Raw genomic sequence first — 72,089 nt, 5'->3', positions numbered from 1 at the left:
GGGTTGCGCGGCCCGGGAGCACTAATCCAACAGCGCAGGCTCCGGAGCACAGAGCGTCGGGACACAGCCCAGGATCCGGCCTCCCCCCCGGGACAGGCAGAGGCCGGGAGGGCCCAGGACAGCAAGGAAGCTCCTGCCCCAGCTGAGCAGATCAGCGGCCCCGCCCCAGAGCCTCCAAGCCCTGCAGACGGAGAGCTCCGGAGTTCCTGCGGGGGCTGAATCCAGGGCTCCAGAGCTGGCCCCGCCACTGGGGCTGTTGCTCCTGGGGCCTCACGGGGTAAACAACCCCCACTGAGCCCTGCACCAGGCAGGGGCACAGCAGCTCCCCCAACTGCTAACACCTGAAAATCAGCACAACAGGCCCCTCCCCCAGAACACCAGCTAGACGGACAACTTCCAGGAGAAGCCAAGGGACTTAAAGAACACAGAATCAGAAGATACTCCCCCGTGGTTCTTTTTTTTGTTTTGTTTTGTTTTGCTTTTTGATTTGTTTCCTTCCCCCACCCCGCTTTTTTTCCTCCTTTCTTTTTCTTTCTCTTTTTCTTTTTTTTTTTCGTTTTTTTTCTTCCCTTTTTTTTCTCTTTCTCTTTTCTTTCCTTCTTTCTCTCCTCTCTTTTTATCTTTTTCAATACAACTTGCTTTTGGCCACTCTGCACTGAGCAAAATGACTAGAAGGAAAACCTCACCTCAAAAGAAAGAATCAGAAACAGTCCTCTCTCCCACAGAGTTACAAAATCTGGATTACAATTCAATGTCAGAAAGCCAATTCAGAAGCACTATTATACAGCTACTGGTGGCTCTAGAAAAAAGCATAAAGGACTCAAGAGACTTCATGACTGCAGAATTTAGAGCTAATCAGGCAGAAATTAAAAATCAATTGAATGAGATGCAATCCAAACTAGAAGTCCTAACGACGATGGTTAACGAGGTGGAAGAACGAGTGAGTGACATAGAAGACAAGTTGATAGCAAAGAGGGAAACTGAGGAAAAAAGAGACAATTAAAAGACCATGAAGATAGATTAAGGGAAATAAACGACAGCCTGAGAAAGAAAAACCTACGTTTAATTGGGGTTCCCGAGGGCGCCGAAAGGGACAGAGGGCCAGAATATGTATTTGAACAAATTCTAGCTGAAAACTTTCCTAATCTGGGAAGGGAAACAGGCATTCAGATCCAGGAAATAAAGAGATCCCCCCCTAAAATCAATAAAAAACCGTTCAACACCTCGACATTTAATAGTGAAGCTTGCAAATTCCAAAGACAAAGAGAAGATCCTTAAAGCAGCAAGAGACAAGAAATCCCTGACTTTTATGGGGAGGAGTATTAGGGTAACAGCAGACCTCTCCACAGAGACCTGGCAGGCCAGAAAGGGCTGGCAGGATATATTCAGGGTCCTAAATGAGAGGAACATTCAACCAAGAATACTTTATCCAGCAAGGCTCTCATTCAAAATGGAAGGAGAGATAAAGAGCTTCCAAGACAGGCAGCAACTAAAAGAATATGTGACCTCCAAACCAGCTCTGCAAGAAATTTTAAGGGGGACTCTTAAAATTCCCCTTTAAGAAGAAGTTCAGTGGAACAGTCCACAAAAATAAGGACTGAATAGATATCATGATGACACTAAACTCATATCTCTCAATAGTAACTCTGAATGTGAACGGGCTTAATGACCCCATCAAAAGGCGGAGGGTTTCAGACTGGATAAAAAAGCAGGACCCATCTATTTGCTGTCTACAAGAGACTCATTTTAGACAGAAGGACACCTACAGCCTGAAAATAAAAGGTTGGAGAACCATTTACCATTCGAATGGTCCTCAAAAGACAGCAGGGGTAGCCATCCTTATATCAGATAAACTAAAATTTACCCCAAAGACTGTAGTGAGAAATGAAGAGGGACACTATATCATACTTAAAGGATCTATTCAACAAGAGGACTTAACAATCCTCAATATATATGCCCTGAATGTGGGAGCTGCCAAATATATCAATCAATTATTAACCAAAGTGAAGAAATACTTAGATAATAATACACTTATACTTGGTGACTTCAATCTAGCTCTTTCTATACTCTGTAGGTCTTCTAAGCACAACATCTCCAAAGAAACGAGAGCTTTAAATGATATACTGGACCAGATGGATTTCACAGATATCTACAGAACTTTACATCCAAACTCAACTGAATACACATTCTTCTCAAGCGCACATGGAACTTTCTCCAGAATAGACCACATACTGGGACACAAATCGGGTCTGAACCGATGCCAAAAAATTGGGATTGTCCCCTGCATATTCTCAGACCATAATGCCTTGAAATTAGAACTAAATCACAACAAGAAGTTTGGAAGGACCTCAAACACGTGGAGGTTAAGGACCATCCTGCTAAAAGATAAAAGGGTCAACCAGGAAATTAAGGAAGAATTAAAAAGATTCATGGAAACTAATGAGAATGAAGATACAACCGTTCAAAATCTTTGGGATGCAGCAAAAGCAGTCCTGAGGGGGAAATACATCGCAATACAAGCATCCATTCAAAAACTGGAAAGAACTCAAATACAAAAGCTAACCTTACACATAAAGGAGCTAGAGAAAAAACAGCAAATAGATCCTACACCCAAGAGAAGAAGGGAGTTAATAAAGATTCGAGCAGAACTCAACGAAATCGAGACCAGAAGAACTGTGGAACAGATCAACAGAACCAGGAGTTGGTTCTTTGAAAGAATTAATAAGATAGATAAACCATTAGCCAGCCTTATTAAAAAGAAGATAGAGAAGACTCAAATTAATAAAATCATGAATGAGAAAGGAGAGATCACTACCAACACCAAGGAAATACAAACGATTTTAAAAAGATATTATGAACACCTATACGCCAATAAATTAGGCAATCTAGGAGAAATGGACGCATTCCTGGAAAGCCACAAACTACCAAAACTGGAACAGGAAGAAATAGAAAACCTGAACAGGCCAATAACCAGGGAGGAAATTGAAGCAGTTATCAAAAACCTCCCAAGACACAAGAGTCCAGGACCAGATGGCTTCCCAGGGGAATTTTATCAAACGTTTAAAGAAGAAACCATACCTATTCTCCTATAGCTGTTTGGAAAGATAGAAAGAGATAGAGTACTTCCAAATTCGTTCTATGAGGCCAGCATCACCTTAATTCCAAAACCAGACAAAGACCCCACCAAAAAGGAGAATTACAGACCAATATCCCTGATGAACATGGATGCAAAAATTCTCAACAAGATACTGTCCAATAGGATCCAACAATACATTAAGAAAATTATTCACCATGACCAAGTAGGATTTATCCCTGGGACACAAGGCTGGTTCAACACTCGTAAAACAATCAATGTGATTCATCATATCAGCAAGAGAAAAACCAAGAACCATATGATCCTCTCATTGGATGCAGAGAAAGCATTTGACAAAATACAGCATCAATTCCTGATCAAAACTCTTCAGAGTGTAGGGATAGAGGGAACATTCCTTGACATCTTAAAAGCCATCTACGAAAAGCCCACAGCAAATATCATTCTCAATGGGGAAGCACTGGGAGCCTTTCCCCTAAGATCAGGAACAAGACAGGGATGTCCACTCTCACCACAGCTATTCAACATAATACTGGAAGTCCTAGCCTCAGCAATCAGAAAACAAAAAGACATTAAAGGCATTCAAATTGGCAAAGAAGAAGTCAAACTCTCCCTCTTCGCCGATGACATGATACTCTACTTAGAAAACCCAAAAGTCTCCACCCCAAGATTGCTAGAACTCATACAGCAATTCGGTAGCGTGGCAGGGTACAAAATCAATGCCCAGAAGTCAGTGGCATTTCTATACACTAACAATGAGATTGAAGAAAGAGAAATTAAGGAGTCAATCCCATTTACAATTGCACCCAAAAGCATAAGATACCTAGGAATAAACCTAACCAAAGATGTAAAGGATCTATACCCTCAAAACTATAGAACGCTTCTGAAAGAAATTGAGGAAGACACAAAGAGATGGAAAAATATTCCATGCTCATGGATTGGCAGAATTAATATTGTGAAAATGTCAATGTTACCCAGGGCAATTTACACGTTTAATGCAATCCCTATCAAAATACCATGGACTTTCTTCAGAGAGTTAGAACAAATTATTTTAAGATTTGTGTGGAATCAGAAAAGACCCCGAATAGCCAGGGGAATTTTAAAAAAGAAAGCCATATCTGGGGGCATCACAATGCCAGATTTCAGGTTGTACTACAAAGCTGTGGTCATCAAGACAGTGTGGTACTGGCACAAAAACAGACACATAGATCAGTGGAACAGAATAGAGAATCCAGAAGTGGACCCTGAACTTTATGGGCAACTAATATTCGATAAAGGAGAAAAGACTATCCATTGGAAGAAAGACAGTCTCTTCAATAAATGGTGCTGGGAAAATTGGACATCCACATGCAGAAGAATGAAACTAGACCACTCTCTTTCACCATACACAAAGATAAACTCAAAATGGATGAAAGATCTAAATGTGAGACAAGATTCCATCAAAATCCTAGAGAAGAACACAGGCAACACCCTTTTTGAACTCGGCCATAGTAACTTCTTGCAAGATACATCCACGAAGGCAAAAGAAACAAAAGCAAAAATGAACTATTGGGACTTCATCAAGATAAGAAGCTTTTGCACAGCAAAGGATACAGTCAACAAAACTAAAAGACAACCTACAGAATGGGAGAAGATATTTGCAAATGACGTATCAGATAAAGGGCTAGTTTCCAAGATCTATAAAGAACTTCTTAAACTCAACACCAAAGAAACAAACAATCCAATCATGAAATAGGCAAAAGACATGAAGAGAAATCTCACAGAGGAAGACATAGACATGGCCAACATGCATGTGAGAAAATGCTCTGCATCACTTGCCATCAGGGAAATACAAATCAAAACCACAATGAGATACCACCTCACACCAATGAGAATGGGGCAAATTAACAAGGCAGGAAACAACAAATGTTGGAGAGGATGCGGAGAAAAGGGAACCCTCTTACACTGTCGGTGGGAATGTGAACTGGTGCAGCCACTCTGGAAAACTGTGTGGAGGTTCCTGAAAGAGTTAAAAATAGACCTGCCCTACGACCCAGCAATTGCACTGTTGGGAATTTACCCCAAAGATACAAATGCAATGAAACGCCGGGACACCAGCACCCCGATGTTTCTAGCAGCAATGGCCACGATAGCCAAACTGTGGAAGGAGCCTCGGTGTCCAACGAAAGATGAATGGATAAAGAAGATGTGGTCTATGTATACAATGGAATATTACTCAGCTATTAGAAATGACAAATACCCACCATTTGCTTCAACGTGGATGGAACTGGAGGGTATTATGCTGAGTGAAGTAAGTCAGTCGGAGAAGGACAAACATTATATGTTCTCATTCATTTGGGGAATATAAATAATAGTGAAAGGGAATATAAGGGAAGGGAGAAGAAATGTGTGGGAAATATCAGAAAGGGAGACAGAACGTAAAGACTGCTAACTCTGGGAAACGAACTAGGGGTGGTAGAAGGGGAAGAGGGCGGGGGGTGGGAGTGAATGGGTGACGGGCACTGGGGGTTATTCTGTATGTTAGTAAATTGAACACCAATAAAAAATAAATAAAAAAAAAGAAAATATTTATTTTAATGAATCCAACATACATTCAATATATCAACTTCTTAATTGACTGTTATCAAAAAGACAAGAAATAATAAGTATTGGTGAGGATGTGTAGGAAAGAGGACCCTATTGCACTGTTGATGGAAATGTAAATTGGCAAGACCACTGTGAAAAACAGAATGGAGGCATCCTCAAAAATTAAAAACAGATCTACCATGTCATTCAGTAATTCTACTTCTAAGTATTTACTTGAAGAAAACAAAAACACTCAAAAGTTATCTGGACTCCCATGTTTATTGCAGCATTATCTTCAATAGCCCAGATGTGGAAACAACCTAATGGTTCACTGATGGTTAAATGGATGAAGAAAATGTCACACTTCAAAACATGAGAGACACCTAACCCTGGGAAATGAACAAGGGGTAGTGGTAGGGGAAGTGTGCAGGGGGTTGGAGTGACTGGGTGATGGGCACTGAGGGGGCACTTGGGATGAGCACTGGGTGTTATGCTATATGTTGGCAAATTGAATTCCAATAAAAATTTTTTTAAAAAGAAAATGTCACACCTATTTCTAACCATACACACATACAAACACATACCTATAAACATGTACACAGTGGAATATTATTTATTCATAAAAAGGACACCTTCCCGTTTGTGATAAATGGATGGACCATAAGGACATTATGCAAAGTGAAATAAAAAAGACAAAGAAAGACAAATACCATATGTTCTCACTTACATATGTGAAATTAAAAACAAAACAAATAAAATAAAACTGAAACAGAAAAAATCTGTTCTTGCAACCATGAATTTTTTTTTTGTAAAGTCTGTACCCCAGAATCAGACTGAACCAATCAGTCACAAAACATTTTTAATTTCTAGTAAGAGGTTACAGTCCTACAGCTCATAGTTCTCATTATCAGGCTCATCCACCCATGAAAAAACAAAAAGAAACCTGAAAATTTTCATTTACCTAAGGATCTGTAGTACATAAATGACAGAAAAATTTTATGAAGGTTGTTACAGTTCTCACGGAATATGACTTTCATAGGAAATCAGAGATCCTGGTTTCACAACATCCCCAATCAGTGCTATCTGGTGGGGTAACTACTGTGAATGCTGATCCGCACTCAATATAGGTTTCATTTCTCCCAAGCATGCAGTAATTCTTAAAACCATGTCCTCTGCATTATTACTTTAAAACTAAGCATTTAGATTATAGGGTATGTTTTACCAATAATCATCTGAAGGGTAAAAAATGCAGCTATGAAGTTTCCTTAAGTAGCATATAAACAATATCAGCTGACATAAAATACATATATTGTAATGTTACTGAGATCACGCTACTTTACAGAACACTAAATAATATGATTTATCATTACTTATTGAATTTTCCCCAAAGTGTTGTATACATGTTACATATCACCTTGCTTTTTTTATTAAGATTTATTTATCCATTTATGATAGACAGAGAGAGAGAGAGAGGCAGAGACACAGGAGAAGGGAGAAGCAGGCCGGGCGCCGGACGTGGGACTCGATTCCGGGACTCCAAGATTGTGCCCCGGCCAAAGGCAGGCGCCAAACCGCTGAGCCACCCAGGGATCCCCATCACCTTGCTTTTTTATCCCAGTTTTGAAATGAGTACTTCAAGGAATTAATAGGTAATTTTTTTCAAAGATATTCAACTTGCATGGCTAGTTTGTTTTCCTATCTGCCAGTCAGAGGAAAATGTGTAAAATCAAGATTCAGTACCTACTAAATCAGCTGTGCTTTCCCACTGAAGTACAATGGAATTCTGAGTAGTACTGAAGAGCCAGCTCTCAGGTAAATTCTTTTTTAATCACCAAAGAGCTCACAGTTGCATCTGTACTCAAGTTTCTGGACAAGCAGAGCAGCCAAAGCCTAAGAGTGAAAAATAAAACGTGATTAACAATATTGGAATTTTCAAATATTTTCACTGGTTTCTACTCAGTCAAAAAACCACTTATTATTTGTTTATTCTATCAACAAATACTATATAAACTATAGTGTGATGTGCTCAGGGGATAGGACTGGGAACAAGTCAGACATGATCTTTTACATCATATTATAAAAGATGAGGTAAAGGTTAAGGTGATAAAATTACCAATAATTTATTAATTATACTAAGTTATTCTTGTGGAAGGCATTAAAAGAATTATGGTATGCTAAAATAATATGTAGCAGAGAATGGGATGGGGACACTTAGGACAAAGCCTTTTATAAGAAATGACCTGTAAGCTGAGCTCTTAAGGGTCAAAAGGAGTTAACTAGAGGGAGAAATAAATGGGAAAAGCAAATAACATTTGCACCTCTCCTGAGTCAGGAAAGATCCTCGTGTAATGTAATTTTTTGTTTAGTCATAAATAAAGAAAATAATTTTTCTTGAGCATAACTAGATAGTTCAATGGTAAAACTTTCACAAGTGTTCAGAGAGTGTTTTTATTTTTCCCCAAAGGTGATGGCATCTTACTTACTTCCCTTCTGTTAGTGTCCATAAAACATAGCCTGTGGTAAGGACTCAAGTTGTTTGCCAAATGAATAGCACTGAAACCATTAAAGTGGGTTATGAAAAAAGTGCTTCCTGCCTGTGAAATAGCAAAGGACCATTTCAGGAAACATTCTGGAAAGAAAGAATTCACATAACAATTGGGTTTTGAGCTGGATCTCACAGAATAAGACTTAGAAATGCAAAATATTTGTACTTTTTCCAGAGTCATGTAGTTAACAGCAGAAGCAAAGGGAGAGAGTTAAGAAAGCAAGAGCTATGATTAATCCCAGACAGATCATCAAAATACAGTATAATATTGGTGATAGTTTATTTATAATTTGTTCCATAATCATATGCACACAGGAAAAATCTGTCAAATTGAGCTCATATTTCCATTATTCATTTAGCATACAGATGTTGATCATGGCTTTCATCCTTATGTTAGAGAATATTGGTATTAGACTCTCCTATGGTGAGAAAAACTCCAGTGGTTTTTCTCATACATACTAGATATATACATAAATACATACTAGAACCTACATTCCTGAGTGGTTATGGTAGGTCCTGGAGAGGATATTGCCTGAAAACTGAGTTTCAAAAATGCTGAAGGAATCATTAGATATGCATGTGATTAGGTTCTGTTCTCATGAAAAATATGAAATAAAAGACATGTTATATATTGGTGAAATACAATTTTTTTGATCAAACGGCTTCAGAAAGGCTTTGATTTTCATAAAGTCTCCTCTAGAAAAATTTACCATTTTTTTAAACAAGAGTCAAGCCATAATTGTCATTGCAAAGTGCAGTGCTCCTAAAGTCTCAGGGGCACCTAGGTGGCTCAGTGGTTGAGCATCTGCCTTTGGCTCAGGGCATAATCCCAAGGTCCTGGGATCAAGTCTTGCATCAGGCTCCCCACAGGGAGCCTGCTTCTTCCTCTGCCTATGTCTTTTTCTCTTTCTGTGTCTCTTATGAATAAATGAATAATCTTAAAAAAAAGTCTCAGAAATCAATCTTAATGGATGGTCTGAACCAATCTGGTGGAAGCAATGAGATAAGGGGAGGAGTTAAGAAAAGAACTTAGGGGAAGAGGGTTTAAAAGTAAAAGCCAGTTGGGGAGAATTCAGAAAGCTCCAGCATCCATACAATAAATATATGAAAATATCTTTTAGCCTTTAGCCACTTATTTGATATATAGTCATCTGGCCAGTGAAACATTGGAAAAGGAAGACATTCTGTTCAGACCTCCAACTCCCTAATTTTTTTAGTTAATTACTTTATTCTTCAGTGAGATTATTTGTGCCTTTCCTTCCCTATCCTTCTTAGCATCTTTCCTCAGCCTTCTGAAGACAGTAAAATGGCAAAGAGGCCTAGAAGTCTAGCGTAAGAAGTCAGCAAGTGAAGTCAATTCAATGCATATCTACTACATTCTCTCTTCCATTTCAAATGCTTGTTCTGCAAATATTTATTTTTACTTCTCAGGGAATTCACAAAGTAGACATTCCCACTATATAGATAAGAAAATTGAGGCTCTGAAATAAAATTATTTGCTCAGGGCCTCCAATATAATAGAAATTCAAATAAGAATTCAAATTCAGCAGAGCATCTGAGTGGCTCAGTGGTTGAGCATCTGCCTTTTTTAAGTCTTTAAAAAAAGAGTGAGAGTCACTAGTCTCTCTCAGAGACACTAGAGTGAGTGCAGGAGAGAGAAGAGTGTTGCCCGATCATTAATTTGAGCTACAAGGCAAGAAATTCAAAAGATGTGGGTAGAAAAAGCTCTTAAAAGAGAAAAAAAATCATACATATAAATAATGTTTATTAAGTGTCTCTGTGAACAATGGATAATACTATGAGCAGGAAAAAGAAAATATAATTACTTCTAAAAGTAAATAAAAGGACAACACTGTACAAGATTTTTTTTATATTAACACCTATAAAGGTTAGAAGGAATTGTTTCATTTTGCTGTTTTGTTTTAACCCATGAAAATGTTCTCATTCATTTGGGGAATATAAATAATAGTGAAAGGGAAAATAAGGGAAGGGAGAAGAAATGTGTGGGAAATATCAGAAAGGGAGACAGAACATAAAGACTGCTAACTCTGGGAAACGAACTAGGGGTGGTAGAAGGGGAGGAGGGCGGGGGGTGGGAGTGAATGGGTGACGGGCACTGGGTGTTATTCTGTATGTTAGTAAATTGAACACCAATAAAAAAAAAAATAAAAAATAAAAAAAAAATAAAAAATAAAAAAAAAAAAATAAAAAAAATAAAAAAAATAAAAAAAAAAAAGAAAATAAACATCATTCAAATATTTGAACAAAAGATAAGCAAACAAAAGGTAATTTTTTAATAAAGATTTTATTTATTTATTCATGATAGACACACACACACAGAGAAGCAGAGACGTAGACAGAGGGAGAAGCAGGCTCTGTGCAGGGAACCTGATGTGGGATTCGATCCCGGGATTTTGGAATCACGCCTACTCCCTGAGCTGAAGGCAGATGCTTAACCACAGAGCCACCCAGGCATCAGTAAGGTAATTTTTTTAATAAAAATAATGTTCTTCCCTTAGAAATAGTTAATATTTGTTGAGAGTGTGCACTATAATTACACGTACTTTGCTTAAACTAACTCATTTATTCTTCAAAACAATTCTGCAAGGATGATGCTATTAATGTCTTCATTTTTCTAATTGGGAAATGGAGGTGTGAACTGAGAAAAAAATAATTTGTTCAGAGTCATATAAATTATAGACCTAGGAAATTTTGTTTCAACAACTACCCCTAAGTGATACATTATACCATCTCTTATCCAGTTTCCTTTCCCTGCTCATGTATGTCCTATGGGTTTCTATATCTTTCTACTTGCACATCTCCTTCAGAATAAACTCCTGGAGATGGGATTGGTGATTTATGGAGTATATGCATATGCAATTAGATGTGTTAGGTGTCTCTGTTGTTACCCATAGCTGTAGCCCTATCTATAGCTATGCCTATACCACAGTCTCTAATTATAGTTCTACATCTATAGAGAAAGGGTGAAAGGGAGAAAAGAGAGGAAAAGAGACATTTCCTTCATGGGGAAGTGTTAACATTCTGTTAACTGTTAAATGTTAACAGTTAACATTCCCAGTAGCAATATATCAAAGTGCCTATTTCCCCTCAATCTCATCAAGCTTTTGAATTTTTGCCTATCTGGTAGATGAGAAATAGAATCTCATTATGATTTTAGTTTGCATTTCTCTTATGACAGTTGCAGTTGATTTTCTTAGTGTAATGGTCATTTTTATATCTATTTATATGAAATAATTGTTCACAGGTTTTTGCCCTTGTTTTTTTCTAGGAGATTTTTAGTCTTTTTTTCTCAATCTTTAAACATTCCCTGTATATTAAGAATTTCATCCTTTATCTGTAATGTATATTGCAAATATTTTTCCAAGTTTTTCATGTGTATTTTGACTTTGCTTTTGGTATTTTTTTGCTATGCAAATTAAAATAAATTTAGGTAGCCATATTTTTTGAAGCTTTATGTTTATAGTAATGAAATGTTTAGGGTAATTAGAATGCCTTCCTCCAGATCATAGAAAAATATATAGAGTTTTCTTCTATTCATATGGTCTCATTTTCTATAGTTATATCTATAACCCCTTTGACATTTATTCCTATTTATGGCTTGAGGAATATAACTAATTTTAACCTTCTACAAATAGCTATCCAGTTGTCCAAACAACAACATGCATCTCATGATTTAAGATCACTACCTTTATCATAATCTAAATTTCTATATGCAAATGAGATTACTTCTGGCCTTTGAACTTCTTGCAAGATACATCCACAAAGGCAAAAGAAACAAAAGCAAAAATGAACTATTGGGACTTCATCAAGATAAGAAGCTTTTGCACAGCAAAGGATACAGTCAACAAAACTCAAAGACAACCTACAGAATGGGAGAAGATATTTGCAAATGACTTATCAGATAAAGGGCTAGTTTCCAAGATCTATAAAGAACTTATTAAACTCAACACCAAAGAAACAAACAATCCAATCATGAAATGGGCAAAAGACATGAACAGAAATCTCACAGAGGAAGACATAGACATGGCCAACACGCACATGAGAAAATGCTCCGCATCACTTGCCATCAGGGAAATACAAATCAAAACCACAATGAGATACCACCTCACACCAGTGTGAATGGGGAAAATTAACAAGGCAGGAAACCACAAATGTTGGAGAGGATGCGGAGGAAAGGGGAACCCTCTTACACTGTTGGTGGGAATGTGAACTGGTGCAGCCACTCTGGAAAACTGTGTGGAGGTTCCTGAAAGAGTTAAAAATAGACCTGCCCTACGACCCAGCAATTGCACTGCTGGGGATTTACCCCAAAGATACAGATGCAATGAAACGCCGGGACACCTGCACCCCGATGTTTCTAGCAGCAATGTCCACAATAGCCAAACTGTGGAAGGAGCCTCGGTGTCCATCGAAAGATGAATGGATAAAGAAGATGTGGTCTATGTATACAATGGAATATCACTCAGCCATTAGAAATGACAAATACCCACCATTTGCTTCAACGTGGATGGAACTGGAGGGTATTATGCTGAGTGAAGTAAGTCAGTCGGAGAAGGACAAACATTATATGTTCTCATTCATTTGGGGAATATAAATAATAGTGAAAGGGAATAGAAGGGAAGGGAGAAGAAATGGGTGGGAAATATCAGAAAGGGAGACAGAACATAAAGACTCCTAACTCTGGGAAATGAACTAGGGGTGGTGGAAGGGGAGGAGGGAGGCAGGTGGGGGTGAATGGGTGACGGGCACTGAGGGGGGCACTTGACGGGATGAGCACTGGGTGTTATTCTGTATGTTGGCAAATGGAACACCAATAAAAAATAAATTTATTATTAAAAAAAAAGAAAACCCAAACACATAAAATTGGAAAGAACAAATTTTAAAAAAGAGAGAGATTACTTCTGGCCTTTGTATTCTATTCCTTTGGTCTGTCTATTTGTGTGCCTTTACCAACCACACTATTTTAACTGGAAACTTTTAAGATATGTTTCAATAATTAGTAGATCTAGCACATCCTCATAGCTATGCTTTTGCAATCTTAATATTCTGTGTTTATTTTTCCTTATGAAGTTCAGTGTCAATTTGCCCAGATCCATCAGTCATTGGATGATTGGGGGAATCACTTCAAACTTATAAATTAACTTAAGAAAAGATGCAAACAAAAAATAGATATCCTTACTTTTTTAAAGTCTTTTTTTTGTCTTCTAAGAATTTTTTAATAGATTTTGAGTAGTCCTCTTTAAGTTCATTCTCAAATACTTCATCTTATTTATCATGATTGTAGAGTTTTTTTCATTCATCATGTCTTCTTACTGGTTGTTATTCATGTTTTAAAAAATATTTTATTTACTTGAGAGAGAGAGAGAGAGCACAAGCAGGGGGAGGGGTAGAGGGAGAAGCAGACTCCCCTCTGAGCAGGGAGCCCTACACCTAAGACCCCGGGATCATGACCTGAAGCAAAGGCAGATGTTTAATCAGTTGAGCCACCCAAACATTCTGGATGTTATTTATTTTTGCATATTAACTCCACAGCCTGTTAACTTACTGAATTTCTTATTATTAAAGTTAACTTTATCATCAATTATTTCATATTATTTAGGTATATCATCATACATGTGCAAATACAGATGACTTTTTATCTTTATATTTTTCAATCTACTTATATTGGCTAACACCATCAGAACAATGTTAATAAAGAGTGGAAATAATTGGCATTTATGCTGTTTTCCTAACTCTAGTGGAATATCTTAAGAGTTTTTCTGCAAAGAAAAAATGCTTTAGAATACTCAGAAACATATACATACATGTACATATATACATACACCCATAAGTATATGTATGTACTTCATCCAGATCAGAAAGTATCTATACATTTTTTTGTGGATGTTTCAAACGACTTTGAAAAGAAGGTATATTTTCTACTATCGTGTAGTAGTCAATATATATCTAAAATATCTACCATGCTAAGGTATTTAAGCATCAATAACATAACTTTTTTTGTTCAAACTTGCTGTCCTATATTGACAGTGACCTGTTGAAATCACCTTTAATTAATGTGTTACTGCCTATTTCTTCTTACATCTACTGTAATTTCTATATTTTATAGTCACTGTTACTCACTGAATAGATTCATCACTATTAATCTTCATAGTAGCATGTATCTTTTAAGATTATAAAGTATCTTTTTTGGTCTCATTTAATTCTCTTTAGGTATAATTCTTCATTTAGCATGGAGCTTGCAACATCTGCTTTTCCTTCTAGTTTCCATTTGCCTTGTAAATCTCTGTTCATCACTTACTTTGGGCAAGCTATTGTTTTTCTGAATTTCATTGACTTCTGCTTCAGTTCAACCTTTTTATTTATTTATTATTATTTTTTTTTTTTTGGTACTCCTGTTCTTTTTTATGACCATGTGAGAACCTTGTATTTAATTTGCTGTGTGGCACTGCGGTTTTCATCAGCTTTGTGGTTGTTTTCTTTTTCAGATGGATGACTTTTCATAGGTAGATCTTTTATTCACGTTCTTGAATTGTTAAGAGATTTTCTGCAGAGGTAGTCTGGTTTTTTTTTTTCTATCCCTATAGTCATGTAACCATGCAGGTTCCTAGGTAGAGAGCTCCCTCTTCTGTTAGTTCTGCCCTGTTCTATGCAGATTTCCTTTATGGATGGTGCTGACATGCGGGGTGGAAGGTGCAGGCAAAGACGTCTTTTTTCTTTTTCCATTTCTCAGAATCCTTATCTCTCAATAATAATAATAAGAATTATTATTATTTGTAATATTTATATTATTTTAAATTTTATATATTTATGTATATTTTATTTCATTTAGTTATATAATAAATCGCATATATTTATATATAATATATTATAAATATTATAAACTATTATTATAATAAACAATATAATTTATTTTTAATATTAAATGTTATTATAATAGATAATATTATTTTTTATTTTTATTTTCACAGTTGCATCTCTAAGAGGCACCCCCCTTCATTATTATCTGCTTCTCCTGCAGGAAAAAAAAAATGCTTTTCCAACTTTCTCACATGTCCTACATTTCAAACCCTTTATGAAATACCAAATCCCAAACTATGTGAAATCAGACAATACCTGTGCAATATGAAAGTAGAGACTCAGCTAGTATATTTATCAAAGAACTCTTTCTTTTAGATCCTTACTCTAAAATATACTTCATATTCAGCAAAAGCTTGTATGGAAGACTCATAGGTTTTCAGTGAATAAACATTCTAAAATGTAAAACTGAGATGACTGTTCTCTCTGTATGCGTTGGCTCTCTCGTAGCACCTCTGTGTTATTTTAGTATTAGTATTTTAACAAACAGATGTAGTCCATAATAGCTGAAAAAATGCAAGTCTAACAATTTTAACCCTGGGTCAAGTAAAAGCGTACAGAGAAAGTACCACATTATTTTTTTTTTCTTAATTTTTTTTTTTATTGGTGTTCAATTTACTAACATACAGAATAACACCCAGTGCCCGTCACCCATTCACTCCCACCCCCCGCCCTCCTCCCCTTCCACCACCCCTAGTTCGTTTCCCAGAACTGGAGGGTATTATGCTGAGTGAAGTAAGTCAGTCGGAGAAGGACAAACATTATATGTTCTCATTCATTTGGGGAATATAAATAATAGTGAAAGGGAAAATAAGGGAAGGGAGAAGAAATGGGTGGGAGGTATCAGAAAGGGAAAGTACCACATTAGATTTTACAACATCGGTTTTATAGGAACTAGGAACATCTCAAAGGATCATGTTCAGAGAACCTCAGCAGGTAATTATAAAATATTAAAAGTCCTGGTTAGTGCTAGAATATGTTTTATGGAATTGTTTATAGTGGCAATTGCTCTCCGAGTTATAAGATGAATCCAACCACAATTCTACTTACACAGACTGCTATTTTTGTTCATTTAAATGCAGTGAAGCTACATTTGATTCCAATTTAAATCTGATTTAAATATAAATTAGAAATTGAATGATTAAGTATCTCTGTTTTATGTCACTTGAGGCTGGAAATATGTACATATAAATACACATAAATTATAAATATATAATATGTTTATTTTTATTCTTCCTTCTAGGGAAAAAGATTAGCTAAGTGATATCAGCAAGATGGCAAAACAGGAAGTCTTTCACTCTCCTTGCAAACACAAACACATCAATTCAATAGTAATTCATAGGTAAAATCCCTTTATGAGAAATTCTAAAACTAACTGACAGGTGTCATGTAATCTGGGTGAGTGCAAAACTATCCACTTCGAAGCCAGTAGGGAAAATTGAGACATTCTCTTGTCATAATGTTCACCCTGGCTCAGGTCTATGCAATAAGGAGAAAACTCTCAGTTCTCAGCTTTCTCTGTGAAAGGAAGAGGTAGACTGAGTCTAAGTGCCCTAACTTTTCCAGAGGCTACCCAAACCACTGGATTTTATCTAGCTTATTTCAGAGTATTGATAACACCCAGTGTAATCTAGCTCCCTGTGGCAACAGTGAAAACTGACTGGCAATCATCATATCCTTCACCACCAGCTCAGCAATGAATGAGAAAATAAAAATCTCTAACTCTCAGCTTCTCAGGAGAAGAGTTGGACAACACATCAAATATTCTAAATTTTTGGACTGCTTCCCATAGGATTGACTTCTGTCTACCCTTCCTTGAAGTGCTGATGTGACCCAGCAGAGTCTGATTGCCTGGTACGAGTGAAAACAGAGATGATAGTGTGTGATGGAAGCTGTCATAGCATAGTTCCATAGTTCCTCCTCCAGATCCAACACAGAGTGAGTGGACAAGATGCTCTAGCTCCTAGCTTCTCTCTGGGGAGTAAGAGTGGAAAGAACATCTGATAACCAACTTTCACAGATGCTTCCTGAGGAACTGGATTACTGAATCCATTATGTCAAAGCACTTGCATACACTAGATGACTGGAAGCTGCTCAGAACAAAGTATGTGGAACTTAACACCAAGTTTGTAGATACTGCAGAATGTCTGGCCAGACTGATTGGTGAGATCAGAGGATTTTATATTTTTAAAATGTCCATATTCCCTCAACATGATTTTCAGATTGAGTACAAGTCCCATGAAAATCCCAGGGGCATTTCATACAGAAATAGAAAAAAGATCCTAAGATTCATATGGACTTGCAAAAGATCTCATAATCAAAGCAGTCTAACACAAGAAGAACAAAGCTGGAGGCATAAACTTCATGGTTTTAAATTATATTATGGACCAACAATTATGCTAAACTTGATACCACTGAACAGTAAGAATTCCTCTTACTTGAATTTCTAACATGTTTTTCACCTCCCTGTAAGCCCTCACTAGAAGCCAGATTCTAGGCCTTCCAGCTTCCAACCACTATCATGGTTCAAGTACTCTGTGTGTTTGTTTCTTTATGGTAGTTCATCTCTTCTGGTGAAATACTATTGCTATGTCATACATTATTACAAACTTAGTAGCTTAAAAAAAAACCAATATTATATCACACACTTTCTGAGGGTTAGAAATCTTGGAATGACTTAGCAGAATGAATCTGGTTCAAGGTTTCTCATGAGGTTTCCATCAAACTGCTGGCTGGGACTATGTCATCTGAAGGCTTATCTAAGGCTAGAGAGTTGGAAGGCTGTCAAGGAAGAGGAAATCTCATTTCCTGCAGTTGGACTGCCCAAGGAGGCTTTAGTTCTTTGTCACAGAGTCCTTACAACAGGGTTTCTCATGATACAGTCAGTAGCTGGCTTCCCCTAGATCAAGTAATATGGAAAAGAGAAAAGAGGAAGAAGTCATACTATCTTTTATGATCTAGCCTTAAAAGTGGCATATTATCATTTCCTCTGTGTTCTATTGATGACCCTGATAGAATGTGAAAGGAAATTAAACAAAGATAAATACACCAGAAGATGAAGATCATTGGCAAACACCTTGTGGGTTGGCTAACATACCTACTTTATAGATTTTCATCTTCTATAATGAATTGATAATATAAGACACAACTGGTTTTGTACAGCAAAATTTATAAGTACATTTACAACTGCTAAGATGTAATAAGGCAAAGAGGAGAATAGGATTGGTGTCTATATAGTCTCATTTTAGCCACTTTGGCAAGGGTTGGCAAACAATGACCTATAGACTAAATTCCTCCCACTATCTGTTTTTGTAAATGAAGTTCTTTTTTTTTTCTTAAGATTTTATTTATTTATTCATGAGAGACACACACACAGAGAGAAGAGAGAGGTAGAGACACAGGCAGAGGGAGAAGCAGGCCCCATGCAGGGAGCCCAATGTGGGACTCCATCCCGGGTCTCCAGGATCACGCCCTGGACCAAAGGCAGGCGCTAAACTGCTGAGCCACCCAGGGATCCCCATAAATGAAGTTCTTTTGTAATACAGCCAAACCACTAATTTATGTATTATCAATGTCTTCATTTGCACTACAATGGTAGAGTTAAATAGTTCAACAGAGATGGCCCTCAAAGTTGAAAATATTTACTATCCAGTTTTCTGGAGAAAGCTTTCTAACCTCTACACTAAGACATAGAAAGAAAAAATATAGAAGACCCAAAATTATGGAAATGAAAAAGGAGGTTTAAGTGTTCCAAAGATTTCTAAATTTAGATAATTGAAAGAAATCATAAGGCTTCAATAAGCATACTCACATAAAGCTTTTTAAAAAGGCAAATAATGGGCAGCCCGGGTGGCTCAGCGGTTTAGCCCTGCCTTCAGCCCAGCCCAGGGGTGATCCTGGAGACCTGGGATTGAGTCCCACGTCTGGCTTCCTGCATGGAGCCTGCTTCTCCCTATGCCTATGTCTCTGCCTCTCTCTCTTTCTCTCTCTTTATTCATGACAGAGAGAGAGAGGCAGAGACACAGGCAGAAGAAGGCTCCTTGTGGGGAGCCTGATGTGGGACTAGATCTCAAGACCTGGGATCATGCCTTGAGCCAAAGGCTCAGCCACCCAGGTGCCCCATGCTAATAAGTTTTTATGTTAACTAACTTGGTTACTTAGTAATCTATCTCACTGCCCTAATCATAGCCAAGAGTCAAAAAACAACTCTCAAGCATCTCTGGAAATAAGCAAAGATCTCAATCCAGCTATACGAAAACTTGTCTTTAATAGGCAAACATAGATGTCAGTAGTGGAGGAACGAAGAACTAATATATTGGAAAAAAATTTTAAAGTATTATTTGTTCTGGCATAGATGAATTCAATTCTTAGTTATCTTACCTGGAATCAAAAGTCAATGTTTGGGGATCCCTGGGTGGCGCAGCGGTTTGGCGCCTGCCTTTGGCCCAGGGCGCGATCCTGGAGACCCGGGATCGAATCCCACGTCGGACTCCCGGTGCATGGAGCCTGCTTCTCCCTCTGCCTATGTCTCTGCCTCTCTCTCTTTCTGTGTGACTATCATAAATAAATAAAAATTAAAAAAAAATTTTTAAAAAAAGTCAATGTTTAAATTCAATAAACTGTGTAGTAGCACTTACAGCATATTTTTTAGGGCTATGGTGGTATGGTAGGCAGAACTCTAAGAAGACCTCAAAATTCCCATATCCTGGTGTACATATGTATAATCATGTACCCTTCAATTTCAGTGGGATTTATGAAAATAATAGGATGTTGCTCTGTGATTAAGTGATATTATGTGGAAAGATTAGGCTATTTCTCAGATGTAACTAAGGTTCTAAATTAGTCAATTTTAAGTTAATCAAAAGAGCATATGCTGGGTACACCTGATCTGATCACTTAAATACTTAAAAAAGACTCTAGAGGTGAGAGAGAGAAAGGAGTGCACTACTTCTGGGCTTGAAGAAGCAAGTATCCTGTGACTGTGTATGGAGAAGGGAAGTCACTAGGAGGTAAGGGTCTCAGTTCTATAGCTACAAGGGACCAAATCTGCCATCAGCCTGAATGAACTTGGAAGTGCACTCAGTTTCAGGTGAAAATTCAGCACGGCCATGACTTGGATTCCAGCCTTTTGAAGCCTTGAGCTATAAGGAATAATCCATGCTCAGCTCCTGATCCATAGATATTATGACATACAAACATGAGTCATTTTAAGTTTCTAAATTTATCATAATTTGTTATGTACCAATACATAACATGTATTACATACATTCAGGGGATGCATTTAGGTAACAGGATAAAATTAAGGAAGAATAAGCTAACTTGTGGCAATATTATTTTGTAATTTTGGTGGGGGAGTGGACATTCCTTCACCTTTTATTAGTTTTATGTTCAAAATTGAGATATTCACTCAACTAGATCCTTCCATGTGCATTAGCCCATTTCATACCAAAAATAAAACAGAAAACCAAATCAAAACCAAAACAACAACAAAAACAAAACCAGAGAACAAAAGAAAAATAATATTTCTCCCCAAAAAATATACTAGAAATTACAGTAGAAGGGAAAAGGGATATTTAATAGGCAGACTTTTGTATAAAAGAAGTCTTTCCCATCCCAAAGATGACAAAAACATTTTCAGGATGAAGGAAAGCAGTATTCAGGCAAGAGTGGAAGAACACTAATAAAAATAAAACAGGTCTGATGGTCATGACTCAGTGTCACTAACATGATTGGATCATGCTGTGAGAAAGACACACTACTGTGGGGAACCAGTAGTTTCCTTTCAATCCAGGACTCCTCATCATAATGCCCCAATAGGATATGGAAATTGAAAAAACACCTGAGCTATATTAGGAGGCTACAGGAAGGGAGGAAAATTCCTCTCTCACTAGAGGTAACTTTTGACATAGATTACTCTCTGAAATTAGGTATCACCCATCATATTTAGCACCTTCTGTTCCCTCATTGCTCTTGCAACTTTAATGAATGTTCAGAAGTCCTCAGTAGAAAGGCAGACAGGGCTCTGGACACCTCATGGGGTGATGATACGAAAAGAAATAATTTGAAGCTATATTTGGGTGTGGTTAAATGAAAACACTTGTGATTCATCCTGGACAAAACTATAAAAAATAGACCATCCTTGGTTCATTACATAGAAAACCACTGCAAATAGAAAAGCAAACAAAAAACCCAAAGGAAGTGCTTTATCGAAAGACAACAGGGAGATAGGATAGTTGCGACAGAAAACTATTGGTTTTCATCATAAGTTTATCTATACTGTTTTTTAATTTAATTAAAAGTTTATTATCTTGAATTTACATAGACAAAAAACTCAAAACATTTTAATGATTTATTTATTTATTTTAGAGAGTGCGCAGGAGAGGCAGAGGGAGAGAAAGAATGACTTTCTTTCAGACTCTCTGCTGAGTGTGGAGCCCAACCTGGCGCTTGATCTCACCACCTGAGATCATGACCTAAGCCAAAATAAAGAGTTGGATGCTTACCCAAAGATGGAGTCACCTAGGCACCCCAAGTTAAAACATTTTAAATGTCCAAAAAGTACAATGCGTTTCCTCCTAATCCAAGTTAAACATTTGATTTTTATTATCTTGTATTTTTCATAATATAAGTTATGTTCTTTTTTTCTAATCTTCATCCAAGAATGTGAAGAGGGCAATCTTATTATCCTTAGATTTTAAGAATCAAAACACACAGGCTCTTTTCTCTTCCTGGCTCTTTATTAAAAATCAATTTGAAGCTCTTAATTATTGTAATTTAATTGAAATAGAAAACAAAAACACATTAATATAAATTTTTAAAGATATATATGCAATAGTTTTAAAAAAGAGAATTGGTTTTTGGTATCTGTGAGATTAGAAAAACTTCATCCAAGTCACAGGAATCAGACCTTATTATGTTTCCACTCCTTCTTGGACACACTCAGAACCCCCTTGATTAAATGGGATGCTCCCTCCCCAACAGAAAAATAGAATTGTTCAAATTTGACACATAACTTTCAGGAAAAAGTTTGGGGTTGATTAGAGATTAAGATCTTCAGTTTAACATCTATGAAGGCAAGGGAAACAAAAGCAAAATGGACTATTGGGACCTCATCAAGATAATAAGCTTCTGTACAGTGAAGGAAACAATCAATAAAACTAAAAGACCACCTACAGGATCGGAGAAGATATTTGTAAATGACATATCAGATAAAGGGCTAGTATCCAAGATCTATAAAGAACTTATCAAATTCAACACTCAAGAAACAATCCAGTCATGATATGGGAAGAAGATATGAACAGACATTTCTCCAAAGAAGACCTATATGTGGCCAACAAGCACATGAAAAAATGCTCCACATCACTTGCCATCAGGGAAAACAAATCAAAACCACAATGAGATAGATACCACCTCACACCAGCAAGAATGGCTAAAATTAACAAGACAGGAAACAACAAATATTAGAGAGGATGTGGAGAAAGGGGGGACCCTCTTGCACTGTTGGTGGGTATGCAAGCTACTACAGCCACTCTGGAAACCAGTGTGGAGGTTCCTCAAAAGTTAAAAATAGAGCCACCCTATGACCCAGCAATTACAGTACTGGATATTTACCCCAAGATATTGATGTAGTGAAACAATTAGGCACTTGCACCCAATGCTCCTAGCAACAATGTCCACAGTAGTCTAACTGTGGAAGAAGCCAAGAGGTCCTTCAACAGATGAATGGATAAAGAAGTGATATATATATATATATACAATGGAATATTAGCCATCAAAAGGATGAATGCCTACCATTTGCTTTGACATGGATGGAACTGGAAGGTATTATGCTGAGTGAAATAAACCAATCAGGGAAGGACAATCATCATATGGTTTCACTCATATGTGAGATATAAGAAATAGTGAAAGAGCATATAAGGGAAAAGAGGAAAACTGAGTGGGGAAAAATTAGAGAGGAAGACAAACCATGAAAGACTCCTAACTCTGGGAAACAAACAAAGCATTGTGGAAGGGAGGTGGGTGAGGGGATGGGGAGACTAGGTGATGGGCACTAAGGAGGGCACTTGATGGAATGAACACTAGGTGTTATACTATATGTTTGCAAATTGAATTTAAATTTAAAAAGGGGTGAGGAAGATCTTCAGTTTACATCTTGGTGACCTTTTACCATTGGATAAGCATAAGGCAAGAAATGTGTAGAGTAAAAAGTAAGTATTGCAAATTCATGTGATCAAGTTTGGATCCTGTTTACCCATGCAAAATCTAAAAGCAATCACATGGGAACCACCTATTTGCACAAAGACTCAAAATTATTCTACAGAATCAGGACCATCAAGGAAAGAACACAAATATGTCCCCTCTAAAGTCTGATGATACACATGAGGATGCTATCATATGACACCTTAAGCTCTAAATTAAAAAATATAGATATCCAGAAAGAACTAAGCTCCAGAAAAGTGAGATGAAGATGGGACTTCCCAATTTACTATGTCTTATAAAAGAACTGAAATGACATTGATATATGTCATTTTATACAAATTATTTTATTTGAATTTCTGCAAAGAAAATTTATAAGAATATATGCTAAAAGTATATTAAATTTAATATTGAACATATACATTAAATCACAATATTCCTGAAATTCTTCACCTTGATGCTTTGTTATTGAAGTATAGGTGCCAAAATTTCATCAATTTGAAAACACATGACTTCAAATATATGAAAATTGTATCACAAGACATAATTTGAAACATTTTACAGGTGACAGGATAATTAGCAATAATTTAAGAGATACAGCCATGTTCTTAGTACTACTGATTCTTCTTCACTGCCCACTCTTTTGCTCCAAGAAATACCTACATAAGCTCTTGCTTACATATAAAATGACTTTTATCTTCACAGGATACATCCAAAACACTGTGGCTTGAGCTATATATTACACATTTCTTTGTATCAAAAGTTTGAATTGTTTGCAACCTGTAATGAAAAATAAAATGTTAACATATGAGAAAAGTAAATGAGAATATTCAGAGATAGTGTTTTATATTAAATTATAGAGCTTTTAAAAGCACTTGAATGAGATAACTAACATATTGAGTCAATTTTTTGTTGTTCAAGAGTGACATTTTCACAATTTCAGAGCACAGTATTATGAAAACTCAGTTATTGTCTCAATAATCAACATCATTAAGCTAAGGATTTTCCGTTTTTGCGGTTGTTATTTATGATTTTTCAATATGATATGCTTTGCTTCCATTTTGTTTAAAGATATACTGGATAATCTAGTCTGAGAAAACAAATCCAAGCAAAAAAATTATGATTGTCTGATGCTGCAAATCCCATCTTTACGAATGAAAATCAGATCCAAAGATTACAAATATACAGAAAATAAGTCCAAAATATTTGAAACATAAGAGTATGCCAAAAATAATGGGCTCAACCAGAGTAAAGACAATAATGGATATGCTATTTTCCCTGGCTTCTGTGAAGATGAGCATCTGTACATGCACATACACATCCAAGTGCTCATACAAGGCAAACAATTTCCAAAAAGGTCAAAAGTTGTTTTATGGTTAAAAGTACACCAACATCATGTCACTTAAGCATAAATGTGGATAATCCAGATGGAGCTAAAATTGATATTTTGTTAGATCTTCTATTTTTTCTGTATTTTCATGCCTTAGATAGGTTATCTTAGCTATAGAGTCCCAAATGTTACATTCTCTGGTGATATCTATAGATAAATTCCTAAGGAACAACAACAACAACAACAACAACAACAAACCCTAAAAAAAAAGAAATAAAAAGAACTTGTCTGTCAGAAACTTACAGATCTTGAGGGAGAGCCAAGCCATTTTCCCACAACCAGGTACCATTTTCTTTACTGTAATAGACTCCAATCCAGTAAAAATACTTACTGGAGCTCACAAAACGCTGATTGGAAACAGAGACAAACATATTACTGTAATTTGAATCTACTCTGGAAATAATGTATTTTTAAGAGTGTCAGCAGCACAGTAGCCTTTCAATCACACAAATTCCGATCATTTTTAATGACCAGTTTAGGAAGTATAGTCCCATGCCTCATTTTTCTTCCTTATCCTCCTATCTATTCATTTATGATATATAAATAAATACTACAAAATATCACATCTTAGAGGAATAAAAAACGTTAGAAAGAAGTAAGAGCTTTCATCGAACACCTCCTTCACAGAAGATTACAATCAAGTTTGATCCCATATCAACAGTATCTAGAGGACAAATTTCATGGATATAGTCTACTCAACTTATACTCAGGACAGGTACTCCATGCAGCTAGAGAAAGCTTTCACTTTTTCTTAAATTGGGTAATTTTTTTTTTATCATACTCTCCATACTTATCACACATTATACCTCAGAATGATGAGAGAAGATACATAATTACAAAAGAAATTATAAATTCAACTAATGAACAAAAAATTACAAAATTGTTTTTCAGTCTTTGAATAAAAATAATGGCCTATTATTCGTTCTTTGAATTCTCTCTAAATCGTTCCTTGTACTTTACCTGCAATCTAACTTGGTTTTTATTCCTATAATATAGATCTTTGACAAATTTTATGTTTAAGTTTTATAATGATTGTTTCAAGGCATAGTAAATAGTAAGTCATTATTTCAAATAATAATCATGCATTTACTATCTAATTATAAAGACAAAACAAAGTACTCAGCTTCCTTAGCATATTTTCCTAGATCAAAGAAAATGTAGGAAATAAGCCAGAATTAAATACATGCCAATTCATCTCTGTTTTGAATGTGAAGTAGACTGGAATTCTGTGAAGCACAGAAATCACGACTTTCTGTCCAAGATTTTAATTCATCAAAAAACAAGTAGCAGTTGCATTGGTGCCCAATCCACCTTTTTGGGCAAGAACAACAATCAGAGCCTAAGAGAAAAAAATAAAAGATGACTTAGGACATTCATTTTTCTCAATGCTGTTTACTCATTCAAAAATCAGTTGTTATTTATTCACTCCTTTCCACAAATATACTTTGAGTAAATACTACATATACCATAGTTCAGGGGCTATTGATATGAACAAGTCGGACATAACCCTTTTTCCTAATAGAGATTATATTCTAGACATAGGGTCAGAACTATATAATTTCAATCATTTACTAATTATGTTTAATGATAATTTTCATAAATATACACAAGATTAAGTCAGTATGTTAAAACATCAGGTAGCAGAGTGTAATTTGGAGGGTGGCTAAAGAACCTTTTTGAGGAAGTGACCTTAAGTTGAGCTCTGTTGTGTAAACAGGAGTAAACTAGATGAAAGAGATATTTAAAGGAGACTATTTTAGCATATTTTCTGAGTCAGAAAAAAAAATGGAACAAATTGGAGAATTCCAGTATGTGTATATTTTATTTTCAAAATAAAAATAAATAAAACAATTAGCTTGAAGATCATACAGTTTACCAGTGATAGCATCTTGAACATTTACTATCCTCAGTCATAAAAGTCAAGACACATGGTAGGCACTCAAATCTCTGTCAAATTAATGGTGTTGATGTGTAAGGTAGAATGGTGTTACTAGGAGCTGGAGAGTTGGGTAAATGGAGAGATGTCAGTCAATGGGGACACACTTCCAGTTACAATGTGAATAAGTTCTGTGGATCTCATGCACAGAGTTATGATTTCAGTCAGCAAAACTGTATTGTATACCTGCAAGTTGCTAAAAAGGTAGATCCTGAATGCTTTCACCACAAAAAAAAAAAAGAAAGAAAGAAATGGTAATTATGTGACATGATAGAGGTAATTAGCTAAAGTCATGGTAGTAACCATATTACAACATACAAGTGTATCAAATCAAACTGTTGATTATTTTAAACTTACACATCATTATATACCAATAATATCTCAATACAGATGGAAAAGAATGCTAAGAGAAAAAAGAATAAAGTGCTATATGAACAGAAGATGCTATATGTACAGAAGATGGTGAATAATTTGGAGACTATTTGGAAAAATACCTTAAAAAACTGGACTTTGAGCTGGCTTTCACTGGATAATAAGGGTTTAAAATTACAGAAATCTGTGCACTATATTCAAAAAGCAGAAGGAAAGGTAAAGAGATATAAAAGTATGGTCTCTGAGCAAAGCGACAGGTAATTAGGATTTACTGTAGTATTTACTGTAACTAATTTTTGATTTGTCACTAAAACATGAGCACATCTTTGGGGAAAATATGTCATTTCAAGCTAATATTTCCTTATTACTTAAATATGTGAATGATGCATTGTTATATACAATGTTATTTAATGTCTTTTATATTAGAGAATTATGAAACGTGACTATCTTACAATTAATAGGTAAATTTGTATTACTAAGTGTACTATTCCATCATTCTCTATGTGAGAAAAATAAGAAACTGTCTATTTCATCCTCTACCAACACTAAGGTTTTCCAAAGTATGGAACCTACCTTTTTGGAGTTCTGTGATTGGTCCTGGTGACAATGTTGGCTGAATACTTTCTGTAAGTAATACTATAAAAAATGATTAAAAATTCACTCCATTGGATACAAGCTCATGAAATAATAAAATATTACACATTAGTAAAATGAAACCTTTATTATTGAATGGTTTCACTACAGGTATGGTCTTTATACAAATTTGTCTAGAAAAACTTACAATTTTTCAACAAAATTCCCATTGTAGTCATCAACAAAAGGCATATTACTCCTAAGATCCCAGAAATCAAATTCCATAGAGTGGTCTGAGAAACTGTAATGAAAGAGAGATACAATGATGATTTAAAGAACAAATGCAAGAACTGAAGTTCTTAAAAGCAACACGGTGAGAAAGAATCCAAAACATTATTTGATTTGATAACCCAACCATCTTGCACTAGAAGATGACAATATCTCCTTCAAGACTCCTCTCAATATTCAAATTTTTATGTGGTGTAATTTATTATTTAGTGAGATTATCTCTAACTTTTCTCCTTTACCAGTCCTGGCTCAGTAAAGTGGATTTGCTATTTATTTCTAAATTCAACAAAGAAGCTTAGGGATCTGGAGTAAGAAGAAATCAACAGACATCAAGTTATGTTTTATGGGCTTACATAATAGATATTTTTGACATCTCAACAAGAATCACAAGATAATTCCTATTAAATAGATAAGAAACTGTAAGGTCCATTAATAAGTTACTTTCTCCAGGTATCAAAGCAAGTGAGTATTCGAGTCAGAAATCAAATGAAAGTTTGTCTAGGCCCAAAATCTTTTTTTTTTACTTAGCATCTTCTATCACTGCCACAATAGTACTTGAAAATGTGGCCTTCTATTCTCTACTTAAGAAATGTCCAGGGGTGCCTGGGTGGCTCAGTGGTTGAGCAGCTGCCTTCACTTCAGGGTGTGATGGCAGGGTCCTGGGATCAAGACCTGAATCAGGCTCCCTAAGGGAGCCTGTTTTTCCCTCTGCCTATGTCTCTGCCTCACTCTGTGTCTCTCATGAATAAATAAAATCGAAAGAAAGAAAAAGAAAGAAAAAGAAAGAAAGAAAGAAAGAAAGAAAGAAAGAAAGAAAGAAAGAAAGAAAGAAAGAAAGAAGAAAGATCCAACTGCATGTAGCTTTGTAGAGATTTTATTGGAAAGAGAAGATATGAGTACTCTACCTGGTATGATGTATGGGTAACAACTTAGGGTCCTGGATTCACTTCCCGGTACATTAAATTATGATATATAAGCAACAATTTTGGTTGAAACATTTGTTTGGAAAGAGCATTACGTTTTCTCATACCAAAAACTACTGCTTATTTGCATTTACCATAAAACAATTCAACATTAGATTTGGCATTAACATTAGCACACTTGCAAAGAGTCACTAACAGACAGCAAATTCAATTTGCATTCAGATTTAGAGCTATCCCTTTCAGAAGCCACTCTTTAAACCTGCTGAAAAAGCTTCACAAAATCATTTCTAAGTTATAGATAATCAGGACTGGAAAGCGCTGATACATGGAAAGCCTAAAAATATCCACTTTTTTTTTAAAAAGTACTGCCCTGAAATTGGCCACATCCCTGAGATACCTTTTCTGGTTTGTTTCATTTTTTAGAATTTTAGGACTTGGGTTTCACATACCTGCCATGAGAAATGTTCCAGTGTTGATGCCAGCAGGACACAATGTGTGCTTAATCACGAAGAATACTGTATTAGTCCACGGAGCTGAGCTGGAGGCTAAATAATCCAAAAGTCATGCATGAAGAAATTTCAAAGAAAAAAAGAGAAGAAATATTTATTTGAACAGTGTTCTTGAATCTTCTATTGGTGAATCTTCTATTGGTGAACAAGAAGCAGTAAAGTTACTAGCTTCTAAAATGTTCCAGGAACCACAGCACAGGCAGGAAATTCTCACAGTACACGTGTCATGCAAACCCTTTGACTATTATTAAAGAACATGAGAGGGATTTTTTTTTCAATATATGAATAAAAGTCACCTTAAAAAATCTTTTGGAAAATGGGAAATTTGGGGTTTTCACCCTTTGAGTAATCCAGGTAGAGATGAATTGTTATCCTGTTTCCTTTGTTTTCTCATCTAAAATTTCACACTCTGAGGCTTTACCTTGAGTGCAGTTCTACACATTGTAAATTCCCTTGGTCTTACCTGAGGTTAAATTCAAAAAAGTCTTCAGAAGAGCATCAGTACTACCAGACACTTAACACTTAACAAATTATGGGGGTGGGAAATGGAGCCATCCTCCCAAAACCAAGTATTAAGTGAACATCTGACCTAAAATGGTAGTGAGTTCATCGAAGAGCCCTGTTTAGAAAATCAAACATGTAAAATAATCCCAGTCCCTGAAGCCCCAATTGCACAAGGAATCATAGATTTATCTTTTTCTATGCAAATCTGGGCATGCTGCATTTTGAATAAAGTAAATGAATGCCATCAGACTCAGCTATTTAACTCATGCTCCATCCAACATTATTTTCTCTTATAACAAGCAAGTAATCACATAACCCATTTCTCTCACTCTCCCTTTCTTTTTGCCCATCCACTTATGGTTTATAAATCACCACCAAACTATACTTATCTTAGGAGACATCAGAACATAAATGTCTTAAACACTTCCTCCCTAAGTAATTAGATGTCCCATCTTGGGACATTTGAATTCAATGAAACTTTGTGGCTAAAGCACTTGCATATGTCCTATAATTTCTATAGTCAGCACAAGTTTCAAATACAGCCAAGCAGAACTTTTTTCCTTAAAATGATGGACTTTTATATTCATACCTCTAATATGGTTCCACATGTTCTACATGTTATTTCAGAGATGCAAAAAAGCCCCATTATTTAAAACAAATGGTAGAAATGAGTTAAAATTGTTATGATTCAAAAAAATGTTTAATCATTAAAAAAAAAAAACAATGGATAAGAATGAACTGCTATGGCTACAAGACAGGAAACAACAAATGTTGGAAAGGATGTGGAGAAAGGGGAACCCTCTTGCACTGTTGGTGGGAATCCAAGCTGCTACAGCCACTCTGGAAAACAGTGTGGAGTTTCCTCAAGAAGATAAAAATAGAGCTACCCTATGACCCAGCAATTGCAGTACTGGATATTTACCCCAAAGATATTGATGTAGTGAAATAATGAGACACCTGCACCCCAATGTTCATAGCAGCGATGTTCACAACAGCCAAACTGTGGAAGGAGCCAAGATGTCCTTCAACAGATAATTGGATAAAGAAGTTGTGGTCTATATATACAATGGAATATTACTCAGCCATCAGAAAAGACGAATGTCTATCATTTGCTTTGACATGGATGGAACTGGAAGGTATTATGCTGAGTGAAATAAGTCAATTGGAGAAAGACAATTATCATATGGTGGCATTCATATGTGGAATGTAAGAAATAATAAAAGGGACTATAAGGGAAAGCAGGGAAACTGAGTGGGAAAAATTAGAGAGGAAGACAAACCATGAGAGACTTGACCCTGGGAAACAGATTGCTGAAGGCAACCTGGTGGGGGAAGTGGTAACTGGGTGATGAGCATTAATGAGGGTACATGATGGGATAAGCACTGGGTGTTATACTGTATGTTGGCAAATTGAATTTAAATTTAAAAAAAAATGAAGTTCTTTTTTTAATTTAATGAATGAAGTTCTACACTATTTTAAAGCCTCCTGTTCGAATTATGATTGCCTATTTTTATCTCCACTCACCTAAAGTACAAAACATGAACCTAATCACTTTACTTTTTTTTATTTTAATTTTTATTTATTTATGATAGTCACAGAGAGAGAGAGAGAGGCAGAGACATAGGCAGAGGGAGAAACAGGCTCCATGCACCGGGAGCCCGACGTGGGATTCGATTCTGGGTCTCCAGGATCGCGCCCTGGGCCAAAGGCCCGCGCCAAACCGCTGCGCCACCCAGGGATCCCTAATCACTTTACTTAAATGAAACATCAACTGGTAAGAATATTGAATACATATTTTTACTCATAATTAAACTATTTTCATGGGAACGCAAGTGTTTGCATTCTAATATTTAATAAGTCTATTTTTACTAATTGTAAATTTTCCAAAGAGTTTCTTAACCTTTTCCCAGAAACCTGAATCTTATGCCATTCAAGTAATTTGGTAAGGAATCTTATGTCAGTTTTATAATGACCATTTTAGGGTACAGGGAACAGCCAGATAATTTGTTCAAAAGTTCATGCAATATCTAACAATCAAATCAAAAGTATTCAGCTTAATCTTGAAGTATTTTTCAATGCCACCCAAAGGAAAATGTGAGACACTCAGTTTGAGAAAATATTGATTCCTCTCTACCCTTTACCCAAAATACACTAAAATGCCAGCTCCTTCTCATTTATACTTCATTACTGGAACAGAACAGAGAAACAGAGGAGGGAGAGACAACTTCAGAAAGAAATAAAGGACTCATATTAAAATTGAAATTTGAGCATGAGCTTGTAGGATAAATTGGACTTGGAAATACAGAACTGTGGTTACTGTAACGTGATAAATACATAACAGACATGCCTCAAACCAAAACCTAAGTAAGATGAAAAAAATTCAACACACATATTTTCTTCCCATCTTTTTTAACAAAATATAACAGACATATTGAAAAGTAAGAAGAACAAAAATTCTAATGAATTATCAGAGGCAACACTGGTATCTACCACCCCCATCAAGAAATAGAGCATTTCCAGCACCCCAAGATCTTTCTTCACTTAATCTGGTAGTTACTACTATCTTTCTCATTCCAGGTATCACCATCATCCTGACTCCAAAACTATCTTGACTTAAAATGCAAAAACTACCATTTTGAAATTTACATGACTAGAACAATATAATATAAACTATTTTGTGTTTAGCTTATTTTCCTCAAGTTCTTGAGAGAGTCATCCAAGGACTCTCTGCCTCTGGTTGACACTGAGTAGACCAGATGCAAATTACACTGGAGAGGGCTCAAATTTACCCAAAACAAAATGAATAGTAATGATCATCTAAAGGAAATGCAAGGCATTAAATTTCTAAAAAGATGAGCTTCAGGAAGTTGTTTGCCCCTTTCAATAGTTTTTTGTTTTTGTTTTTGTTTTTGTTTTGTTTTGTTTTGTTTTTTCTTAAGACAGGTCTTTGAATGAGTCTACCACTGATCAACATGTAAAAGTTTATTTTGAAGCACCATGAAAAGAGTGAACTTACTGTGTACCAATTATAATCAACTCAAGTCCAGGTTTATTAAGAAAGAATGTGACAACAGATAAGCAATGACTCCCATGAGCTTTGATTTGAAAAAAAATGAGCATATCCACCATCTCTGAAGTTATTCTTTTCTTTTCTTTCTGTTCTGGTGAGCTCTTTCTGAGTCTTATTGTTTTAGTTGTGGGTTTGGTGGTCTTTTTTAGGCTAGTATTGTCTTTCTTTCTATTCTGTATTTATTCTTCTTCTTGTCTGTTCGTCTCTTCCTTCTTTATGCTTTTATTATTTCTCTTCTTTCTTCTTTCTTCCTCTTCTTTTTTCCCTTTCTTTCTTTCTTTCTTTCTTTCTTTCTTTCTTTCTTTCTTTCTTTCTTTCTTTCTTTCTTTCTTTCTTCTTTCCTCTTTCTTTCAGTAGGCTCCACACCCAGTGTGGGGCCCAATGTGTCACTTGAACTCATGACCTTGAGATCAAGACCTGGGCTGAAATCAAGTCAGGTGCTTAACCGACTGAGCCCCCAGGTGCCCCTCAATTTGCTATTTCTTATGTGGAATAAATTTTTTATTAAAGAAAATAACAGAATTTGACTTTATAAAGAGGACAGTGTACCATAAGAAAGGGAAATGAAAATAGCTAATGCTAATCTTCTGTTAACTTCATTTTTTTTCACTTTTTCTAATGTTACAATGAATATAGATTGACAAAAAGTTGCAAAATTAATACAGTACAGGTAGTTTCCTGGTACCCTTCACTTAGTTTTCCCTATGGTAATATCTTACACAGAGTACAATTTCAAAGCCAAGACATTGACATTCATACAATCCATAAGGTATTCAGATTTCACCAGTTTTATATGCATTTATTTGCTTGAGTGTGTGTATGTGTATAGAATTATGCAATTTTGTTTTGTGTATACATTTGTACAGCCACCATCATGTAATCTTTGTTTTTATATTTTAGAAAGTATTTACCACCATTTATTTTGTTATTCTGGAGTTTGGTTGTTAAAGAAAAGGCAAATAAATGACTGGAATTTTTCCTTAGTTTACCAATTTTTACTTTAATAAGTTGACTTCGCAGGGGAAGTTTTTAACATTTATTGAGCACATATCGCATGCCGTTCTAATGTTTGATTGAACGTCTCATTAAATGTATGAGCATACATTTACCAGTACCAGTACATTTAATCCTAGTGATGTACTTGGGCATTTTACTATTTTATTGATGTAGAAATTTATTAACACACCAGATATTCTGTTTTATCCAATACTTTCTTTAATGTAAAGATTATACAAGTAAACCTAGCAATAGACCACCTTTGAATATTCTTGTCCGAGACTCTGACATTAAACTGAGTAACCAGATTCTTACTGGTCATTCAGTTCTACCAGTAGAACTTTCCTAATAATTGACTAGGATTGTTCTGTATAGGGTCTTGCTCTGGCCTTTTCTAAGGGATTGATATGATCATTTTGTAGCTCCATCAAGTGAGGAAATATTTGCCATTAGTAGAAATGCTGATTTTTCAGTTCTTATTCAGCACATTGTTATTTATTTATTTATTTATTTATTTATTTATTTATTTATTTACTTGAGAGAGAGAGAGAGAGAGCATGAGTGGGGGAGCAGCAGGCAAAGGAAGAGAGAGAAACAGACTCCCTGCTGAGCAGGGAGCCCAACCTGGGGCTCTCAATTCCAGGACCCCAGGATAATAACCTGAGCTCATGGCAGATGCTTAACCAACTCAGCCACCCAAGTACCCCTCAACATATTGTTTTAATTTGATCACTAATTTGTTACCCAATATCTGTGCAACTATATTATGGGTTTTAGATACTTCATTGTTGCTTTGACAAGTAGGGTATCATTTTACAGTTGTGATTTAACTGATAGTTACAAATTCAATCATGGATATTAATCAAAGATGTTACACAAGAATCTTTCCTTTTTCACTCATGAAATTAAAGTACCAGGGCAGGCACCTGGGTGGATCAGTTGGCTGAGTGTCTGCCGTCTGCTCAGGGCATGATTCCAGGATCCTGGGATGAAGTCCCATATCAGGCTCCCTGCAGGGAGCCTGCTTCTCCCTCTGCTTATGTCTCTGCCTCTCTCTCTGTGTCTCTCATGAATAAATAAACAAAACCTTAAAAAAATAAAGTACCAGAAAACTGCATTCCATCAAAAGAAATAGATAAACAAGCAACAAAACCAAAGAAACAGCCACCTCTGCATCTGGTTCAGGAATTGCTTACTCAGATCTGGATGAAAGAAGCAAAATAATGTGAAAGTTTTGGATATATTTAGATATTTCTCAGCACTTAACACTGCATAATAGCTATTTTATAAAGTAAGATGTCTACCACAGGAAAAGAAGCATTCAAAATAATGTCCTAATTGGTAACATAGATTATGGATAAAACATTGGCAATCTCTGATTATTAAGGGCAGAGAGGAGTTGATAAAACCAGAATGGAAAAAAAATCCTACAATTTGTTTCTATATTTCTTAATTTCAGCCCATAAAGCATATCTCTTCTCATTAATAAGTCCCTAAACAGGAGACTTGAGTAGAGTATATGGCCCTCCTGCAAGAGTTTCAGAGTTTGTTAGCTGTGGCTTGTCTATTCCCATGTAGATGGAAACAGTTTATTTGTGGTGAGCTGTTGGGTGGGGTTTTAGGTTCTCACTCTGAAATAACACCAAAGTGACAAATTGTTTACTTCCTAAAGTCTAAGATTGACGTATTTTTACTACGTATCTGTGAAATGGCACAGAGCCTCTTTCTTGACCTTTAGACCAAAACTATATGCATTGTAAAGCCCTATGATGGGTATTTCTTGATGAAACTTGAGCATAAAGAAAAGACAAGGGAAGTTAAAAGAATTCCTTAAGAATAGTAAGACACATGAGCACCAAACAGGAGATTATTCAGATCAGTAAAAAGTCTGTCAGTCTGGAGAGAACTCACTTTTTAGTTTTCATACTGGTCTCTCATCCAGTGAGGGTCAATAAATTTATACATTTCCCAAATCCAACAGCCTGAACTAAATCTGAGGAAAAAGAGGCATATAAAAGATTATTCTTAAAAATGTTATAATGTGTCCCTACCTAATTCTTTGGTAGAGAAGGAGTATTTTATTTATTTATTTGTAATTTAAGTTTTTAATGTGAATCAAGTTACATAAAAACAAGTACATATTTTTGGTGGTACATAAATTTGGCAAGAAAAGAAAATGAAAAAAGGTAAGGAAAAGAAAGAAAAAAGAAGAAGAAGAGGAAGGAAGGAAGGAAGGAGAAAGAAAGAAAGAAAGAAAGAAGAAGAAGAAGAAGAAAAGCGGAAAAGAAAAAGAAAGAAAGAAGGCCTGCACGAAGAAGATAAGCCTCCCCCCCTCCCTCTCCCCCTCTCCCCAAGAAAGACTCCTCCCGAAGAAAAAAGCCCTCCTCCCTCCCTCAGAAAGAAAGAAAAACGAAAAAGAAGAAGAAGAATGAAAAGAGAGAAAAATTATGAGTGGTGCACAACTGATCTATTAGGCTCAGTTTCCAACATTTCTAACATTCTAGTTTTTCCATTTGTATCATTTTTCTCATTCCTTAATAACACCAATAGTAATGATACCTAACACTTTATTTTCCTTTAAATTCACAAGATTTTCACAATAGATGTTACATATAACATATTTCATATTTAATAATTATCTGTAAAACAGTTAATTTTTCAATTTACTATATACCAGGCTTTGTGTTATGTTTGCATAATTTATTTAATTTTCATAAACCCTATATTACCGATAGCATTATTTCTTAAGTTATATAGTTGAAAACACAGAGGATTATCAAGGGATAGATCAAAATGTAGAGAGTCACTTTGTGTAACTACAAGATGATGTATATTATTTTGCCTCATTTGTCCTGGTAATATTGAATCTTCAATTTTTAGACACATTAATAACCACCGATGTCTGGATGCATATTTTCTATATAATAATAATAACCTATATTTACATATGTCTACAAATACATAAATATTTAATGTTTAGGGGCACCCAGGTGGCTCAGTCAGTTAAGTGTCTGCCTTCAGCTCAGGTCATGATCTCAGGCTCCTGGGATCAAGTCCTGAGTGAGTTGGACTCCCAGCTTAACAGGTAGTTTGCTTCTCCCTCTCCCTCTGCTCCTCCTGTCCCACTTGTGCTCACCCCCTCTCTCTAATAAATAAAAATCATTGAAAAAATTTTAAAACATTTAATGTTTAATAATAGATGTAATAATATTTAATAATCACTAATATGTAAATATATTCACACACACATACTTGACTATGTACTATTTGTTTTTATGGAGGTTAAACCTAGATATCAACAGATAATTAAACTAAGTTGTCACCAAAACTTTTAAACCTCTAATTGCTTTCAGTATATGCTTTGTTTCCTGGGTTGCCTATATTCATGCCTCTGTCTTCTAAAAAACATGACTTATTTTTTCAATCTGTCTATAAATGCTAATATCTATTTGTGAATTTAATGATACTCTCAGATATAAAATAATTCACTTGGAGAGATATTGGTACCAAAGTGGATGGTTCTTTAAAAAATTATTTGTTTGCAGTTAGATTTCATAGGAAAAAAAAAAAAAGATTTTACCCTACTTCCGTGTGTGTGTTTGTGTGGTGGAAGAGGTGACAAATCTTTAACCAGAAAGATATAAGTGCAAAGTAAACATTATAACTTATCAGTAGTAGTTAAAGATTAAAAGATATTTACTATTCACCACATGTGAATATCATGTTTACAATATTCCAGGCAGGTAGAATGATGAAAATAAATGTTACATCTTATTTTAAGATCTCTGTCTAGTGAAAAGGTTAGAAAATTATAACACAATTTTTTAATAATAGAGAAGGGGTGCATCCAACATGCTGTGAGACAGTAGAGTTAGATCTGGTGAATCAGCTTCATGACATGAAGCAGAAAATACAAATTATGTCTTGGTTGGGGTAAACCTTCTTTGCCAGTGATAAAGAATTTGATTTTTTTTCCTGTAACCTTAGAATAATAAAAAATATTTATATTAGGGATCCCTGGGTGGCGCAGCGGTTTAGCGCCTGCCTTTGGCCCAGGGCGCGATCCTGGAGATGCGGGATCGAATCCCATGTCGGGCTCCCGGTGCATGGAGCCTGCTTCTCCCTCTGCCTATGTCTCTGCCTCTCTCTCTCTCACTGTGTTCCTATCATAAATAAATAAAAATAAAAAAAGAAAAAAATATTTATATTACATATTTATATTACATATACTACATTTTATAATTGACTTATTTAATGTGAATTTTTCCTGGTTATAGGCACCTCCAGAGTGCTGAAAATTTAAAAAGGGAACAGGAAAAGCTTGTATTGTTTACTTTCTCCCAAGTTATTTAAATGCAGCTAATGCTCATAGTCTTTGTAGTGACTGGTATGAGAAGAAATGTGGGTGTTCTGTGTTGTTATTTCACTATGCACACTGTAAGAATATTGATTAGTAGGCTGAGGTATCCGAGAATATCATATGTTGGCTATTTGCTTGGTTGTACCATTAAAGTGAAATACTAAATAATTTGACATTGCCATTGGTTAATCTGAATGAGTTTCATTCTTCCTCTTCAACAGTAAGGAACAAAATCCCATGTTCTATGATATGAGAATTATAAATTTTTACAGATACAGATTAGGAACAGCTCTGATGCAAAAGTGAGCTGACATCTGAATGTATTAAAACCAGTATTTCAACATTAAATCACTATTTAAAGGTAGTTCATTGGGGCAGCCCAGGTGGCTCTGTGATTGAGTGTCTGCCTTTTCCTCAGGGCATGATCCCGGGGTCCAGGATTGAGTCCCACATTGGGCTCCTTTCAAGGAGCCTGCTTTTCCTTCTGCCTATGCCTTTGCCTCTCTCTGTGTGTCTCAAATAAATAAATATATTTTTTTTAAATAAGGCTGTATATCAGATTAGTCTCTGTTCTGTGTCCAGTAATGATGTAGAACAAACACCACAAAGACACAAGATACAACTCAGGGAAACTCAGGAAGTAGGCTGTACATGGTGCCCCAGACTCTGTTCATACTATAGAGAGGCACGCCTGAGTGGGTACAAACAAAGCCAGTGTAGATAGGGCAATATAGGAAAGCAATCTTGATTTCTTTCAAATCCATATGTTTATAAAGAGGTTGAAGATGTCAGGAAGAATCTAACCTAAACTAGATTCACAAAATCCTACAGTAGGCTAACACTCAGAAAAATACTTAATGCTAAGGGAATAAAAGTCAACAGTGAAAAATATCTTTTATCACAGATACAGAAGATATGCAGTAAAAAATTAGTAAAACACAACAAAAGGGTACAATAAAACATTTTGGGTAACAAATTGAGGTTTATTATGGATCTCTTCTCACAGATCAACTTATATCATTTTGAATATTTTTCAGCTCCAAATTTAACCTCTTATGTTTAAAAATGAATTATTTATACAAAATGTTAATTCTATAAAGATGTAAACCAAGAAAATGCAAAAAAAAAAACAAAACAACAACAACAAAAAACCCAGAAGTATTATTATTGAAACTAGGGCTACCCTCCCATTTAATTCTCCCCACACTTGCCTTGGAGGATTAACGTTTGCCACTTTTAAAAATTAAAAGCAATTTATTTAATAATCAACATCCATTATAACATCCAAAATCTATGATTTTTTAATTGAAGTATGGTTAATATACAATATTATATTAGTTTCATATGTACAATATAGTGATTCAACAGTTCTATGCATTGCTCACTGCTCTCCATGGTAAGTGTACTCTTGATCCTCATCACCTATTTCACCTATCCCCCCACCCATCTTCCCTCTGGCAATGACCAGTTCTCTATATTTAAGAATCTGTCCTTTTTGTTTGTCCTTTTTTCTTTGTTTGTTCTTTTGCTTTGCTTCTTAGATTCTACATATGATTGAAATTATATATTTGTTTTAATACTCACAATTCAGTACATCTGCTTGAGCTATATTCCTATTTCCAGATTTTGCTTGATTTTTTTTTTCTGAACCAGACCAATCCAGTGAAAATAAATCCTTTTTGATTGAATTAAATTCTATAAAGAATCTGAACTCATAACATTGTAAACATCGGGCTTGAACCATTTTACTATCTTTGCATCTCTGGCACTTAATATCAGTGGGCCACAGCAGATGCTCAATGTTAGTTCACGTACATTGACTCAAGACTAAATTGGTAATTGATTAATATGATAAATTATTATAATGTGACTCCCAAATACTATCTTCTTCTTTTCATTCCCTGTGCTCTCCCCTTCTGCTTTGAATCTGAACTGACCTTATTAATTGCTTTGAACCATAGAATGTGGTAAACATAATGTTTCTCAAGTTCTCTGACCAAACTTTTAAGAGACCCTGAATCTTGTTCTCTCTTGTGAAGAACTAAGTTACCATGTAAAGAAGTCTGGGTTTTTCACTGCGTCTGTATCTTTGGAGTAAATCCCCAGTAGTGAAATTGCTGGGTCGTAAGGTAGCTCTCTTTTTATGCTGAGTGAAGCAAGTCAATTAGAGAAGGACAATCGTTATATGGTTTCACTCATATGGGGAATATAAAAAATAGTGAAAGGGATTATAGGGGAAAGGAGAGAAAATGAGTGGGAAAAATCAGAGAGGATGACAAAACATGAGAGACTCCTGACTCTGGGAAACAAACAAGGCTTAGCGAAAGGGGAGGTGGGGAGTGATGGGGTGACTGGGTGATGGGCACTGAGGGGGGCACTTGATGGGATGAGCACTGGGTGTTATACTATATGTTAGCAAATCAAACTCCAATAAAAAATATACAGAAAAAAAAAGAAGAAGTCTGGGCTATCATGTTGGCAAGGCCACATGGTGAGAGATCACAAAGGACGAATAACTATGAAGGGTAAGAAGTCTGAGAATAAAGACCAAGGATAGACAGGCCTCAGCCTTGCAGATATCCTAGCTGAAAGGCAAGACAGGATTAATGGAATCATAAAGGCTTCCATCCTAAGAGTAGTTCTATGACTGAACCTGGCCAATATCATATGGAACAGAAAGAAGGGTTATCCCAGCTGGGCCCTGCCCAACCAACCCATAGAAATATGAGAAACAAAATATTTATTGCTCTAAGTCATTAAATTTTGGTGTGGTTTGGCACACAGCAAGTATGAGATAAGCAAGTAGGTTCAAAGGCTCTCTCAAAGAAAACAGAACTTACTTCAAATCTTTACATTGTCTTGTTCCATAATTTTCTCTAAGAGTTGTATGTTCTTTCATTCCTTCACATGTATCATTTTTACATATGTTATCTAAAGCATTTCTAAGAAATCTATCGCATCTTATCTAGTCAGGGAACTTCAGTTTTATTTCCATTTTAATTATAATTTTAATTTTAGTACATCCTTAGTGTTCAGTCAAATCACACATGTAAAATATATTCAAAAGAAACATTTATTTGTACATTAAACCTAATAAAATGTTAAATTTAAAACAAGAATTTTGGAGTAGTCATTTTTGGAATCAGTAACAAATCTGATTCATTAATCACAGATTTTCTTTAATTTACCTTCATATCTAAAGTGTTTCCTTGATTGTTAATCTCTGTCTCTCTGATCCTGTCTTTAGCATTTTCCCTATGCTGTGTGATATTTCATCTTTTTATGATCACTATTGCATACATATTTTCTTCTTTTTGTTTACAATTTTATTTCATTCTATCTCCATTTATCTTATTTTTTTACAAATATAAATAACAAACTTTACAATATAACCAAGGGACATCTGGGAGGCTCAGTCGTTTGAATGATTCTCTCTTGATTTTGGCTCAGGTTGAGTTAGGGACAAACAGGGCTAGGCAAGGCTAGGTAAGAGGCCATGGAAGCAGGCTCACAAAAATCCTAAAAATGTTGAGGCATAAGGAAACCAGAGATATAGGAACAAGCCAGACCACTCTGCCCTAAGGTGTGTGTGGGGAGAGTGTCTTGTTATAACAGCCTTTGTGACCAACAAAGAATCAAGACAGCTTGCATGGTCAATATCTACATTGAAAAAAAAAAAAGAAGAAGAAGCACTTTTATGAGAACATGTTAGTTCTGAGTGGGCCAATTGTAGTTTGATATAAAATATTTTTCTTCCCATTTAATCTGTGTTTATAATTAATGACTCCAACTTATTTTTTTCTCATTTTTTTTCCTTAAATGAGATGCACTAATTGCAGGTAAAATTCTATATTCAAACTACTCATTGAATTGGCATAAACCTACATAGTGAATAAAACAGCATGAATAATACAGCTTCACAGACTTAGTCTGGGAATATGAAAGATCTAAGTTCAAAGTTAAGCTCTACCACTTTCTAGTTTGGTGAATTAAATAACAATGACTCAGCCAGAATTCCACAATTTCTAACATTTTATGTTTATTTAACACAGTGGTTTGGGGATGACTAAAAAATTGATGAGTGTAAATTACCAGATACAAAATAATTATGCTAACCTACAAAAGACTGATGGTGTTTTACAATCATTAATAGTTATATAAAAAGGACAAGATAAATGCAGATATCATAACAAATAAAAAAATAAGATCACTAATTCCTCCCTTTCATGTGGAATGTGGAGTTCTGTAGATTGCTGTTCTCTCGAGTTTTCTGCATGACAGATAAGTTGTAAAGGTCTTCCCCACATGCTGGGCATTTCCCTTTCTGCAACCAGCAACAGTTGTCTGGAAAACAAACAGTCCTGGAGTCATTCAAATAAGATGTCATGCTGGGCTTATGCTCATTGATGTGAATACCATTTTTTATCACACCCTTTGAAGTTGCAGGAAATACTGACAATATAGGGGACATTAAACTATACACAAGAAAAAATAAGCAAGATTCTGAGCTCATTCAGAGTGCAACAAGTGCTACTCTGAGAACAGGAACTAGAGAATGAGGATGGAGAAGTAGAAGGGCGAGGAAAGCACACTTCTCTTCTGTCACTGAAATCACTGTTCAGATTTGGAAACCATCTTTTCGCTGGACACCAGTAAAGTAATGTTCTTAACAAAAGCATAGATAATGCTTTAAAGTATTAAAAAAACTAAAACAAGCTAGAACTAAAATTATTCTGATCATTTTCTGATAATATCCCTCCAGTGGAGACTCATGTGATGTTACAGTTTATTACTGACGTTATTTGGAGTTTAACAATATTCTATCTGTTTTCTAAAACTTCCAGGGTTGGAAAATAATTTGAAGATGGTGAAAGGCATGTATCTATTTTCAAAAATAAACATATTATGTTAGCAAATGTGCTTATTTTTCTCACTTTAAGATGCAAATGGATTAGTAAGACAGCAGAAAGCTGTGTTATGTGCGTTCACGAGCTCCTCTAGTCTGAAAAAAATGCTTTTGCATAATAGAGAGTTCCCCACTATCCACACAAAACTTTTCTCCTTGTTCTAGAAGTTAATCACTTTAGCTAACAAGCACAATTATATATGTAGTTGAAACTATATGAGAAATAATGTTGGAGAAATATAACAGTTATGTGCTTTTTAATTTTAAAAGAATAAAAGAATAGATTTTTCCTAAATCAGAGATGCTCAAACATGTTAAGACCCTGGACCTCATTACAGTCTTAAAAAGTATCTCCTGTGGTGGTTGCTAAAAGGTTATTTCCAAACACTTCTGATATCAAAAGCCTCATTGCCAATTTCTGTCTAAAGCATCACTACTGTTACTAATATTCAGAATTGACATCGAGATGCTGGAAATTACATACATTTGTAGAAAAGATATTTCTTATCAGTGCAGAAAATGCCAATATGACCTCTATTTGCTAAAGAAACTATTGGAATGAGGGCAGCCTGGGGGGCTCAGCAGTTTAGTGCCGCCTTCCACCTAGGCTGTGTGTGATCCTGGAGACCTGTGATGGAGTCCCATTTCTGGCTCCCTGCATGGAGCCTGCTTCTCCCTCTGCCTGTGTCTCTGTCTCTGCCTCTCTCTCTCATGAATAAATAAATAAAATATATTTTTAAAAAAAACAGAAACTATTGGAGTGAATGATTCGGATATTTTATGTGCTTACTGTACCATGTAACAGAAAGGGAAAATGTTTTTACCATTTGCGTATTTTTTGCAACCTATCATGAAAAGTATGAGTGTTGAGCCAGAGAATTTTCTAAGTAATTTGCATTTATGCAAACACCAACAAATACTTATTATATGTTATGCACCCTTCTAGGTACTTCATAAATAATTCATTTAATAACTGTAATGATCTCAGACATATCCTTCCATTCCCCTAGTGGCTCTTTAATTTAACTTCAAAGCTGTGTCTTCTGCATATCCATCTTGGTCTCTACTGAGTTTTTAATCATCTAAAAGACCAATGGGGTTTGTTATATGAACAGAACTGTATATAAATGGTTATGGCACACCCATGCAAAAAGACAAATTATTTTTAATTAAGAAATTGCTATCACTTCCTCTGTGACAAATTGTTAAATCCTGTTAATACATATCTAAGTATGCAGAAAAGGCGGTGAGAGAGGAAAGTTCACATGCATGTATTGAGCTCTGACTCTAAAATAGCTCCTGCCTTGTCATTACCTATTGCTGGGAGGCCTGGCAGAAAAATATAGCATGAGAGTGGGAATTGTATCTGTTTGGTTTGATTCTATGCCTCTGGCTCCCAGAATCATGCCTAAGCCACAGCAGATTTTAAAAATAATAATAACTGTTTAATGAATAAATGTGTGACTACAGAAATGGAATCAGGTGATAAGTAGATTTATAAAAATTGAATGACACTTAAAAACCAAGTGAAGTCTGAAGCAGCACAACTGCCTCTGAAATGGGAGAGCTACATTCTTGTCTCACGGAGTCAAAGAATGAATCTCACGGACAAAGCAGAGTGAGTCAAGCAATAGAAGTTTATTAAGTGAGGATACAGAGAAACCTCTCGGGAATGAGAGGGGTCCTGACAGGTTTGCCACTGAGAGCCTGTAGTGTCAGTCTTTTATTGAGAACTGACTGGGAAGTTTGTGGCCCTGAGATTCTTGTGCTGTCTTGGTTTGAGTTAGGACCGGTGATAACATCATTAATGGCTTACTTCTTCTTTGGGGTCTGGTTTTTCTTTGTTGTTCACAGATGTCTGTCATAAAAAGGCACCCTACTCGACCACACCTAGGGCAGGGTGGTCTGGCTTGTTCCCTTATCTCTGGTTTCCTTACACCTCAGCATTTTGGGCATTTCTGTGAGCCTGATCACATAGTCCCCTATCTATCTCTCCCTACCCAGCCCTGTCTGTCCCTTACTCACCTCAGTAGCATGGAAATTATGCCATCAGTGGAATAATCTAATGTGAACAAGGCACATAGAGAATCTAGAAAAATAACACATAGCTGAATGAGCTGACAATATACAGGTAGAATGTTTAGAATTCAAAACCAATTTCTAATTGAAGACAATCAGGTTATCTTTTTTTCTGTTCTTCAGCCTGCTAAATATGAGGTGTCAAAAGTCAATAGTTTCAAGTGTCTGATTCTGTTTTTGTTAGATCTGTAAAGTTTGATATTATTTTCATCATCTGAAAAGGTAAAAGGCAAAGAAATAGTTTATTAGAAATATACTGTAAGGATAGTTTAATGTATCAATATAAGGATATTTGTAAATACTTTTATCACCTAATAAGTGTTCAAAAATATTAGAATATATGCATATATAACATATGTAATATATAGGTGTGTGTGCCCGCATGTGTGTGCATGTGTGTGTATGTGTACAGGGGCCATTAAATACATTCAGTTTGGAGATTAAAGTTTTTCGAGAAAGATGTCTGAATTTGGATATGACTCTGGATCTTTTGGCCAGAACTTATCAGCAGCTCAGTACACACTATATGTGTAAAGGTGTGCTTACAGTGCAGAATATTTCCAACCACAGATTTGCTGCTACTTAAAATAACGTTTAATGCCTTTGCTAGCCTTGACATGACTGTGCAATCTGGGGGATGGTGAATGGGTATCAGGCAGAGGAAATAGCATGTCTGATAAAAAGAACAAAAACTACTACAAAATATATTGGGAAGCGAATCAGTTTACCTGGTCAAGGAACAGAAGATAAGGCTTAAAGAGGAGACAAGGAGAGCAAAAGTGAAGTTTGCAAGCCTGGATGTGGAAATCATTATCACTGTAATGTCATTTTCTGTGTCATTATCATTTGAGCCAATGGTGACCACAGAAAATGACCCTAAAATCAGAACTATGACAGCATTTACTCACTAAGAAAGGAGGAAGGAAGAAGAAAGAGCCAAACACAAAGAAAAATAACACGATGTTCATAAATCAGTGATTAGGCTGTAAATACTTGAGTTATACTTTACATGAGGTTTTTTTTTTCCTGGAATTTTCTTCTAATAAAATATGCTTACTGGTAGCATATTTTATAGATGGAAAAGGTGAATAAGTAAGGACACAAAAAAGCCAACATTTAAGCTGCAATGGAGAAATAAAATGGTGAAATAATACAATACAGAAGTTACTGAGGTGCCTGTGTACATAAAACTTTGTGGAAAGAATTGTTTCTCCCTAAATTCCTCCTGAACTGTGATCATAACAAAACAGTGACTGGAACAGAGAGTTTTCAAAAGAGAGGCCAATTTATGTAAGAGGAAAAGAAAGTCAGCATATGGCGAAAATAATTCCAGGAATATAGGTGTGATGCAATTTTGGAATATAGGTGAGGTTTGGTGGAGTGAGGTCGGACGACCCAGAAAGAATTCTTGAGATGCAAAACTGTGGTTCTATTAAAGCATGGGGACAGGACCCAGAGGCAGCTGCTGCCCTGGAGTTATGAGGAGCAACTGATTATATATACTTGGGAGAGGTAAGGAAAAGAGATGTTTTCAAAAGAATTTTTGTATGCTAAAGAGGCCCTACAAAATATTGGAGGCCTTGCCATTGTTAAGGTTGTTTTTCCCTCTAGAGAGGCATTAACATTAAGACAGTTGGGAGCTTCCTTCTGGAGGATAGGTTATTGATAAGAATGCTTTTTTGTCTTATAAATCTCTAAAATATTTGTAAACTGAGGGAGATTCGGGTCTATAGGATTTTAATCTCTATAAATTAACTATTTGTTTTTCCTCTCTCTTAGCTATAGGGAAGCCAGGAATGCCTGAGGACTCACACAGATCCCACCTGGGGCCTGAGTTACTTATGGAGTGTCAGTTTGTGCTTTGTCCTCAGTGAGCCTTCTGTTTCCTCAACAGGTGAATCAGTCATGATTTTGCTGAGTGTTTTAAAAAAAGTAATCCATCCTTAGCAATCAGTAGCAAGACACCAATACTTAAATGTCAATTTAGCAAGAACACAATCTAAATAAATTCTAAAGATTTTATTTTATAAATAATAGTACAGTCTTTTTGAAAATAAGAAAATGTTATCCTAATAAAGGTGAACATACAACATCACTATCATACTGTACCAACAACACCAATATAGTCAAAATATAAGAGGTAGAGACACAGAGAGAAATCAAGCAAAATAGATCAGAGGTGGTTGTTTTTCATACTGTGGTTTCTCACCATCTCTTTAAAAGAATTAGAACTGAAAATTAAGTGAGGTGTAAAATACAAATATAGTCCCTAATTCTATTCTTTCCAAAATCCCTGGAAGGAAATGTATTTTGAGATTCACAATTTTGTCTTTTAAAAAATTATTTGTGAAAAAAAATTGTGCATATTCATATATAAATTAACTATAACAGTGGAATTTGGTGGTTCCCCTATAACACAGCACAGCATTATTTCCTTAGCAAAATATATAATGCCAAAAGCATAATCAACAGAGTTCAGGTTTTGGAGCTAAACTAATAAAAATATTTTGTCTTATAGGTATTTGTTTTTTAGCATTGTAGATAAGCGAGTGGGAACTTAGATCTCCCATGTCAGTATATGCATTAAAGCTACTCAATTCTCTCTTCAAAAACTACTTTTTTAAAACTCCTTTTCCTTCCATATGCAGATTCATATTGATAATTTATCTGAGAGATCCTACCCACGTGTTAGAGTAAGGAGATTGACATAAATTGGATAAGATACATTTATTCTCTTTACAGAATATGATGCTAACAAATTATACTTTTACTTGGATATGAGAAGCATCTGTTCCCAAATATTGTGATTCTATGCTGTGGTCAATCTGGTTTCTCTCACTGTGTCAGTCATTCTCCTCTTTGCCCTCTGTGGCCTTTCCCTGCTCTGCTCATATCTCAGCATGCTGATTCCTGCAAAACACAACTCACAGTTCCCATAGCCAACCCGCTTCCAGTTAGGTTCAGTCCATGGGAGCAACTGGCTTAATATTCAGGAGGTGGGAAGAGGGGAGAAGCATGGTGTGTTTTCTTTCCTCTCTGCTTCAGGTTTTATCTCTTACCATGGCTGTACATATCATGTGGTCCTGCCAAACAACAACTGCCTCTTCTTCTCAGCTCCCACCAGGAACCACCCACTGTCATCTCAGTTCCCACCATGTGCTTCTAGGGAACCCTCCTGCTCCCTCTGTCCCTCCATCTCTAGGAACAGCACCAACTTTCTGTTTCAATCATCTCTATGCTGTCTTCATTGTCCTGTTACCTTTCATACTCTCCAACTGCTTTATAAATATTTTCCTATGTTAAATTCCCTTCATTTGATGACCTGGCATCAAATAGTGGACCCACTATCCTGTTTCAAATAAGATCCAAACTATTTGCCACACCTTAACTTCCATGACTGTTCCGCTGGGTCCTCTTTCCACCTCATTGACTGCTCCAGTCGCAGTGCCTTCTTGCTCTTCCTCAAAGCATGCAGTCTTACATCTTAGATCTTTTGCATGATTTGTAGGGTTCCACCCCAGCTATTTTGAAACCTTGTCCCCGCACTTCATTCAACCCCTACTCAAATGTCATCCCCTTTAAGTTGTAACTACCTCTCTGACCACACTTTATAAATTTGTGCTTATTTCCATTCCACATGATCTATATTATCTCCTGCAACAGATAAAGAGGCCAAAGCTCCTTCATAGGACCAACAACTGAAACTCAAAATCTAAAAGGGACTCACTCTTCTAAATGGACTCTTATATGTGTTTTATGTTAAGTGCATTTTTATTGAATGTCTGTATCTCTATAGACACTTTATCTTATAGACGGTTCTATGATTATGTAATACTGATGGCTGTTAGATCAAATAGTTTGATTTTAATAAATAGAATAACAAAAAGGGACATCTAACCATCAGAGGCACTCATTTTCAAATAGACATGGATACCAGATAACCTAAGAAGATTGGAACCTGCTGGGGATTTACCCCAAAGATACAGATGCAGTGAAATGCTGGAACACCTGCACCCCAACGTTTCTAGCAGCAATGTCCACAATAGCCAAACTATGGAAGGAGCCTCAGTGTCCATCGAAAGCTGAATGGATAAAGAAGATGTGGTCTATGTATACAATGGAATATTACTCAGCCATTAGAAATGACAAATACCCACCATTTGCTTCGATGTGGATGGAACTGGAGGGTATTATGCTGAGTGAAATAAGTCAATCGGAGAAGGACAAACATTATATGGTCTCATTCATTTGGGGAATATAAAAAATAGTGAAAGGGAATAAAGGGGAAAGGAGAAAAAATGAATGGGAAATATCAGAAGGGGGACAGAACATGAGAGACTCCTAACTCTGGGAAACGAACAAGGGGTAGTAGAAAGGGAAGTGGGTGGGGGGGGTGACTGAGTGACAGGCACTGAGGGGGGCACTTGATGGGATGAGCACTGGGTGTTATGCTATATGTTGGCAAATTGAACTCCAATAATAAATAAATAAATAGATAAATAAATAAATAAATAAATAAATAAATAAATAAATAATAAATAAATAAAAAATGACCTCAACAGGAAGGAAGACAGGGCTGAAACCAACATAATGGAATGAGAAGAGAGAAATGCAAAGTACTGTATTTAGGTTAAAAACTAATCGCACAAGTACCGGATAGGGTAGACCTGGTTTGGCAGCAATCCAAGTGAAAATGACCTATTTGTTTGTTATTTTGTAAATTGGTCACTAGCTCAGCCTGGTCCAGCTGTGTTATGTGGTTGATACATGATACATAAAGTGAACACAATCTTAGCTACATTAAGGGAAGTAGATCATAAAATGGCCTCAATTTGCTCAGAACTGGCCAATCCTGTCTGGAACACAAGGCTCAGAGCTGGGCATGACAGAGTAAGAAGGACATTGAGAAATTAGAGCACGTCCTGAGAATGGCAGCCAGATGGTGCAGGAGCCGAAAGACATGTCCATAAAGAAGGCTTGAGGGAGCTGGAAAGCTTTGGTCCAGGAGAAGAGGCGAATCAAAAGGTGTGAGTGCTGCTTCTAATATGTGACAGGTTGTCATGCAGAAGCTGGAGCAGACTTCCTCACTGGATACCTTTAGGCCAGTCATTCACAACATTCATCTGCCAGGATCCATGGGACAAATAACATTCACATGTCCAACACATTCCCATGGCAGACCCTCATGGTTAGACACCCCCCACCACCACCACTGCAATTGCAAGAAAGTAAAGAACTGGTCATTGCCACCAGAGTCACATTAGTTGTGATGACTCTCTGGCCTCCAACATAAGTCTGATGGTCAAGAAAGTGTCACAGCTTCTCTTCCTGCTTCCCCATCTCCCAGAAGGAAGATTCTACAACTGATCAGGTCTAAAGGTGCTGACTAGGGCAGCCTCGTGGGGGTAGAGCCTGAGCAAGGTGGGGAATAAATAAATCCACAGTGTGCAACCATGAAAAAAAAAAAGAAGATTGGAACCAAAAGAGATCTTAGATTATTGATATTTTTAACAGAATTCAGATAAAAAGGCCTATATTTCTATGTTAATTGATGTTACTCAGGTTCCAGAATCCTGTTCATAAAAGCAAAACAATTAAAATAATTCAGATACTGCTTGTGTAAGTTTACTTTCAAGGTTTCTCTCTCAATTTCCTTTAAACCTGATGTGTAGTTTTGTTCCCTGGTGTCTTCAATACTGCAAGCAATGCTCAGATAGTTGCATTGTTCAGTTATTGTCAAACACAAGAATGTGTCAGTTCAGCAATTCAAATTTCCAGTTCAGTACAATAACAAAACTATGGAATATAATGCAAATTTAAAATTTCTCTCCTCCTTGTAGCTTCAGCTGGACTCATACCAGAAAACCAGCACAGAATAAAAGGTGTGTCTGACTTCTCTCTTTATCCCACTACAGTCTCAGGGAGTTTCTGGAGAAGCTCGTATAGTAGCCCAGCTACTATGGCATGAGCCATTAACCTCCACTGCTTGTGGTCTAATTTTTGGGCTTTTAAAAATATTTTATTTAAATTCAACTTGCCAACATATAGTATAACACCCTGTGCTCATCCCATCAAGTGCCATCCTTAGAGCCCGTCACCCATTACCCCATGCCCCTACCCCTTCTGCAAACCTTAGTTTATCCCAGAGTTAGGAGTCTCTCATGGTGTGGTCTAATTTTGATTCTTCCCTTGAACTGAGGGCAACATGTGTCCCATGAAAGACTAAACATCCAGAAGAGTTTTATAGGGCTCATTTCACAATTGCAGCAGGGCTGACTGTATTCCTTGCTTCATGCAACTGTAATGTCTGCCAGCATTTATGGCTTATAGTTGAATCACTCCAATTTCTGCTTCCATGATGACATTGCCTTCCTTTCTCTACTCATACCTCCCTCTGCCTCCCTCTTCTACAAATATCTGTGATTACATTTCATGGCCACCTGGAAAATCCAACATATTCATTCCATCTCAAGATTCTTACCTTCATTGCTTCTGCAAAGTTCTTTTGCCATAGAAGGTAATATTGACAATTTCCAGTGATTGTGATGTGGATATTCTGGGGGCCATTATTCAGACTATCATAGAACCCAAGATGCCTCCAGGTTGCATCCTGCCCCCACCTGGACCCTTTTAGCCCACAAGAAATGCTCAGATGGTTTATCCCAGTATGCAGACATGCCATTGTGTTCCCAGGGGTACTTTCACTACTCTGTCAAGAGGCCACTTCAGTGGGCATGATGCTAATATTTTATCCATAATGTCACACCCACATCCATTTTCCATAATTCTTTCTATGCTCCTGGAAGCTGAACTCTTCACAACTGCATCATTTAGGAATTTTTGCCTTCTGGTTTCTGGGTAGTTTCAGCCACTGGGAGACATTAACAGGAGATCAAAAGGTGAGAGGAGAAAGTAAGCAAATTATTTAATTCCTCATTATCCTACTTGACTAATCAGATCCTGGCAATGGCTAAAATCTGTCCTTGTGAACTCCCAGCATCCTATGACACTCAACAATGGAGCACAATGTGATCATTATCCTGATACCTTACACAACATTGCCTAGGTTATACATAGCTAAAAAAATCAATGTATTGTATTCATTAAGGGATAAAACTGAGTCCTATAAAGTGCTCTGTGGTAGATTTCTAGAATATTGGCTGCTAAAAAATATTTGTCACATATTTTGTAAATAAATAAATCATCTGTATTATGTGGCATATGTGGCATTTTTCAGAAAGATACAAGATTTTCTTTAGCATTTAACCCAGCGGTTATTTTTAGCTTAAGCATCATGCATCTGGTCAATATGCTCTAGATAGTAAAGCTGTTGCTGACATATGTACTTACTGTCCACTCCTCTGTGCAGAATATTTCCAACCACAGTGTTGCTAGCATTTAAAAGGGTGTTTAGCACCTAAACCACTGTTGATGTTTTTGTAATGACTTTGGGGATCCCAAAGAAGGTTAGGGGAAAAGAAAATGAAATTTCTAATGAAAAATAAGATTCTGCTGCAGAAGATATTGGAGGTAAAACCTGTGTAAAACCTATGTAACTGGCCAAGAAGAAGTAGATTTAGCTTCCAAGAAGAGAAGGAAGTCAAGACTGGGATTTACAAGCTTGGATGTGGAGATCATTACCAGTGTAACTGTCACATTAGCATCTTTATGAGTTGGACATGCATCATCACAACCAACATTAGCTTCAGCATCATGACAGGATTTTTCTTTGAAAGAGGAAGGAGGGAGGAATTAAGAGAAACCTAACAAAGTGAAATAACAAAAGGCTAGGAAAACCTTTGGTGGAATGAGAATGAGAATTAAATATACCATAAGGATGAAAATATCTCCTACATGCGACTATGTAAATGTTAGAGTCATGTTCTAAATATATATTCCTTGGAAATTTCTTTTTAATTGGGTATATTTAAGTAACATATTTTGTAAACAGAAATAATGAGCAATTAAATGCATAAAGAACTCCTGTCATACTGTCTGTTTGTATAAAACACTATCTTTTATAATCTTAAACTTTCTACAAAAATAAATTGTGATGGATGAGAAAGTTTTTGGAAAACACACTCAGGCATTCATAGTAGAGAAACAGAAAGCTAGGCCATGATAAAAATGATTTCTGAAATAATAAGTAGGTAAAATAGCCCTGGTTTGCTGAATATATGGAAAGAAGCAATTCATTCTTAACAATCAGTAACAAAAACTCTATACTTAGGTGGAAGTTTTCAATATAATTTAAAACTAAAGACTTTGCAAATAGTGCTAAGGACTTGTAAATCCACAGTTATCATGAAACACAGCCTATATGGGATGCACAAGTGAAGCAACAGTGTCAGAAAATAAAGAGGAATTAGAACATCACTATTTCAGGGATTGTTTTTAAATATATATTATGTGGACCAAGAGGTGAGAAAGAAAGGTGTGTTGTGGTCTCCTTCAACAGAAAATAATAGTATTACCTTAGCCAGAGGTTACAAGTTCAGCATGCAGTGCGCTAGTCTCTGAATCAGAAAAAGAGTCCCATATTTTGTGCCACTCTATGATGGCCCTATGTTGTGTTCAGTATGAAGATGGATCCAGGCAGTGATAGTAGCAATCATATAGTAGCAAATTCAATCAACAGCTTGATTCTGATCATTCCTTTCAGAAAATGTGATCATCTACATGAGAGACACAGTTAAATCAGTAGTTGTAGATTCTTTCTACAGGTTACAGCTCAGAGATAAGAGTATCTTAAGGCCCCCTGGGGGTAGGTTTTCAAATCTAGGCCACACATGGGGGCCACTGGAAATAATCCATTCATGAGTCAATAAAAGCATAAGATTCATCCATAAGAAGAAATGAATAGCAGAATTGCTACAGCAATGAGAATGGCTTTGAATTCTGCCAACTGAGTGTAGTGGCCATGTCAGCTTTCAGTTCTACATAGTAGCACTGTGCCAAAATAGGCACATCAGTATCAGATTTCAAATAACTAAGGCATCAATGAGCCAGACCTATTATTGGGGGGACCTCTGTGACTCAAGAAACCCACTGAGTTCATCACTTTTTCTCAGGTAATGAAGCTGGGATTAAAGTTTCCACCAAAGGGATAGGTGTAACTTTTTTGATTAAAAAGAAGACATGCTGGAATAAAGCTATCTATGTTCTTGAATATAACATTTTCATTTGAGAGAAGGCTTGTGTCCTTCGCATGCTGCTATTGTTGAGTCCAAATTGAATCACCCCAAAATTGGACTGCCAAGCCAAAGAGTCACAAGGCCCCATGGATCAAATGTTCAGTTTTCACAAGAAAAAGTTATTTAAAAAGCAAATTAATAGCTGTTTTTCAAAAGGAATATAAAAGGTAGTCGTGTTAGGGAGACAACAAATCTAAATTCATAAAGGATAACTTCAGGTGGGGGCTTCCTTCCTTTGATACAAGGTCTAATTCAGCAAAATCATCGGTTGTAAAAAGTTGTACTTCCAAGGGATCATTAGAGATCATGAGGCCACAAAGTTAGCATGTTACAGCTGGCTAGATTACTTCCAACAATACTCAAAGTATGTTGATTTGCAGGTTAATCCATCAAGTAGAATGCCTAATGCTTTCTCTAACCCAGGAGGTGTTGGATTTCTTTGTTGGACATGGATGTAGAAGTGAAGAAAAAGCAATGTTTCTTTGACTTCTGGAGAAATTAAATATTCTGAACCAACCTATGTTGCCCTAAGAAACTTTACTTGGAGAGCAAATTTTAAATTTTGTGGGGGCTTATCATTACCTCTTTCAGTCCTCCAATGCTGGCAGAGATATGATAACACTACAGCCATACAGAGGTCAAGGCTTCTGATGTTCACCAATCAAAAGAACATCATTTCTATGGTGAATGCTTTGGATGTTTATGAGTAAAGACATTTTCTATAAATCCTGATTTATACCCCCCTACACACACACACACGTATACTAATGGTAAATGCCAGGGAGTTTGTCCATCTAAAACAGCTCTACACTGGACTCTTCTGATCAAGAGAATCCATCTGGCACTGATGGAATGGAGAAGTACAAGCATAAAATACATCAATTCCTGCTATACTTTCATATGTAGAAGCAACAAGAGCAGAATATTGAATTGGCCCTGAAGTCCCCACCTACAAGATCTGCGTTTTCACTATGAATCCCACCAAACTCCATCAGCTGAAACTAAGCTATACTTTTTCTCCATAAGATTTGATGTCATGGTAACATGGGTGACTAGCAAAGAGAACCTTATTAGATATGATTTAATAAGCAATAATTTATAAGCAAAAAGAATATTCTATTTGGGTTCTGTGTTAAAGAATTCCATGAAAATTCTTGTGTGTGGAGAGGAAAGGGCATTTGCTAATGTGTCTATTAAACTAAAGCCACTGATTTTATTTTATTTTTATTTTTTAAAGATTTATTTATTTATTTGAGACAGAGTATGAATGGGGGGAGGAACAGAAGAGGAGAGAAAGAGAATCTCAAGCAGATCCCCACTGAGCACAGAGCCCAATACAAGACTCCATCTCACAACCCTGAGAGCATGATCTTAGTCAGTCAGAGGCTTAACTACCAGAACCACCCTGGCCCTCCTAAAGTCACTGATTTTAAATGAGGTTTGATTGAAATTTGGAATATTCAAACTTTTTATATATCCAAAAACCCATAATAAGTACATGTTTGCTGGAAGAGGGGCAAGATGGTGGAAGAGTAGGGTCCCCAAATCACCTGTCTCCACCAAATTACCTAGAAAACCTTCAAATTATCCTGAAAATCTATCAATTCTGCCTGAGAATTAAAGAGAGACCAGCTGGAATGCTACAGTGAGAAGAGTTCGTGCTTCTATCAAGGTAGGAAGACGGGGAAAAAGAAATAAAGAAACAAAGACCTCCAAAGGGGGAGGGGCCCCGCGAGGAGCCGGGCTGAGGCCAGGGCGAGTGTCCCCAGGACAGGAGAGCCCCGTCCCGGAGGAGCAGGAGCTGCACCGACCTTCCCGGGGGAAAGGGGCTCGCAGGGAGTTGGAGCAGGACCCAGGAGGGCAGGGATGCGCTCGGGCTCCCGGGGACACTAACAGACACCTGCGCCCAGGAGAGTGCGCCGAGCTCCCTAAGGGCTGCAGCGCGCACGGCGGGATCCGGAGCAGCTCGGGGGGCTCGGGGGCGGCTCTGCAGAGGGGGCTGCGGGGCGGGAGCAGCTCGGGGGGGCCTCGGGGGCGGGAGCAGCTCGGGGGGCTCGGGGGCGGCTCCGCAGAGGGGGCTACCGGCCGGGAGCGCGAATCCAACAGCGCAGGCCCCGGGGCACAGGGCGCCGGGACACAGCCCGGGATCCGGCCTCCCCCGGGACAGGCAGAGGCTGGGAAGGCCCAGGAACCCAAGGACGCTCCTGCCCCGAGCTGAGCAGATCAGCGGCCCCGCCCGGAGCCTCCAGGCCCTGCAGACGGAGAGCTCTGGAGTTACTGCGGGAGCTGAATCCAGGGCTCCAGAGCTGGCCCCGCCACTGGGGCTGTTGCTCCTGGGGCCTCACGGGGTAAACAACCCCCCACTGAGCCCTGCACCAGGCAGGGGCACAGCAGCTCCCCCAACTGCTAACACCTGAAAATCAGCACGACAGGCCCCTCCCCCAGAAGACCAGCTGGATGGACAAGTTCCAGGAAAAGCCAAGGGACTTAAAGTACACAGAAGCAGAAGATACTGCCCGTGGTTCTTTTAATTTGTTTTGTTTTGTTTTGTTTTTGTTTTGTTTTGCTTTTTGATTTGTTTCCTTCCCCCACCCCCTTTTTTCTCCTTTCTTTCTCTTTCTCTTTTTCTTCTTTTTTTTTTTCGTTTTTTTCTTCCTTTTTTTTTTTCTCTTTCTCTTTTCTTTCCTTCTTTCTCTCCTCTCTTTTCCTCCTTTTCCCAATACAACTTGCTTTTGGCCACTCTGCACTGAGCAAAATGACTAGAAGGAAAACCTCACCTCAAAAGAAAGAATCAGGAACAGTCCTCTCTCCCACAGAGTTACAAAATCTGGATTACAATTCAATGTCAGAAAAAAAAAAAAAAAAAACAATATAAAGTCAGAAAGCCAATTCGGAAGCACTATTATACAGCTACTGGTGGCTCTACAAAAAAGCATTAAGGACTCAAGAGACTTCATGACTGCAGAATTTAGATCCAACAAGGCAGAAATTAAAAATCAATTGAATGAGATGCAATCCAAACTAGAAGTCCTAACGACGAGGGTTAACGAGGTGGAAGAACGAGTGAGTGACATAGAAGACAAGTTGATAGCAAAGAGGGAAACTGAGGAAAAAAGAGACAAACAATTAAAAGATCATGAAGATAGATTAAGGGAAATAAACGACAGCCTGAGGAAGAAAAACTTACGTTTAATTGGTGTTCCCGAGGGTGCCGAAAGGTACAGAGGGCCAGAATATGTATTTGAACAAATTCTAGCTGAAAACTTTCCTAATCTGGGAAGGGAAACAGGCATTCAGATCCAGGAAATAGAGAGATCCCCCCCTAAAATCAATAAAAACCGTTCAACACCTCTACATTTAATAGTGAAGCTTGGAAATTCCAAAGATAAAGAGAAGATCCTTAAAGCAGCAAGACACAAGAAATCCCTGACTTTTATGGGGAGGAGTATTAGGGTAACAGCAGACCTCTCCACAGAGACCTGACAGGCCAGAAAGGGCTGGCAGGATATATTCAGGGTCCTAATTGAGAAGAACATGCAACCAAGAATACTTTATCCAGCAAGGCTCTAATTCAAAATAGAAGGAGAGATAAAGAGCTTCCAAGACAGGCAGCAACTAAAAGAATATGTGACCTCCAAACCAGCTCTGCAAGAAATTTTAAGGGGGACTCTTAAAATTCCCCTTTAAGAAGAAGTTCAGTGGAATATTCCACAAAAACAAGGACTGAATAGATACCATGATGACACTAAACTCATATCTCTCAATAGTAACTCTGAATGTGAACGGGCTTAATGACCCCATCAAAAGGCGCAGGGTTTCAGACTGGATAAAAAAGCAGGACCCATCTATTTGCTGTCTACAAGAGACTCATTTTAGACAGAAGGACACCTACAGCCTGAAAATAAAAGGTTGGAGAACCATTTACCATTCGAATGGTCCTCAAAAGACAGCAGGGGTAGCCATCCTTATATCAGATAAACTAAAATTTACCCCGAAGACTATAGTGAGAGATGAAGAGGGACACTATATCATACTTAAAGGATCTATTCAACAAGAGGACTTAACAATCCTCAGTATATATGCCCTGAATGTGGGAGCTGCCAAATATATAAATCAATTATTAACCAAAGTGAAGAAATAGTTAGATAGTAATACAGTTATACTTGGTGACTTCAATGTAGCTCTTTCTATACTCGATAGGTCTTCTAAGCACAACATCTCCAAGGAAACGAGAGCTTTAAATGATACACTGGACCAGATGGATTTCACAGATATCTACGGAACTTTACATCCAAACTCAACTGAATACAAATTCTTCTCAAGTGCACATGGAACTTTCTCCAGAATAGACCACATATTGGGTCACAAATCGGGTCTGAACCGATACCAAAAGATTGGGATTGTCCCCTGCATATTCTCAGACCATAATGCCTTGAAATTAGAACTAAATCACAACAAGAAGTTTGGAAGGACCTCAAACACGTGGAGGTTAAGGACCATCCTGCTAAAAGATGAAAGGGTCAACCAGGAAATTAAGGAAGAATTAAAAAGATTCATGGAAACTAATGAGAATGAAGATACAACCGTTCAAAATCTTTGGGATGCAGCAAAAGCAGTCCTGAGGGGGAAATACATCGCAATACAAGCATCCATTCAAAAACTGGAAAGAACTCAAATACAAAAGCTAACCTTACACATAAAGGAGCTAGAGAAAAAACAGCAAATAGAGCCTACATCCAAGAGAAGAAGGGAGTTAATAAAGATTCGAGCAGAACTCAACGAAATCGAGACCAGAAGAACTGTGGAACAGATCAACAGAACCAGGAGTTGGTTCTTTGAAAGAATTAATAAGATAGATAAACCATTAGCCAGCCTTATTAAGAAGAAGAGAGAGAAGACTCAAATTAATAAAATCATGAATGAGAAAGGAGAGATCACTACCAACACCAAGGAAATACAAACGATTTTAAAAACATATTATGAACAGCTATACGCCAATAAATTAGGCAATCTAGGAGAAATGTACGCATTCCTGGAAAGCCACAAACTACCAAAACTGGAACAGGAAGAAATAGAAAACCTGAACAGGCCAATAACCAGGGAGGAAATTGAAGCAGTCATCAAAAACCTCCCAAGACACAAGAGTCCAGGGCCAGATGGCTTCCCAGGGGAATTTTATCAAACGTTTAAAGAAGAAACCACACCTATTCTCCTAAAGCTGATTGGAAAGATAGAAAGAGATAGAGTACTTCCAAATTCGTTCTATGAGGCCAGCATCACCTTAATTCCAAAACCAGACAAAGACCCACCAACAAGGAGAATTACAGACCAATATCCCTGATGAACATGGATGCAAAAATTCTCAACAAGATACTGGCCAATAGGATCAACAATACATTAAGAAAATTATTCACCATGACCAAGTAGGATTTATCCCGGGGACACAAGGCTGGTTCAACACCCGTAAAACAATCAATGTGATTCATCATATCAGCAAGAGAAAAAACAAGAACCATATGATCCTCTCATTAGATGCAGAGAAAGCATTTGACAAAATACAGCATCCATTCCTGATCAAAACTCTTCAGAGTGTAGGGATAGAGGGAACATTCCTCGACATCTTAAAAGCCATCTATGAAAAGCCCACAGCAAATATCATTCTCAATGGGGAAGCACTGGGAGCCTTTCCCCTAAGATCAGGAACAAGACAGTTGTGATGTCCACTCTCACCACTGCTGTTCAACATAGTACTGGAAGTCCTAGCCTCAGCAATCAAGCAACAAAAAGACATTAAAGGCATTCAAATTGGCAAAGAAGAAGCCAAACTCTCCCTCTTCGCCGATGACATGATACTACATAGAAAACCCAAAAGTCTCCACCCCAAGATTGCTAGAACTCATACAGCAATTCGGTAGCGTGGCAGGATACAAAATCAATGCCCAGAAATCAGTGGCATTTCTATACACTAACAATGAGCCTGAAGAAAGAGAAATTAAGGAGTCAATCCCATTTACAATTGCACCCAAAAGCATAAGATACCTAGGAATAAACCTAACCAAAGATGTAAAGGATCTATACCCTCAAAACTATAGAACACTTCTGAAAGAAATTGAGGAAGACACAAAGAGATGGAAAAATATTCCATGCTCATGGATTGGCAGAATTAATATTGTGAAAATGTCAATGTTACCCAGGGCAATTTACACGTTTAATGCAATCCCTATCAAATACTATGGACTTTCTTCAGAGAGTTAGAACAAATTATTTTAAGATTTGTGTGGAAGCAGAAAAGACCCCGAATAGCCAGGGGAATTTTAAAAAAGAAAACCGTATCTGGGGGTATCACAATGCCAGATTTCAGGTTGTACTACAAAGCTGTGGTCATCAAGACAGTGTGGTACTGGCACAAAAACAGACACATAGATCAATGGAACAGAATAGAGAACCCAGAATTGGACCCTGAACTTTATGGTCAACTAATATTCGATAAAGGAGAAAAGACTATCCATTGGAAGAAAGACAGTCTCTTCAATAAATGGTGCTGGGAAAATTGGACATCCACATGCAGAAGAATGAAACTAGACCACTCTCTTTCACCATACACAAAGATAAACTCAAAATGGATGAAAGATCTAAATGTGAGACAAGATTCCATCAAAATCCTAGAGAAGAACACCGGCAACACCCTTTTTGAACTCGGCCACAGTAACTTCTTGCAAGATACATCCACGAAGGCAAAAGAAACAAAAGCAAAAATGAACTATTGGGACTTCATCAAGATAAGAAGCTTTTGCACAGAAAAGGATGCAGTCAACAAAACTAAAAGACAACCTACAGAATGGGAGAAGATATTTGCAAATGACATATCAGATAAAGGGCTAGTTTCCAAGATCTATAAAGAACTCCTTAAACTCAACACCAAAGAAACAAACAATCCAATCATGAAATGAGCAAAAGACATGAACAGAAATCTCACAGAGGAAGACATAGACATGGCCAACATGCATATGAGAAAATGCTCTGCATCACTTGCCATCAGGGAAATACAAATCAAAACCACAATGAGATACCACCTCACACCAGTGAGAATGGGGAAAATTAACAAGGCAGGAAACAACAAATGTTGGAGAGGATGCGGAGAAAAGGGAACCCTCTTACACTGTTGGTGGGAATGTGAACTGGTGCAGCCACTCTGGAAAACTGTGTGGAGGTTCCTCAAAGAGTTAAAAATAGACCTGCCCTACGACCCAGCAATTGCACTGTTGGGGATTTACCCCAAAGATACAAATGCAATGAAACGCCGGGACACCTGCACCCCGATGTTTCTAGCAGCAATGGCCACGATAGCCAAACTGTGGAAGGAGCCTTGGTGTCCAACGAAAGATGAATGGATAAAGAAGATGTGGTTTATGTGTACAATGGAATATTACTCAGCTATTAGAAATGACAAATACCCACCGTTTACTTCAACGTGGATCGACCTGGAGGGTATTATGCTGAGTGAAGTAAGTCAGTCGGAGAAGGACAAACATTATATGTTCTCATTCATTTGGGGAATATAAATAATAGTGAAAGGGAATATAAGGGAAGGGAGAAGAAATGTGTGGGAAATATCAGAAAGGGAGACAGAACGTAAAGACTGCTAACTCTGGGAAACGAACTAGGGGTGGCGGGAGGGGAGGAGGGCGGGGGGTGGGAGTGAATGGGTGACGGGCACTGGGGGTTTATTCTGTATGTTAGTAAATTGAACACCAATAAAAAATAAATCTAAAAATAAAAAAGTACATGTTTGCTGTGATTATGCATAGATATGTGAGTTTTTGTATTATTTTACTTACATATTTTTGAAGATTTATTTATTTATTCTGAGAGAGTGAGAAAAAAAAAACACAGGCAGGAGGGGCAAAGGGAGAAGGAAAGAGACTCTTAGGCAGTCTCCATGCACTAAGCACAGAACTCCACACTGGGCTGGATCTCATGACCCTGAGATCTTGACCTGAGCCAAAACCAAGAGTTGTATGTTTAACAAACTGCACTACCCAAGGATCCTCTACTTACATATTTAATACTTTTTTTTTTGCCTTTGGATTTTTTTTGCTACTCAACAATACTTCATTTTTTTTAAATTTAGCTTTCTGACTCTGTGCTTGTGCCATCAACACTGTGACAATGATTTTCTGCTCCTCAGGAAAAAAAGCATGTTCAATCCTGTCATGAACACATTTAGCACACATGGAATCACCATAAGCCATGCTCACACATTTTGTTTGTTTGTTTGTTTGTTTGTTTGTTTTAGACAATCTTATAAGAACTGTAGGTCTCCTAGTATGAACTATGGTGTGGCATGGGCACACACCACATCCAGATATTGGTGCTTGCTCAACCTTCTTGGTATAAAAGTAAATGATTCTATTACCATGGGTTTGGGACAGATTAGTTTTGTTAGTGATATGTTGGACAGCCTACCATAGTATGTCAAACACTGAACCATTCTGAATGCCTATAGATGCCATCCCCTTTAATTCCTATTTTATATGGTTTTGAATAGAAAGAAATTTGCTTAAATTAGTATCATAAATTTGGCAGAAAATGCTTTCAATTGGCACTAACTACCAAAAAGAAGATGATGACAAAGAAAGAAAGAAAGAAAGAAAGAAAGAAAGAAAGAAAGAAAGAAAGAAAAGAAAGAAAAGAAAGAAAAGAAAGAAAAGAAAGAAAGAAAGAAAGAAAGAAAGAAGAAGAAGAAGAAGAAGAAGAAGAAGAAGAAGAAGAAGAAGAAGAAGAAGAAGAAGAAGAAGAAGAAGAAGAGGCATAGAAATGGGAGGTAGAAATTATATGGTAATGACTTATAATAGCCAGAAGCCAGGAGGTAGAGATAGAAGGGATACTTTTTGTCATAACACCAAATAAATCAATGTATTTGCTCTAAGAGGTTCTTTTTCTTTTCTAATTCTAGTGATTTCTCCTTTCCCTTGTTCCTTCAGACCTAGGAGCATTTTTTACTTTCAAATTTCTATTCTACCCATTATATTTCCCTTACATATCACCTATGCCTTAGTAATGCAGTCCTTTGTGAATTAAGTTACTGAAATTATGTTAAGAGTGATTCTCTTACCTTTTCGGTTTATTTTTACTATTATTTTTAAATTTTAATTCCAGTTCTTAAAAGAACTGTAGGTCTATATAGTGTTGTAATAGTTTCAAGTGTACAATATATCAGTTCAATAATTTCATATATTTCTCAGTACTCATCAAGGTAAGTGCACTATTAATCCTTTTCACCTATTTTACTCATCCCCTGACTCTCTCCCCCTCTGGTAACCTTCTGTTTGTTCTCTATAGTTAAAAATATGTTTCTTAGTTTGTCTCTCTCTTTTTTTCCCCCTTTGTTCATATGTTTTGTTTCTTAAATCCCACATATGATTGAACTATGATATTTGTCTTTCTCTGACCGGTTAATTCACTTAGCATTATACTCCCCAGACCCAACCATGTTGTTGCAAATGGCAAGATTTCACTCTTATGGCTAAACAATATTCCAGTATATATATATATATATATATATATATATATATATATATATGCACACACACACATATACCACATCTTCTTTATCCATTCATTTAATGGTGGGTGCTTCTGCCATAGTTTGGCTATTATAAATAATGCTGCTATAAACATACAGGTGCATATTTCCCTTTGAATTAGTGTTTTCATGTTTTTTGGATAAATATGCAGTAGTGTGATTGCTGGATCCTAGGGTAGTTCTATTTTTAATTAAATTATTATTATTATTACTATTATTATTTATTATGATTATTTTGGACAGAGAAAGAGTGCATACATGCATGCATGTGGGGAGCAAGGGGCAGAGGGAGAGGGAGAGAAAGAATCTTAAGTAGTCTCCATGCTCCACATGCAGCTCACTGCAGGCCTAGATATCATGACCCTGAGATCATGACCTGAGCCAAAACCAAGTGTTGGACACTTAACTGACTGAGTCATCCAAGCACACCCTATGTTTAATTGTTTGAAGAAACCATACTGTCTTCCACAGTGGCTGCACCAGTTGCATCCCCATCAACAGTACAAGAGGGTCCCCTTTCTCCATATCCTCACCAATACCTGTTGTTTTTTGACAGGTATGAGGTTGTATCTCATTGTAGTTTTGATTTGCATTTCCCTGATGATGAGTGATTTTGAGCAGGATCCCCAGTGAGTGTTTTTCTCCCTTCTCTGAGCTTGTGAGCCCATTTAGCCCCCCACCTTGTCCCCACCCTTCCTACCCTCTTTGATGTGAACTCTTCTCTACATTTAATTGTGGAGTTTGTTTTGCCAATCTTCAGGTTATTTTCTGTGTTACTTACATTAACATGAGTGTTATCTAGTTGTATCCAAGGGATGGTGTGAGTTTAGGGTCCTCCTACTCCATCATCTTCCTCAGAAGTTCTGTTGGGCTCTGATAAAAGAAAATGAGTCAGAGATTAACAGATAATAAATATTTCCAATAGGTTTGTTTATTTATACTAGAGTCTTAATTCTATTTCCAATCTTTTTAAATCTAATTTATCATTTTAAAAATCTTTATTTATAAGCTATAAATGATACGTATTTCAGAGTGGTTATCAAAATTTATTGTATATTACATTATATTTTTATAATACAAAATAATCGCAAAAATTATAATTAAGAAGTATACCTCAGGGGTGCCTGAATGGCTCAATCTGTTAAGTATCTTCCTTCTGGGCAGCCCGGGTGGCTCAGCAGTTTAGCACCTGCCTTCGGCCCAGGGAGTGATCCTAGAGACCTGGGATCAAGTCCCACATCAGGCTCCCTGCATGGAGCCTGCTTCTCCCTCTGCCTGTGTCTCTGCCTCTCTCTCTCTCTCTCTCAGTGGGGAACCTGCTTCTCCCTCTCCTTCCACCTGCTGCTCCCCCTGCTTGTGCTCTCCATCAAATAAATAAATAAAGTCTTTTTAAAAAAGTATTATGTCTAGTTTGTGAAAAAAAGATTCCTCTCCCCAACTTATCAGTATTCTACCTTTAATGAAATCATGTTTTAAAAACAATTCATTGTCTCATCAATAATATCTTTGAGATTTCTGATAAACCCACAATTTACATTATATTGAAGTTATTAAAATAACATATCAAAATATTAGTTTCAATTAAAAGAATAATTCTTGCTCTGCTTTGTGTTTTATGTATCTCATCAATTTATTGTCTACTATTATTATGTAGGTTAACTAATTAGCTAAACCTGTAGTTAATTGTCAGGAAAAGTGATGTTTTAATATACTGTGGTCTTTGGAAGGGGATTAAATTATTGAATTTAGTAAGATATCATATCTAGGAATTCAGTCAGCAGGAATTAAGCATCTTCATTTTTTTCAAGCAGGCATTTGTTTACTAAATCTTGCAAGTATACCTAAGCCTTAGGTTAAAAGCAAGCTAAAACTAAATCAGCTTCCCCCAGATCAATAAGAGGACAATCTCCTTCTTGAAATAACTTCCTGAAGCCAGGCTTCATGTGGATTTTCATGCTGCATTAACAGCATTCCTCTTGTTAAAAAGATCACTAGGCAAAGATTTTGTTTAGTGTTTTTATTTATTTTGTTTTTCCAGTTTATGAGATATAATTTGTGTATAATACCATAAGTTCAAGATGTATAAAATAATGATTTGATGTATGTATACACTGTGAAATGATTACTGTAGTAAGTTTAGTCAACATTGATCACTTCACATAATTACCCATTTTTTTCTTAAAATGAGAACTTTTAAGATCTATTCTTGGCAACTTTCAAATATACAGTATTGTTAACTATAATTATTATATTGTACATTACATTCTCAAAATTTATCTTAAAACTAAAAGTTTGGACCTTTTGACCACTTTTACCCATTATCTCACCCATTGCACCCCATATCTGGTAATTGCAAATTTGATCTCCATTTCTATGAGTCTGTTTTTTTTTTTCTTGTTTTGGTTTTTTAGATTTCACATACAAGTCAGAGTATATGGATTTGTCTTACACAACTAACGTATTTCACTTAGTGGAACACCTTCAGAGTCATTCACGTTATCTCAACTGGCAGGATTTTCTTCTTTTTAGCAGCTAAACAGTATTTCATGGTAGATACATACCACATTTTATTTATCCACTTATCCATCAATGTAGACATAGGTTGATTTATATCTTAGTTATTGTAAATAATGCTGCAATATACATTAGGCTGCAGTTATCTCTTCAGGATAGTGATTACATTCCCTATATATATATACCCAGAAATAGAATTGCTGGATGATATGGTAGTTCTATTTAATTTTTTGAAGAACTTCATACTGTCTTCCATAATGGCTCTACTAATTTATATTACATTACATTAATTTACAACAATGCACAAGGGTTCCTTTTTCTCCATATTCTCATCAGCTTTTGCTATCTCTCATCTTTTTTATTACAACAGTGGTAGTGATTTGCATTTGTCTAATAATTAGTAATGTTGAGCATTTTTTCATTTGCCTCTGGGCCATTTGAGTATTTTGAAGGGAAACTGTTTATTCAAGTCCTTTGTCCATTATTTCATTGGATTATTTGGGGTTTTTTGCCATTGAGTTCTATGAGTTCCTTATATATTTTGGATATTAACCCCTTATGAGATGTGGTTTGTAAATATTTTCTTCCATTCAGCAGGTTGCTTTTTCATTTTATTGATCATTTCTTTTGCTATGGAGAAGCTTTTTTCGATTTGATGTAATCTCAGTTGTGTATTTTCGCTTTTGTTGCATCTGCTTTGTTGCCATGTCCAAATAATCCTTGCCATGACCCATGTAAAGATGTTTTACTATGTTTACTTCTAAGAGTTTTATAATTTCAAATCTTACATTTAATTCTTTAATTCCTTTCAAGTTAATTTTTGTAAGTAGAGAGGTCTAATTTCTTTCGTTTGCATGTGAATATCCAATTTTCCAAATACTATTTATTGAAGAGACTGGCATTTTTCCCATTGAGTATTCTTGGCTTTCTTGTCAAATTTGGTTGGCCATATTGCAAGGGTGTATTTCTGGGTCCTCAGTTCTGTTCCATTGGTCTAAGTGCCTGTATTTATGCCGGTACCATATTATTTCAATTCAGTTTTCTAATATACTTTCAAATCAAGAATAATGGGGGCACTTGTGTGGCTCAGTCAGCTAAGCATCTGTCTTTGGCTCAGGTCATGATTCCTGAGTCCTTGGGGTTGAGTCCCACATAGGGCTCCCTGCTCAGAGGGGAGCTGGCTCTTCCCTCTGCCTCTCTCCCCACCTTGTGTTCTCTCTGTATCTCAAATAAATAAATAAAATCTTTAATTAAAAAAAAACACAAATCAGGAACTATGGCTTTATGTAGTATCAACATTTTAGGAATATTAATCTTTCCATCCACGAACATGAGATATCCTTCTATTTACTTGTATCTTTTTCAATTTCTCTTATTAATGTTTTATGGTTTTCAGAGTAGAGAGCTTTCACCTCCTTGGGTAAATTTATTCCTAAGTATTTTATTGTTTTTGATGCTACTTTAAATGGAATTTTTTATTTCCTTTTCAGATTATTTGTTGTTAGTGTATAGAAATGCTGTAATTTTTAGGTGTCACATTTGTATGATGCAAATTTACTGAATTTATTGATTAAATCTAGACTCCTAATTCTGGGAAATGAACTAGGGGTGGCAGAAAGGGAGGTGGGCAGGGGGTGGGGGTGAATGGGTGACGGGCACTGAGGGGGGCACTTGATGGGATGAGCACTGGGTGTTATTCTATATGTTGGCAAATTGAACACCAATAAAAATAAATTTATTAAAAAAATAAAATCTAACAGATTTTTGGTGGAGTTTTTAGGATTTTTTTATATATAAAATCCTGTCATCTGCAAATAGACATAATTTTACTTCTTCCTTTCCAATTCTAGTATCTTTTATATCTTTTCCTTAACTGCTCTGATGAGAACTTTCAGTACTCTATTGAATGAAAGTGGTGACAGCAGGCACCTTGTCTTATTTCTGATCTTAAAGGAAAAGCTTTAAACCTTCCACCATTAAGTACAATGTTAACTGTGAGCTTATAATATATAGCCTTATTATGTTGGGGTACATTCCTTCATTACCTAATTTTTAAAAAGATTTTTATCATGAATGTATGTTTATTTCACCAAATGTTTTTTCTGCATCTATTGATATGATCATATGATTTTTTCTTTCATTTTATTAATGTGATGTGTCACATTGTAGTCATAGTGTAACAATTACTCTTATCTTTTAATGTAAGCCTTCTTGGTCTTCATAGTCCAAAAGAGAACTTTACTCTCATTATTGTGTTTTAGGATTTTTCCTACTATGCCTTGTCCATGAATAGTTGTAGTTGGTTGAAGGGTATAGAAATTAGGAATGGCTTTTGTTGTCATCTTGAAGACATCATCCCCTCAATAATTTAAAAATATCCAAAATTAATAATGTTTCTTTGTTACCTATCAGAATAAAATGTAAATATTCTCTAGAACAACTCATTCCATCCCAGGTTTATTAAGTTTCCATAAATAAATTACTGAAGCACATAAGAAGCAAACACCAGAACACTGAAAAATTAAGCACACAAGTAAACAAGTCACTGGAAAAGAGCATGAACAAAATGACAATAGAAGATTCTAAATCATTACTGAAATTATCAAACACATATAAATTTATATATATATAATTTTCCCATTTTTTGAAATTTAAATTAAATTTGCAAAACATATAGTGTAATACCCAATGCCCATCACATCACCTACCCTCCTTAATAACCAGTTACCCCATCCCCCTGCCCACCTGCCCTTCTACAATCCTTTCTTCATTTCCCAGTTAGGAGTCTCTCATGGTTTGTCTTCCTCTCTAATTTTTACCCACTCAGTTTCCCTTCCTTCCCTTATGGTCCCTTTCATTATTTCTTATATTCCACACGAATGACACCATATAATTTTTCTTCTCTGATTTATTTTACTCAGCACAATACCCTGCAGTTCCATCCATGTTAATGTGAAAAGTAGGTATTCATCCTTTTGATGGCTGAGTAATATTCCAGTGTGTGTGTGTGTGTGTGTGTGTGTGTGTGTGTGTTTATGCCACTTCTTTATCCACTCATCTGCCAAAGGACATTGTAGCTCCTTCCAAAGTTTGGCTACTGTGGGCATTGCTGCTATGAACATTGGGGTACTGGTGTCCCATTGTTTCACTACATCCTTTTTAAGGAACCTCCACACTGTTTTCCAGAGTGGCTGCACCAGCTTGCATTACCACCAATAGTGCAAGAGGGTTCTCCTTTCTTCACATCCTTGCCAACATTTGTTGTTTCCTGTCTTGTTAATTTTAGCCATTCTCCCTGGTGTAAAGTGGTATCTCATTGTGGTTTTTATTTCTATTTCCCTGATGACAAACGATGTGGAGCATTTTTTTCATGTGCTTGTTGGCTGTGTGTAGGTCTTTGAAGAGATGTCTGTTCATGTCTTCTGCCCATTTCTTGACTGGATTGTTTGTGTTTTGGGTGTTGAGATTGATAATTTCTTTATAGGCTTTGGATACTAGCCCTTTATCTGATATGTCATTTGCAATTATCTTCTCCCATTATGTAGTTGTCCTTTAGTTTTATTGAATGTTTCCTTTACCATGGAGAAGTTTTTCATCTTGACAAAGGCTCAATAGTTCATTATTGCTTTTGTTTCCCTTGCCTTTATCGACATGCTTGCAAGAAGTTGTGGCTGAGGACAAAAAGGTTACTGCCTATATTCTCTTCTAGGATTTTGATGGATTCCTATCTCAAATTTAGATCTTTCATCCATTTTGAGTTTATCTTTTTGTATGTGTGTAAGAGAATGGTCCAGTGTCATTCTTCTGCATGTGGCTGTTCATTTTTCACACCACCATTTATTGAAAAGACTGTATTTTCTCCAGTGGATATTCCTTCCTGCCTTCTCGAAGATGAGTTAATCATAGAGTTGAGGGTCCATTTCTGGGTTCTCTATTCTGTTCCATTGATCTATGTCTCTGTTTTTGTGCCAGTACCACACTGTCTTGATCATCAAAGCTTTGTAGTACAACTTGAAGTCAGGCATTGTGATGCTCCCAGCTTTGGTTTTCTTTTTCAACATTCTTCTGTCTGTTTGGGGTCTTTTCTGGTTCCGTACAAATCTTAAGATTATTTATTCCAACTCTGTGAAGAAAATCCATGGTATTTTGATAGGGATTGCAATTGAATGTGTAAATTGATCTGTGTAGCATAGACATCTTCACAATATTTATTCTTCCCATCCATGAGCATGGAATGCTTTTTTTTTCCATCTCTTTATGTCCTCCTTGATTTCTTTCATAAGTGTTCTGTAGTTTTTAGAGTATAGATCCTTTATGTCTTTCGCTAGGTTTATTTCTAGGCATCTTATGGTTTTGGGTGCAATTGAAAATTGAATCAATTCCTTAATTTCTCTTTTGTCAGTCTCATTGTTAGTGAATAGAAATGGCACTGATTTCTGTGTATTGATTTTGTATCCTGCCACATTGTTGAATTTCTGTATGAGTTCTAGCAATTTTGGGGTGGAGTCGTTTGGGTTGCCAATTTGAATGCCTTTTATTTCTTCTTATTGTCTGATTGCAAAGGGTAGGAATTCTAATACTAGGTTGAACAACAGCGGTGAGAGTTGGCATCTCTGTTGTGTTCCTTATGTTAGGGGGAAGGCTCTGTTTTCCCCCATTGAGAATGATATTCACTGTGGGCTTTTCATAGATGGCTTTTATGATATTGAGATATGTTCCTTCTATCCCTACATTTTGAAGAATTTTAATTAGGAATGGATGCTGTATTTTGTCAAATTCTTTCTGCATCTACTAAGAGGATCATATGGTTCTTGTCTTTTATTAATGTGATCTATCATGTTGATTGCTTTATGAATGTTAAACAACTCTTGCATACTAGGGATAAATTGCACTTGGTCATGGTGAATGTTCCTTTTAAAATATCATTGGATCCTATTGGCTAGTACCTTGGTGAGTATTTTGAAATCCATGTTCATCAGAAATATGGGTCTGTAATTCTCCTTTCTGATGAGGTCTTTGTCTGGTTTTGGGATCAAGGTAATGCTGGCCTCATATAATGAGTTTGGAAGGTTTATTTCCATTTCTATCTTTTGAAACAGTTTCCATAGAAAAGGTATTATTTCTTCTTTAAATGTTTGGTAGAATTCCCCTGGGAAGCCATCTGGTCCTGGACTTTTTTTTCTTGGGAATTTTTTGATGACTGCTCCAATTTCCTTGCTGGTTATTGGTCTGTTTAGGTTTTCTATTTCTTCCTGTTTCAGTTTTGGTAATTTATAGGTAATTTATAGGAAGAATGCATCCATTTCTTCTGGATTGCCTGATTTGTTGGCATAAAGTTGCTCATAATGCATTCCTAAAATCATTTGTATTTCCTTGGTTTTGGTTGTGATCTCTCCTCTTTCATTCATGATTTTATTATTTTTTAAAAGATTTATTTATTTATTTATTTATTTAATCATGAGAGTCACAGAGAGATTAGGGCAGAGACATACACAGAGGGAGAAGCAGGCTCCATGCAGGGAGCCCAAAGCAGGATTTCAGGATCATGCCCTGAGTCAAAGGCAGACACAACCACTGAGCCACCCAGGTGTTCCTCTGTTTTTATTCATTTGAGTT

The 72,089-nt window shown here is 36.6% G+C and overlaps 1 protein-coding gene and 1 pseudogene across 1 annotated transcript; both read right to left on the bottom strand.

Moving 5' to 3' along the window:
- Positions 1-23,914: 23,914 nt before the first annotated feature.
- Positions 23,915-29,247, bottom strand: KLRD1 (killer cell lectin like receptor D1). Its single transcript, NM_001048035.1, is given in 6 exon segments — positions 23,915-24,053; positions 24,907-25,010; positions 25,851-26,002; positions 27,545-27,607; positions 27,753-27,845; positions 29,205-29,247. Coding segments are annotated over 6 exon segments (540 nt in total). The 5' UTR covers positions 29,212-29,247; the 3' UTR covers positions 23,915-23,932.
- Positions 29,248-62,427: 33,180 nt separating this feature from the next.
- LOC119877658 lies at positions 62,428-62,864 on the bottom strand (annotated as a pseudogene).
- Positions 62,865-72,089: the final 9,225 nt, after the last annotated feature.

This window comes from Canis lupus, chromosome 27 (assembly GCF_011100685.1).
Source record: "Canis lupus familiaris isolate Mischka breed German Shepherd chromosome 27, alternate assembly UU_Cfam_GSD_1.0, whole genome shotgun sequence".
In the NCBI taxonomy this organism is placed as follows: Eukaryota; Metazoa; Chordata; class Mammalia; order Carnivora; family Canidae; genus Canis; species Canis lupus.
Note: the sequence above shows the minus strand (reverse complement) of the source record. Positions and strands in the feature narration are given on the sequence as shown.